Raw genomic sequence first — 69,961 nt, forward strand, 5'->3', positions numbered from 1 at the left:
TCCCAAAGTTCTGGAATAGCAATCACTTATCAAAGGTGAAGTAAAGTTTCAGGGACAGAGACTTCTTATAAGAATTTAGGAGTTAAATAAGAAGAAGGTATTAAAAATCAGCATTAAACCAGGAAAACAGTTTTAAAGCTTACTGCATTCCTAATGCTGCCTGATGACAGCTTAACGATGTTGCAGCAATAGCATCTCTTGGAACATTGCTTTCTGTAAGAAAAAAAAATTACCATAATCTTATTCACTGAACAAAATAACCCTTGTATTTCTCCCCCTTCAACAGACTGCAAACATCAATTAAAAGACATGGTTTTTTTCTGTAGTGCAATATAAAGAATTTATTATTGCAACACTTACAAAATATATTAATGCATGGTAGGTAGGGTATTCAATATTCTAACAGAATCCACATATATTTAAAATACTTCTCTACTTGATTTTGTTGAAGTAGGCCACCATTACCTTTGTTTAGTCAGGTTCATTCATTTACCCTGAAAGAGTCCTATAGAAATTAGTGTATGAAGGGCTTTAATGTTACCTGTGAAGGGTTGTTCAGTCTTCTTGGTCTTCAGCGAACAGTTAGTTACTTATTCTGCTCAAAAAAAGTCTGGACTTAGGCAGTGCACCCGAAGCTGCTAAAGATACCTGAATATATCTAAAGACAGTCAAGCATCAAAACATTGCAACTTTCTGTAATTTTTTTTTGCAATAATTAAAATGAGGAATATGAACTGACATTATTCAATGTTCTCAGATTAGGGGAGCAAATAGGTCTGTGTCCTTGTCTGGGAAGACTGTAAGGCAAAGGGATTAGATTCTTTTCCCTGTTGGTTTGTCCAAAGGAAAGTGGTACATTGTTCCATGCAATGAATAAAGCATTTCTCTTCAGCTGGGATAACTGTAAAATGCCTGTTATATTTGGCTCTCACTTGTTGTTACTGTCTGAGTTAGGGGATTGATGAGATGAGCTGTATTCCACCTGGTTAGGACTCTTCATATTCACTACTCATGTTGTTGTGCAGAATTTGATATTGGAAGACTCTGCAGTGCAGATTTACATATAGTTCCATAGGCCTGGGAGTAACTGCCCATTGATGCTTTTGGATCACCAGCAGCTCCCATATTTGCAGTAACCTGGAACATCTTTTTACTGCATTTCAAAAGGGGACGAACATCTTTGCTGTGAAACTGAGTATTTCTTGGATTCTGTGTGAGAAACAAAAAACAAGACAGTTAGAAATCTGTAATCGGCATTCTAAAATACAAGTAAGGAACAAAGAATTTGCTTCAGCTGTGGAACAGAACAGATCATGAATGTTAATTGACTAACAAACAAAATAGAGTGTTTCATAATATTAAGAACAGGGTGGCAAGAATGATGTGAGGGAGAAGGGTTTTAAAATGGGTGTATCAGGAATGAGTTAGCAGCATTGGAGCACTGGAGCAAAAGTTCAAAGGTCTGTTTGGCTAGTATCTTGTTTTCAGTGGTAGTGAATGGTTTAAATAAATGTACAAAAGACAGGTCGTCCTCATCATTTCCCAGTACATCCTCCTGGCTTCTGCCAATCGAATGGCTTGGTGTGTGTCTGAGTTGGAAATTGCTTATGGACGTTAGCCCATGTGGGGAAAAGTTAATCATGTATTAATGCTTTAAAATGCATAATACATTACTGTACATATTACTGCAGCTTTAAAGGACAGCTGTTTCACTGCAGCTTATGCTTAGTGAACCGCTTTAGTTAACTGGAAGCCACATTTCCTCTCACTAAGTGTGGCACTGACTGCTGTTGCCCCAGCCATTATAGGAGTCAAATGGCTGAGAACAAGAGTTTCATGAGCCTGACTTGATACTGGAAATGAATGCAAAATGAATGCAGAGCAAGCTGGAATGTCAGAACTTTTCAGCTCCTGCTGAGGCTGACCAAGAAAGACGGAAAAGTCAACGTTCACTTAACACATGATTAGCCACAGTGCTGATGAGCGCCCACCACAATATCTTGTCTCTGACAATGGTCAGTGTTAGCCTCTCAGGGAACAAATACAAAGCACAGGGCACATGTAGCATGATCTTCTCCCTCTTATGTGCTTCCAGTAACATGAAGTTAGTCACAAGTACCTAGAGAATCTTCAGAATGCATTGTTTATATACATAAACAGCAGGGGACAGGACTGAAACCTTCACTGTTAAGCAACAGCAGTCCATTAGGTTGGTAACAAAGGTAGTACAAATTCTCCAGCTAAATTTGGAATATCCAACTGTGTCAATCAGGTTAAAAAAGAAGTATGCTACCTACGTGCTCTGGACTTCACACACCATCATTTAAGAGAATTTAAAAGCAACTGATCTGTGATTCTTGAAGTCAAAGGGAGCTGATGATGACCTGAACAATGCAGTGATTTGAAATGGTGTTCAAATTCTCACTTGTCTGAAGTGATAAAATTGAAAGTAGAATGGAGTCAAAATTAGCCTGTCCTCTAGAAAAAGGGCAAAGGAAAGTATGGTCATAGATCTCAGCACATCTCAAAAGAAGTTGCGTTAAAAATTCAAGATGGAAAAAAGAAACAGGAAGAGAATTTGCAGAGAAATTTCTACCTTTTTTATTACAGTTAGCTGATAGTTATGATCCATTGTGATTAATATTTAGAATGGAATAGAATAGTTCACTTGGAAGGGACCTTCAAAGATCATCAAGTCCAACCGCCTGACCACTTCAGGGATAACCGGAAGTTAAAGCATATTATGAAAAAAGGCTGAGAGAGCTGGGGATGTTCAGCCTGAAGAAGAGAAGGCTCCAAGGTGACCTTATTGCAGCTTTTTCAATACTTAGACGGGGCTTATAAAAAAGATGGAGAGCAACTTTTTGCTCGGTCAGACAATGACAGAGCAAGAGGGAATGGTTTTAAACTACAAGAGAGGACATTTAGGTTGGATGTTAGGAGGAAATTTTTCATTCAGAGGGTGGTGAGGCACTGGAACAGGTTGCCCAGAGAAGCTGTGGATGCTCCAACCCTGGAGGTGTTCAAGACCAGGCTGGATGAGGCCCTGGGCAATCTGATCTGCCACCTACTGTGGCATTCCTGCCCATGGCAGGGCGGTTGGAACTAGATGATCTTTAAGGTTCCTTCCAACCCAAGGTGGTCTATGATCCTGTGATTAGAGAGGGCATTATCCAAATGCCTCTTGAACACAGACTGGCATGTTAACCACCTCTCCAGAAAGTCTGCTCCAGTGTTTGGCAGCCCTCATGGTGGTTAATTTTTCTTAATATCCAGTCTGAACGTCCACTGGTGCACTTTTGTGCCGTTCCCTTGCATTCTATCATTGGTTACCAGGGAGAAGAAACCTATACCTCCCTTTCCATTTCTCCTGCTCAGGAAGTTGTAGAGAGCAATGAAGTCACCTCTTAGCCTTCTTTTCTCCAGACTAGACAACCCAAGTGTCCTCACAGGACATGCCTTCCAGCCCTTTTACTGGTTTTGTTGCCCTCCTCTGGATGCTTTCAAGTATCTTAATAGCTTTTGTATATTGTGGAGCCCAGAACTGTACACAATATTCAAGGTGAGGCTGCATCAATGCCAAGTAAAGTGGGAGAACTGCCGCTTCTGGATGGCTGGCTATGCTACGTTTAATGCACCCCAAAATACAGTTTGCCCTCTTGGCTGCCAGTACACACTGCTGATTATTAAAAAAAATCCTGCTTATGAGGCAGAAACCTAGTATTACAAAAGGCTGCGTTACTTCGTGTTCTCTAAAGTACCTAAATCCTGTATTAAAGTTCAATGGTCATTCACAGAACTCCTGCATGAACCTATAGGCACTGAAATGCTCTTACTCAAGTCAGAGATGACAACGGCTTCATTTGAAAGACTGCGGTTAGACTTAAAATTCCAGGAGAAAGTTTGTGTTTATAAACCCAGACTAGCTGAAGATCAGCATTATGTATGTTGGAGATGTAAGGTTTAAGACACATCTCTGTCCTTGTATCCTTGTATGTGTCCAGGAAGTGACCTTCCTGGTCATTACATGGTCTTCCTCTCAACATGCTGCCTTTTGTACAGAACTTAGCTGAGGGTTGTAAACTTCATCAGTAGACGTAACACTGGAAATGTAGGTATTGCATCACAGACGACTAGAATATTCAAGCTTCTGTCTCAATCTACTGCATATTAGAGGTAAGTTATGACCAGTTATTTCCAGAAACATCAGTTAGCACACTCCTCAGTCCTCTAGTAAAGGGAACGTATTCAGTACAAGACCTGTACCATTTGACTGACACTAGATACAGGCAATGAAATTGCAGTGTATATCTTTATCATAAGTAATTTTAACTGATGGACAGTTAGTAATTTAGTAACTATCAAAGCAATATGACTTGCCTCTCATGTAAGTATCTTTACGAAGCTGCAAATCAAGACATTTTTTTTCTACGTCATTTCGGTCCCTGAAAAGTTATCTGTTTTCTGTGCAGGACTGCTACTTACATTACAGAGGTTCTGTACACTTGTAGGAAGTAGTTGAGCATTTGCATTTGCCCATGTGATTTGTCTCCCCAGTTTTCCATTGTTAGAAGTTTTTGCCTGTTGATCATGTGGTGCAGAATGGTTCCTGATCACAGCACCAGAATTTGCATTACCTGCAGGAGAAAAAACATGAGAGAAAGTAGGAAAATCATGAGGACACAGAACACACTAACTGAAGCGGGGACAGAGTCACTGAGTCAGCCTCTGCCACATCACTTCATCTCACTAATGGGACAAAAATATTCAGAATAAAATTAGAAAGAAGTTGCAAACAAAACCGGTTCCAAAAAGCAGGGGAAAAGAAAACAGCACCAGAGCAGTAAACAAAGAGAAAACAGAAAAGGAAAAGGGTCAAGACTGAGGCAGCCAAGAGCTAAAAAGAACATCACACACTCAAAACTCATTCAACAGTGTTTTGCTCGTATGTCATTTTCCTCCCACAGTTTCACTCTCATTTTGCCCTGTTAATTCCCTCAGTTTCTTTCTCCCCGTTCAATCTATTTTCCTCTTTCTTCCCCATAATAATGCCTCGTTATGGTGGATTGCATCCAATTGCAGGATGGTAGTACCTACTTTGAATAGCAATGTGTGTTATAGGATTGTATATCATATTGATCCTTGATCTCTGACATAAAGATCTTGCTAAATCTTCACTCTGGATGGATACTTCCGGCTGGACACTAGTTGCAGTTCCACTACGCATTTGTGGATTTTTTAGAAGAGGTGGTGTTGGTTCTCTCTGGCTCTTCCTGGTGGGTAAAGTCACAGAATTGGAATATGGAAGAAATGGCCTGGATTGAGATTGACTTAGTTGAATGTTTTCTCTCTGCATTTGGTCCTTTGGATGGCTATTTACTTTCGTTTCAAGGATCATCTACAGAAAGGAAAAGTCAGTTAGACTTAACACAGCTACACAGCAAAGCAGAGGAATAAAAAAAAAAAAGATGCAAATAATTTATTTCATGGGATATGTAACAATTATAATTTTAAAATTAATTTAGGGTTGGAAAGAAGATAGAAATAATATTCTTAGTGGAAAGAAAGAATGGGCTGAAGCCTTAAGAAAAAGGATTGGGTCAACAGGCAACTTTAATGCATCTTTAGGGAGAATACCACTACATAAAGTTGCCATTAGCTACGAGAAAGGCAGAATCTATATGGCAAAAAATGGTTAACACTATGCTGTTTCTTACCATCTCTTTCTAGAATTTTGCCAAATCAATTTTTAAATTGTCAGAGGAACATACGTTGCAGTTAGTTCATAATCTCACCTACCTCTACATGGCTATTATCTAGCATTAGAATCCTTGCTGAGGTTTGGAGTCTTGGTACAGACAACCTGCTCTCACCCTCCTCTGATCACAGTCATGCCGAACTTGGCACACTATCATTAGGATTAGTCAAAATTTGTTTCTTAACCTTGTACCTAGATTATCTGTGAATGATCTACTGATGTTTGTAATATCTTTTCTACCTATGCTCAGTATTCATTTTATTCAGTCATCTGCTCATGACTCCTAACACTTTTTCACAGTAGAGTTTAATTTTTTTTCCTTTAAAGACCTTAAAAGAAATGTTCAGTATGTTCAACTTTTTTAAAAACCAACTTTCTTTTTCCTTTTTAAAAATTTTAATTGCTGTTCAGAGAAGCAATAACACTTTTCCTCTCTCCCTGGGAAGCTGGTCACCCTTATCAATCTTTCTCATTCTTAGATTTTCTGATCTCTAAGCTTCCTTCTCAATCTTTTCTTCCCACTGACATTCTTTCCAATGCCTGTTTTACTACATTCACTTTCCAGCTCCTGCTCTTCTCACCATCTTCCAGCTACTTTGCCTCATAATATTTACATAATATTCACTGAAAAAAAAAGGAAAAAAGCCCAAAACAATTTCTCATCCTGAAGTCTTGACTTACTTCCACTTTTGCTGCTCCTTTTATTTCACTGTTAGAGCATTCACTGTTGCTATCCTCCTCCTACTGCCTCACACCACCATTCAACTCAGTCCATTGTGTCCTACAATTAAATCTGATTTATCTTAATTTTGTTCTTCTTTCATTCCTTTAAACATTACATTTAAACAGTTACTTTAGTTACTTCTGTTCTGCAGAAGTTTCTGTCTTTCTCATCTTTTCTCTCTTGCTCTGTTTTTTTAAAGCAGATCTCATCTACTCATATTATTTCACCAAAGATGTACCTCTCCACTGCCAAATTACTGTCAGCTTTTTATTTTCCTTTTGATCTTAACATGTCTACCAAATAGCATCAAAATACTACCTTTCCTTTCTCCCCTGTACAGCTAAAAGTCCTGTATCAGCTTTTTTTTCTTCCTTGATTATTACACTGTTTTCTGATTTTTCAAGTACTATTATTTTCCCACATTAATGCATTCACAATATGGCTACTAAAATATCACTGTCTTTTATTATTAGCACATCAGCTACGCTTATCCTTCACTTGCTCTTCCTCCTCTCCTCCTCTGTCAATGGTTCTGTAATGTGCAGAATGGGGGACAAGAGGCTGGAGAGCAACCCCAGGGAAAGGGATCTGGGTGTTCTGGTTGACAGTTTCTTCACATGGGGGAATGGAGGGTGGGGCGCTGATCTCTTCTCTCTAGTGACCAGCAACAGCACCCGAGGGAATGGCTTGAAGCTGCATCAAGGAACATTCAGGTTAGATATTAGAAAAAGGTTCTTCACTGAGAGAGTTTTTGGGCACTGGAACAGGCTCCCCAGTGAAGTCATTGTGGCACCAAGCCTGACAGAGTTCAAAAAGCATTTGGACAACACTCTGAGACATATGGTTTGACTTCTGGGTGGTCTTGTCTGGAGCCAGGGACTTAATGTTCACTGTAGGTCATTTCCATCATGTGATATTCTGTGATTCTGTAATTCTGAAACCTGACTGTTCTGTGTATGTGGTGCATCATGTAATGGCACTTGACTACTCTTGAGCAATAAACATAAATATGTGATAAAAGCTTACATGCAAATCCACAAAGGAGCCCAGAAAGAGAACCAGGATGGGGACCCCAAATAATACCATGCCAAGCTGCTCTCAGGCCAATTCACAGGAACCACCAGCCAAAGATACATCTGCACAAACTGAGAGGAACACGTGCACAATGGCAAATGGGAACTCAAATTAAGGACTCCGGGGAAGCAAACACCTTGACTGGGCCCCTCCCAGAGCTGTCTCAGCAGAGCCATCAGCCCTTGGTGGTGATGTGATGGCTAGCAGATCAAGCCAGTCTAGTCAGTGAATGGCTCAAATAGTCTGGGAGCACAGAGGTGAGTGGGTCTCTAAGGGGATGAGAGCATCTCTGTACCTCTAGGTGTGAGAGCACAAGAAACATCAGCTAAAGGGCCTAGAAAATCCAGGGCAGCTGTATAGGTATGCGTGCATGGTCTATACCAGCAGAGTAGGGCTGCAGTCTCGGGGGCTCATATGTTCAAGTGCAGTGACTGGGGGGCCTAGGATCCAGGGGACAGCTACTGGTCAGACAGTGTCTGAGACCAGTTGCTGTAGGGATCCAGTGTGCACATACTCTCAGTAGTGGACTTCCATTTTGCTCAGCCAGAGAAGTGAGTAGGATGAGGCTATTGGTGCTATGTTTGTGTGAGTGTTCTGTCTGTCTGTCTGTGACCTGTGTGGCTGTCCATTTATGTATGTATATATGTAGTGTGCCTACGTTCTCTGTGTGCCTGAGCCTACAGGGAACACCTTCAGGCTTTCTACTGGCTGGACCTGGGGACACCGAGTGGCAACAGCCTCATTTCTTAGGCTGTTGGATCCAGCCTAATATATTTTCCTCTAACACAGTCTTTCTCAGACACCAGGCTTTACAGACTTTTCTTTTCCCAGTGGGAATCTAGATTTAAACACTTCTCTAAAAAATTATGACAGTATGATAAGAAGCACCAAGCTGTACCTATAAGTAAGCATCAAAGGGGAATGGAAATAGAAGAAAATGACAGAAATCAGTAAGTGTGTCAAGAATTACAGGTTACCTGGAGGACTGAGATTTCAGAAAATAGAATAGAAGAACGTACCTCATACAATTTATTTCGATATTCTGCCACAGACAACTGGATATCATCACCTAAAGGAAGAATCACATCATAATCCAAAGAGGGCTCCCTGGCAGGACAATGAAACCTAAGATGACAACACAATATAAGTCACTAAGACTAAAAACAGCTCCACAGTTTAATATGGTATTACAAAGGATTGTCAGATCATCTAGTGTGATCTCTAGTCTAAATAGGGTTAGAGAGAGTTAGGATTTAGCTTTGTCTTTTTTTCTACCATGGATACAAAGGAAACTTGTGCCAAAAGCAGGTCTATACCATTTCAGCAGACAGCAGCAGAAACTGCACATTGATACATGTGCGCTTGCAGCCCAAAAAGCCAACCGTATCCTGGGCTGCATCAGAAGAAGCATGGCCAGCAGGTCAAGGGAGGTGATTCTTCCCTCTGCTCTATTCTCGTGAGACCCCATTTGGAGTACTGCGTTCAGCACTAGGGCCCCCAGCACAAGGGCACAGAAGTATTAGAATGAGTTCAGAGGAGTGCCACAAAGATGGATCTGGAAAGGGTCACAAAGGGTCTGGAGCACCTCTCCTAGGAAGACAGGCTGAGAGAGTTGGGGTAGTTGAGCCTGGAGAAGAGAAAGTGCCAGGGAGACCTTATAACAACTTTCCAATACCTAAAGGGGGTCTACAGGAAAGCTGGGGAGGAACTCTTTGTCAAGGACCAGAGTGATAGGACAAGGAGTAAACTAGAGGAGGGTGGATTTAGATTAGATGTAAGGAAGAAATTCTTTACTCTGAGGGTAGTGAGGCAGTGGAACAGGTTGCCCAGATAAGTTGTGGATGCCCCATCCCTGGAAGTGTTCAAGGCCTGGCTGGGTGGGCCTTTGAGCAACCTGGTCTAGTGGGAGGTGTCCCTGCCCATGGCAGGGAGGTTGGATTTAGATGATCTTTAAGGTCCCTTCCAACTCAAACTGTTCTATGATTCTATGATATTAGTCTCACCTTTTCACATAAGGATGCTGAAGGGCCTCCTCTGCTGTCAGCCGTTTATCAGGGTTAAACACTAAAAGTTTCTTCAGAAGATCCAAGGCAGGCAAAGGAGTAGAAGATGGTAAAATCTCTTCAAATGTTACTCGTTGCCTAGAAGTCAGGAAAAAATGATATAAGAACCCAGTGTCTAACTCACAGGTAAGTCATGAATTACAGTTCTGTGAATCACATCAAGGTGACACCTGTCTCCAGAGTTCACTCACAAATAGTGTGTCATAATTCTGGAACATTCAAAAGCACAGGTCTGTGAGTATGATAAAGACTTTTACCTCTTTGATTAGGTTTGGATTCCTCCCTCTCAGTGCTATGAACCTACATGAAGTGCCTACCTAACTTTTAAGACTAGTCTTTCTCTTGTTTCAGTGGAAAGAGAGATACAGGTCAGTATGCCAGAACACAGAGTAATAATCAGTCTTGTGGAAGTACTTCTTTTCTTCTTTTGACAATGCAGGAAGCCCAAACTCCTAACTTGCATGTTTCAGTTGAAATGCTGATTCCATGAATACAACCCTAAGACCACATAAATATATTTCTATATCATTTGCAATGAAAAGATTAAGTTTAAAAATCTGGTTTTGCATTTTTTAAATCCTGAAGATATTTATTAACATAACAAACATGACGATATTTAATACATTTCATAGAATCATAGAATCATTTGAAAAATCAGTTTTAAAACATTATTTTTACTCATATTTTAAAACATTTTATTACTCCATGACAACATTATTTTTAGTTTAGAAAAATGATCCAACATGGAATTTGGATTTGGATTGAATGGCTCAGAAAAAATCATGAACAAGATTTCACTTGTTCTTTTACCTAGCTAGAGCTGTCTATCAGAACCTAGCCATTTGTATTCCATATTTTCAGGTGAAAAAAAGGAGCATAAAATCCAGGTGTAGGACTGTCAAAAAAAAAAGTGCATTTCAGCTAGGAATGAATGGAGTTTTCCAGTTGTTTTCTTCCACTGTGTGTAGAAGGTTTATAGAAACAAGAGAGCTCAGAGGTACTGCGTTGGGTTGACCCTAGTTGGCAGCTAAGTCCCTTGCTTGCTTACTCACATCCCCACCTCCACACGTCCTGCTCATTGACATGCAGCAGCCCCATTACAGGATTCACTGAGAGGCTAGGCAGTCGTAGACAGTTGTTTAATCTCTGTAACCATAGCAGCTACACCAAAAGCACACTGGTACCCTTTTGAATCTTTGAAGTAGCCTCTCCTGCAGCAGTCTATACCAAGAATGTACAGAGCCTCTTGGCCAGCCACAATAGCATGCTTTGGCCACTCCTTGCTTGCTAGGCTCACTTTCTCTAACACATACAACTTTTAGGAACCCACTGTCACTCCAGAAATCCAGATGGGTTCTGTGCCTTTACACCCTAATGGTATTAGGGTACACTGTGCACTGGTATCCACCAGAGCCTTATACTCCAAAAATAGATATATCGGTAAGCAGTCAGAGAACTCATACCACACATAGCTGGGCTATTGGTAATGCTGAGTCCCTGATGAGGAGGGATGCCCATGTCACATATGAGTGCAGAGTACTCAAAGACTAGTGACTAACTTTCTATGGCCTTAAGAATGTTAAGTTTCCTAATTTTTACTAATCAGGTATGTAATAACTGACTAATTTACTTAAGCAGAATTATCAGGATTTCCATGTGTGAACCAATGACATTAGATACCTAAAAAAGTCAGGATATGAATATTTATAATTTTGAGAAAGTACACATGACGATAGCTTGGAATCGAGGTCCAACCTCATTTTTGCTTTGTTACTCCCAGACTACAATGTCATCGCTCTTCTCAGCATTCTTTTCTTTTTAAACTTTACATCCCCTCCCTAGAGTCAGGTGAATGTGCAGAGAGCAGAAAGCATTTCTACTGGTGAACTCTGGAAGGTGAACAACAGGTGATTTTTTGTCCACATTATACAGTAGATTGTTGACTTCTGAGACATATTTAATATACCCAGCTTACCAGGAATTCATGCGGCTAATAACTGAGGCCCTGTAATCTGATTGCATAGCCAAAATATCTGGAATAATGAAAAGATACCATTAATGCTAAGATTAGGGTTACCAGAGCTACACAGTTTATGAAGGAAAGCAAGTATTTGACATTAACATAAGAATCATAGAATCATTAAGGTTGGAAAAGATGTCCAAGATCATCTGGTCCAACCATATCCCCACCACTGATATCACCCACTAGACCATGTCCCACCTTTCCCTAAACACCCCCAGGGACGGTGACTCCACCACCTCTCTGGGCAACCCGTCCCAATACCTGACTACTCTTTCTGAGAAGAAATGTCTCCTAATTTCAAACCTGAACCTCCCCTGGCACAACTTGAGGCCATTCCCTCTAGGCCTATCGCTGGTTATCTGCAAGAAGAGGCTGAGTCCCAGCTCCCCACCACTTCCTTTCAGGCAGTTGCAGAGAGCAATAAGGTCTCCCCTGAGCCTCCTCTTCTCCAGACTAAAGAATCCCAGTTCCCTCAGTCGCTCCTCACAGGATTTGTGTTCCAGACCCTTCACCAGCTTCGTAGCCCTTCTCTGGACACGCTCCAGGGCCTCGATGTCTTTCTTGAAGTGAGGGGCCCAAAACTGAACCCAGCACTCGAGGTGCGGCCTCATCAGAGCTGAGTACAGGGGAACGATCACCTCCCTGGTCCTGCTGGCTACACTGTTCCTGATACAAGCCAGGATGCCGTTGGCCTCCTTGGCCACCTGGACACACTGCTGGCTTGTGTTCAGGTGAGCGTCGACCAACACCCCCAGGTCCTTTTCCTCTGCACAGCTTTCCAGCCACTCTGCCCCAAGCCTGTAGTGTTGCATGGGGTTGGTGTGACCAAAGTGCAGGAATCCGCACATAGCCACGTTGAACCTCATCCCACTGCCCTCTGCCCATGTACACGTCGAAAGAAGAAATTAGCCTAAGAAAGCTCAATAGGAAATCCTATGGAAGGGGGATGGAATACTGACTTACAAATGCTCTTTCACGGTTCCTATTTACTTTTTTGTAGCTTTCATAAGCATGTACTCTTATACCTACATACTTAGAAACACCAGGATATCTGAGGCAAGATTATCTGGCCTGAATCACTTGTGTTTTAAGCAGACTACAAGGGATACCAGCTATCAATTTCTTCATTGCGCCTCTGGGGTTCTTTTTGATTGGTTACAATGAACAGTTGCTGTGGGATTTTAGGTTAAGTTGCTGTTATTAGTTTAATTTTCCACATTTGAAATACTTTGAACATATGTCTATTTTGTACTTGTTTGTCTTGCAAAAAAAGAAATGTGTCTCGCAACCTTCTTGCTGTGTTTAGGATACAGGACTTTCTGATGGGCAGTCATTTGCCCTGTGGTCTTATCAGAGTGCAAGCGTTCCGGTCACGACATTAGCAACACACTCTTCAATTATATTGCTGAGAATGGTCCTAAAATGCTATTCACATTTTTGTTATTAGTGCAGGCTATTCTTCTAACCTTAGTTTTGGTGTTTTCATATACATTTTCATCCATATTTTATTCACAGCAACCAAATCTCCAAGAAAAACTATACATACATTTAAACTAGAATAGAATTATCCAAAACATGTTCTTAAAATAAAGTTAGCTATCTTTCTAAAAACTATTTGTTAGCTCAGTCAGAACATGTTATGTCGCAAAAGTTAGTAACCTGTATAGACTGTTAGACTAGAAGCTATAGAAGACAATCATAATAATGATCAATTTTGGATTTAAAATACATTTTCTCCAGCTTTCAATTATGTATTTAGATTTCCAGACCGAAAAGTCCAATTTACTGTTACTACAGAAGTCCCTCTGCAGTATGGTACTCTGTTTTAAACTGTTATCATCTTACAAATCTTAAAAATGTTTTCAAGGCCTGGTTCTTGTTTCTCATCTAATCAAGTATAGGCCTACTTTCCTCTAACACTAACATTTCACAGATAATCTTCAGCTTCCTTGGGAAGATGTTAGAATAACCTACAACAGATATATTCTTCCTGATCCAGCCGGGCTGCTTGCTTTCACTCTTTTTATCTCTTCTCTATATAACTTTCTCCATAGAAGAGTCTTACCTTCTTGGGATGGGGCAGGAATGACCCTCAAGATCTGCTCTATTTGATCCACTGTTGATGTTCCAGGAAAAAGAGGTTTCCCAAGTAGCAGTTCCCCCAGAATACAGCCAATGCTCCACATATCTACCCCTTTAGTGTAGCTACAAATAAAAGAACAGAGTTAGATTTATTTTTCCAGTACCTAGTATTCATATCGTCTACATTACCTTATTTTGCTAGAAAAATAAGCTTGATTACTCCTTGAGTATGAATGCTCACAGGTTTTGATTATAAAGTGAATGACACTGGTGAATTATGAAAGTGGCAAGAGCAAAACAGAAAAAAGACTTATCCTATTAAAAGTCTATTCTACAAAACCAGAAAAGGAACTATATTAAAAGTGAATACTAGGATAAGGGAATATATACATTTCACATTATCAATAGTGAAGATACAAGCTGCTGTTTAGAAACAACTGTTAAGAATCATAGAAAGGTTTGGCTTTGCTTGGTTTCTCCCTGCAGATGCAAACTGCAGCTCTGCACTCTCTCTGTGAAGCCAGACCTTGCTTCCAGAGGTCATGTATTTTCTTTTTCTGCCCTAGTTCCAGAAGGAATTCCCTGTTCAGCCAGGCCGGTCTTCTGCCCCATTTACTTGACTTGTGGCACAATGGGATTGCCTGCTCCTGAGCTTTTAAAAGGTGGCTCTGGAAGAGCAATCAGCTCTCATGGGCCCCTGGACTCTCTAAATCCGATTCCCAGGGAACACTGCTAACTAGCTCTCTGCGAAGCTTAATGTCTGCTCTCTTAAAGTCCAGAGTGGCAACTCTGCTGACCTTTTTTCTCCTTACCCCCAAAATTTTGAACTCCACCTTGCCTGCCCTGCCTATCCCTCCTGAACAGCCGATAGCCCTCCATCCCAGCAATCCAGTCATGGGGGTCATCCCACCAAGTCTCACTAATACCGACGATATCATAACTCTACGAAAGGTCCAAAGCTTCCAGTTCATCCCATTTGTTCTTGATACTGTGTGCACTCTTATACAAGCATTTCAGATGTCTTCCTGAACTTGCAGTGCTCCCTGGAGTGGTATAGATGCTCCTATTAACCTTGCCACCCTAAAACAGTGCTGTACCATCCCTTGGCTTAACCACAGTATCCCTAATGGTACTCCCACATCAACCCTAGTTTAAAGCCTTCTCAATCAGTCTTGCCAGGTTACAGGCCAAGAAACATTTCTCCCATTGACAGAGGTGGATCCTGTCAGGCTACATCGTTGGTACCCACATGAAAGAGGAGGAGTGGATAACAGTCTAAAGGCTGTATCATGCTCAAAAGCTATACAGAGATATAATCTGAAACATAGATCTGCACCAGAAGGAGGAAATTTCTGAAACAGAAATCATTAAGAAAATGAAAGGTGAAAGCTAACTTACCTAAGGCAATGATCTTACCTTTTTGCCTACTAGATAGATTCATATGTCCTAGCAGTATTTGTACCAAGCTACACACACACACAAGATTTCGGCTCCATGCAGTCTGCTCTTCTTTTTTGAATGCCATCTCATTATATACTCCCTTCTGCTCTCGAACTCTCCGTCTCTCCAAGTGAAGACTCAGAATTTATGACCATTTTCTCCCACGCTCTCCTACATTAGATTCTCTGTTTTGTGCTCACCCTCCCACCTTTTCTGTGTTTTTTTTTCTTTTTTTCTGCTACATGCTGGACTACATATGCTCATCTGGAAATATGAGACCTGATACTGACTTAGATGCTACAGATCATATGATGGACCAGGCTAATGAGCCACAAACCAATACCACAGACAATTAGGTACTATACAGTAACTGGTCTACAGTAACTGTCCATGTACAGATTCATATCTCACATCTTATCTACCTTTAAGGTAGGCAGCTCACCTCTTTACTAGAAAGTAAGAACCTTCATATGTCCTGAAACATAACCTGGCAAAACCTCTTTCAAATGAGAAGTTGCTAAGCAGAAGCTAGCTTACATCAGCCAACTCAAAAAGACATTTGGACTGCGGATGACTATGCAGTCATCCAACAAAGCCAAAATATGTATGAAGAATTCTGGAAGACTAAATACCACTTCTAGAAATGGGATGAGAAACTCTGAAGTGTTAATAGTAGGTCTGTTCTCATAGCTCGATGGCTAAATATGCTTCAGTGAGTTGTAAAGAAAAAGACAGTTATGCTGTGTGCCCATGCATCACATAACACAATGGGAACATCCCATAACAGTTATTCTGCTTTCTGTTATTGCTGCAGCAAGCAGAGAAGGAGTGGTATCATACCAAATGAAGCATCTACAATGAAAGCAAAAGATTAATAATTCCAATTTCCCTCAGCTAGCTATGCATCACCCTCACTGGAAATTTATAGAAATTATATCTGCAGTCTTCTTGCCGTATTAGCTGTTACAGCTGAGACAAGCTTCTTTTCACTTCAAGTTTCTTTCCCTAGTCCTAGAAGTAGAACAGAAGCTGCAGAGTTCCTTAAGCAAGTGAGCAACCAAACATAAAAGACAGTATGAACAAGCAAAAACTCAAAAACAAAAACACCTTCCCCAACCACCCACACTCCCCCTCAAAAACAAACAAACAAACAAACAAACAAAAACCTACAACAATAGAGAAGTATCAGCAATACTCTAGGGAAAATCCTCTTTAGGGAAAAGTGGAATAGGCTAAAACTTTCAACTCCGTTGGCAGGGAAAAGAAAAGCAGTGCTTGAAAAGGAGCAACAAAATGAAGACGAAAAACCTGCTTCCTGGGGTCCTTAAAGAAAAATTTGGAAAAAGAGGACTGAAGTATTCACAATTTTGTAAAGATGCAGATTTAAGGGGATAAAGAATAAGTCTGGTGGGAAAAAGGACAACAAACAGATGAGCTGATAATGTAGGTAAATTGGCAATCTAAGAAGCCAGGGAGGAAATGTACATGACATGAGAGATTTTTCTGTTGCAGAACAGAAGTTTAAATGCATGCTGAGGAAATGAACCTGTGACAAGACATTGCATCTGGTGACATCTGAAATTAAAAGATTTAAGACTTCCCAGTCAATTACTTTTCCCAACAGTGAAGAAATTATACAATCCCATCCCTTTACTCATAACAAGCAGTTACCTCTGAGAGGAAAGTAAGATCTCAGGGGCTCGGTACCAGCGTGTTGCCACATACTCTGTTAAGGCAGGGTTGCCTTGATCCTCATTCATGCGACACAGAGAACGGGCCAGTCCAAAATCACAAAGTTTTACAAAGCAGTCTGCATCCAGCAAGATATTTGAAGGCTGAATTGAACAAAGGAAAATTAATAAGCTCTTTACTCTCTGAATTGCAGAAGGTTATTATCAAGGTTCTTATACTAGTCTCATTCTTTTCATACTTTTCCATTTAGTGTTTAACACAAAACTTGAGTGAAGGATAAAGACTAGTGACTGAAATATACCTTCTGATCTCTGTGAATAACATTTCCTGAGTGGATGAATTTAGTTGCTTTCAGAAGTTGGTAGAGAATGTAACACTTGTGGATGTCTTTCAGTAAATTTCCCTTCTTAATCACAGCATGTAAATCTGTCTCTGTAATACACATCAGTAAAGGATTATCAAGTTACGAATATGTTCCTCAAAACAAGGCCAGAACAGACCATTGTACAAACTGTAACCTTCCAAGTGCATTCTCAGTGGAAGTTAACACTTTAATGACTGATAGTACTGCAACAGAGTCACAGAATCATAGAATCTCCTGAGTTGGAAGGGACCCACAAGGATCATCGAGTCCAACTCCTGGTTCCACATTGGACCACACAAAAATCAAACCACCTGTCTCAGAGCATTGTCTAAATGTTCTTACAGTGGCTGTCCCTGGAGAGCCTGTTCCAGTGCCCAAACACCCTCTCAGTGAAGAAACTTTTCCTAATATCCAACCCAAATCTCCCCTGATGCAGCCTCATGTTGTTCCTTCCAGTCCTATAAACTGGTCATCCCCTCCACTCCCCCTCATGATGAAACTGTAGACCACGATGAGGTTGCTCCCCAGTCTCCTCTTCTGTAGGCTGAACAAACCAAATGACCTCAGCCACCCTGTGGCTTGCGCTCCAGACACTTCGCCATCTCTGCAGCCCTCCTTTAGACCCTCTCTAATAGTTCTATGTCCTTCTTATATCTTTATGTCCTTCTTCCAAAACTGCACACAGTACTCAAGGTGAGGCTGCACCAGCACAGAGTAGAGTGGGACAATCACTTCCCTTGACTGGGTGTGTAGTAATGCTGTGCCTGATGCACCTCAGGATACAGTTGCCCCTTTGGCTGCCAGAGCATGCTGTTGACTCATATTCAACTCGCTGTCAACCAGAACGCCCAGATTGCTTTCCATGGGGTTGCTCTCCAGGCTTATCATCCCTCAGTCTGTACATATATCCAGGTGCAGAATCTGACACTTACTCTTGTTGAACTTCATGCAGTTGGTGATTGCCCAGATCTTTAATTTGTCAAGATCTCTCCACAAGGCCTCTTTACCCTCAATGGAGTTAACAGCTCCTCCTAATTTAGTGTTGTCCACAAACTTAGTATACCTTGGAGTCCAGCACCCAAGTCATTTATGAAAACATTAAAGAGAATTGGCCCTAAAATGGAGCCCCGAGGAACCTCACTAGGAACTGGAATCAGTATGAGTCAGCGACTTCAGTCTCTCTGTATTGTCAGTTCAACTTGCCGCTTATGCTACAGTAATTGTTCCATTATTGCATAATTTTCTTACAGTAAAACTGCATGTAGTCTCTTCTATATCCTATTCTATTATCTCTTCTGTCTCTGTAAGCCTTCTAATCAGTTGCTCGCTGCCTTCCTTCTTCCATCTCAACCAGCCAGTTCTCTCATTATTATTCCCTTCAAAGGTTCACTGCTATTCCCATCTAATCACAACAGGTATACACAAAAAACCTGTACTGCTCCAACTTACAAGTCTACTTACATGAATATTCATGTTAATCATTAACACATTACTACCACAGGCAGGAACAAAGATAACTCATAAGACAGGATGCATTTAAATGGCTGACACAACACTAAGTCTCACCCATGGACTCAAAGATGAGGTAGATGTCTTTGTCATTCTGAGCACGGATAACATCAAGCAGCTTGATGATATTTGGATGTTCTCCAAATTCCTGCAGAGGGAAGAGACCCAACTGTCAAAATCAAGTGTCTTTCTTGTGAATCACCAAAAGTACTATAATTTATTTCATTTTGTAATATTCTCTAGCACAAACATTAACGTGTTATTTCCTTCATTATGCTTCTACTGAAATACTGAAAATTTATTTAAGCTTGCTCCAGTATGAAACCAATCAGTCTAAAACTCTGTATGATATATACATTAGTACTAAAAATCCCTCTACAGCATGTATGGATAAAATCTAGTCAACATTATGCATCTTATATTTCCTGCTGAAGGTAAAGAATTATTGTGGTAGTGCAAATTTAACAGAGGTGCCATCACCATTCATAATTAAAAATCCCAACCAACCAGAAAGGGTTTATTTGAAGGCAGGCTGAAGCACTATATAGACTGCAGTAATTGAACTGATTGTAATGGGAGATCAGGCAGCCACCATACTCAGAGATACAAAAATACAAGTATATTAAACTGGGGATGAATTCTGTCCTCACATTTGCAGATTGACAATACTGTCAAGACCATTTACTTTGTCCTCAACCTTAACAGCTTTTATTTCCTATGGCTAACACCTCTTCACAGCTAGAGACACTGTGAACACTTCACAATATGCCAACATTTTCATGAGCTACCCTTTGTAGAAAATACTACTTATCAGTCAGAAAAGAATCATCAAAATGCCCAGATTGTGAATCAACGTTTCTCAAATATAATGAACTTCATCAAGTGCATCAAATGTCTTTATGATAAACATACAGATGAAACTAGGGAACCAATATGTACAGGAAGGAATTTGCTGAGGCAAGCAATATAAGAAAAACATCCAGTTACCAATGAAAGAATATTTTTTACAACTTTCACCCTCTGATCTCTCAGTCCTGAATTTTAAGTTAGAGCTTTAAAAACTTTCAAAAAGAGTAGGTGTAAACTAAAATTCTTAAGACTACTGAGAACCAAAAGCCATGAAAGTACGGGCTTAATGGCACATTAACCACCTTCTCCCAAAACGTCTTGGTCTTTCCTTCAGGAGAGATTTCTTTTCTTTTCACAGCTCTTCCTCCACCCATCTACTCCAGAAGTGCTACACTTTCAGAGATGATCTAACTCAGAATCAACCTCTTAGGAACTGTTCTCACATGTTTGTAGCTCTTAAGACTGTTGCTTTTACTTCAGGCTTAAAGAATAATTGGAAACTTAAAAATCTCATATCTTTCGTACTTAAACTCGACAGTCATAGGAAACAGCCTATGAGCCCTGCCTTGCTTGTGTCTTTAGCTAATCATATTTTAACAACATTATCACTATTCCAAAACATTGATGTTTCTACATGGTAAGTTTATGGAGGAATGGACAAGTAATTTTAATGCCACTGCTAAGGTAATTAGGCCCAGCGTGTGGTTAACTATATTCAGACATGAGCAGCTGTAAGTAATGTCATACAGAACTTGCATTTTTAGTTTTGTTTTGATTACTTCAAGTGGTCAAGTTTCTTTCACACAGAATCACAGAACGACAGAATTTTAGGGGTTGGAAGGGACCTCAAGAGATCATCGGGTCCAACCCCCCTGCCAAAGCAGGTTCCCTAGAGCAGGTTGCCCAGGTAGGCATCCAGACGAGCCTTGAATATCTCCAGAGAAGGAGACTCCACAACCTCCCTGGGCAGCCTGTCTCAGTGCTCCGTCACCCTCACCATGAAGAAGTTCTTTGGCATGTTGGTGCAGAACTTCCTGTGCTCCATTTTTTGGCCATTGCCCCTTGTCCTATCCCCACAAACCACTGAAAAGAGGTTGGCCGAATCCCACTGTCTCACACACTTAAGATATTTGTAAACATTGATAAGACCCCCTCTCAGTCTTCTCTTCTCAAGGCTGAACAGACCCAGGTCTCTCAGTCTTTCCTCATAGGAAAGATGCTCCAGGCAATGTGATGTGTTCTTTCCATGTGATAGAGGAAAAACATGTTGGCATGTAATCTTCTTACATGCCCCAGCCCCATCTCTGAGTAGTGGCATTTAAAATTTAAGAAAAATACTTTCCAGCACAAGGAAGGAAGAAGCGACAGAAAGTGCAAGTCTATATGCTGATCACAGAGAAGGTATATTGCTAAAAAACAGTGAAAAAGCAGGGCACGTCTCAAGGGAAAAACAAGACCAACTCTCCATTTCATTCCAGTGCTTTTGCCCAGTCATGGAAAAACTCCTTGTCAAGACATTGCAGAAAAGAAGTGAAAAGAAATGTCAATGATGATCATTTTGAAAAAGGATGGGAAGAAAATATGTGAACAGAGATAATTAAAAATCAAAGAGTAGGAGGAAAAAATGGACCTTACCCGTAGGAACATAATCTCTCGAAATGTTCTCTAGAAATAAACAAAAAACATTTATTATCACATCAACAGAATGACAAAAGAGAGTATGGACTTCCAATGAGAGAGTTAAACCCATTCTCATTTCTACGGTAAATGGAAACTCCATGTGGTAGACAGGCTTGGAAAAAACTGTTTGCTCCCTAGAGAGTCACAAGTGTGCTCTAGACTAGGGAGAATCAAATTGTGCATGCCTGTAAAGACACTTTTTCCTCAGTGACATCAAAAAGTAGTCCGCAGATATTAAGATATACAAAGCCTGACATTTATTGCTCCTTTTTATCCTATTGTAGCTGTAGACTATTTTACTACATAATTGTCAAATAACTAGTATCTTTTGGAGACATAAATCCTGAAAGTACTGATGAATTCCCACCATATCCCCTCAGGACACGTTATAAGAATGATACCTCACCTGAGCATCTGTTCTGTTCCTGAAGGCATCAAAAATCTTTTTAACAGCAACTATTTCTCCTGTCCTGCGATCAATTGCTTTCCATACAATGCCATAAGCCTAGGGAGGAAGAAGGACAGATGAATAGTGTACTACAACATCTTACACTGAGTTCAAACCTTCAGCACAGAAGCAGAATGAACTCAACAGAGCTTCAAATCACCAGCTACCTAGGAGAAAGAGAAACTAGGCCAGTAAGTACTACTTGGTTGATATGAGAACTACAAACATCCATATCGTGTCTGACCAAAGGACCACAAGGTCCAGCATCCTGGCCCCCAAAGCAGCCAATAGCAGATGTGTATGAGTAAATATATAACAATGATCCCCCTTTACAGCTTCTTGGCCTCTAGTTATTTTTGGCTGAGGATCTACCTGAGCCAGAGATGGTTTCAGTGTATTTGACAAAGTCTCCACAGATGTGTCTTCCATTAACATGACAGTTTCCTCTTCACCCCATGGTGAAATATCAACAACAACACGCTGTTCCAAGGAGAATGTTTTCATCTCTAAGAAAGAAACCTTGTTATGACATAGGAATCACTAGATCAGATCACAATAGAATGTTCTTCCTATTTCTGGGTTATGATTTTGAATAAAGGCATAAAAAGATTACTCTAGTGACTATAAAACAACCACAAGGTAAAAACTTATGGAATAAGTTCATTGTATGGGAAATATCTTCTTAGTGTCTATTGGTTAAGAAATCATCTTCAACCATCAGACCCATGACATACAGCAAACATCATCAACATACACACACAATAGCAATACATCTCATTAGCTGTATTGTATTAAACAGGTGTCCATGCACTATATTTTCAGAAGTACTTATCGCTGTTCCGTTTCAGCACTGCCATGACTAATCCTAAACTGCCCTATCAACTAATGGAACTTCTGCTGCAAGACACAGGCTTGCCATATTAAGAATGTCTTTCCTAAAACAGTTGAACTTCCTATTCTCAGAAACCAGGCAAAAGGAGAGAAATCTAAAGAGTATAGTAAAATGAAGTTAAAATAATATAAGAAAACAGAGAGAAAGGGTATTTCCAATTACATAGCTGATGTGACCAGAAATAGACATCTATCGCTCGTACAGATAGGTTTGTCTGCTTAAGATCCTGAACAACACATCCTCTCCTGAAAATGAAATGGAAAAAAAAAAGACAAAACAACCGCCAACAACCTAGTACTAAAACACTTATTTGATGTACATATACTCCAATGGCTTGCACTTCATGATGCATAGCCAAGGACCTGAACCCATATTGCAGGACCACAAATATTCTTCGAAGTCTGCCTTGATGTCACTAACTGAGTATTTAAGTACAAAAATCACTCACTATCGTATATTGGAGCTATTTTACTTTGTAAAGATATTTAAACATTAACTGGGCAACTGAGTGACAAATGACCCTGATGTGCAGACATCAGGCATTCCCTAGAATGCGGAAACTTAAGATTCAAATCTATGACCCCAAAATAAAAAAAAAAAAAAAAAGAGATGGTGAAGGGCGTAAAGGGGAAGATGTATGAGGAGTGACTGAGGTCACTTGGCCTGTTCAGCCTGGAGGTTGAGGGGACACCTCATCGTGGTCTACAGCTTCCTCACGAGGGGGAGTGGAGGGGAAGGCACCGATCCATTCTCTTTAGTCACCAGTAATAGGACCCGAGGGAATGGTGTCAAGCTGAGGCAGGGGAGGTTTAGGCTAGACATCAGGAAGAGGTTCTTCACTGAGAGGGTTGTCGCACACTGGAACAGGCTCCTCAGGGAAGTAGTCACTGCACCAAGCCTGTCGGAGTTTAAGAAGCATTTGGACTGTGCACTTAATCACATGGTATGAAATTTTGGGTAGACCTGTGTGGTGCCAGGAGTTGGACTCGATGATCCTTATGGGTCCCTTCCAACTCGGGATATTCTATGATTCTATGAAAATGGATAAGGTAAGGTAAACTTACCTTAAGGTAAACTGAGTAATCACCATTTGCAAGTATCATACTAGTTAAAACAGTCATCTAGAATAGGGAAAACTCAAGATAAATTTCCTGTTCCCTCAGTAGACAACACAGCTTTTAACTTGAAAAGATTATGAACAGTTTGAATTCCCTTACTGTGAAGGAACAGCTTATCTCCCTTGCTGCTGCACTTCTCTGCTCTATTTTTCTGGGCAGTCCTCACCTGTTTCAGGGCCTTTCAACAGTCTTTTAAGCACTCATGTAAGTTCATCAGCTGTGGAATCTTGCCGATACATATAGAGCTTTCTGCATATGAGAGGCAGAAAATGCAAGTATTTAGGAGACTGGCACTACCTGAGTTAAGAGCTTGACAAGCAGTTTTGATAATGTCAGTGGTGGCCTGAAGCCACTAAAGTCCTTTAAGGACGCCACTGTATGCTTGTGAAACAGTTTCCAAATAGAATCCTCAATTTAATTTTTCAGACGAAAGAATAATCCCAATTTTGTTCAAAGAACATAGCACATTAAGATATATTACATTCAGTCAGAGGCAGAAAGTTGAAAAGCACTAACAGTATGGCTGCAAACCTCAAGTCAGAGGCAAACCTGGAATGAAATACAGCCACAGGAAAGATCTTGATTTCAAAATGAGAACAGACAAAGCATTGTCTTAGTGGATAAGGATGACAATGTGTCTCTCTCAAGTGCCTCCATGTAATTGCACATGAAATGCGTAACTACTGCTGTCAACACAGCTGAACAACGGCAAAGAGTTGCTAGAACAGAGAAAAACAGCTAAATCAAGAAGGGCTTAGAGACCGAGAAAGATCCTAGAAACGAGCTTTGACTTACATGAAAATATGTAATTTTATGTGAAAAAAATTATTTGATGTGGCATTATACCTTAAATAGTGGATTTACAGTAAATGTGAAAGAATTTGACAGACACAAACAGAAAATCTTTCTGAGCCTCAGACTCATTTCACTAATAAACTAGGTGTACTATGTGTACTAGCATTGCTTTGTGTGGAAACACAAAAGTATAGCATAAAACATGCAAGTGGGAATGGTTCCCAGTAAAGTACAGAAAAAAAAATCTCGTGGGAAATTTAGACCTATTTTCAGTTTCATATGCTACAATCATAACATTTTAATTACTGATTTTTTTTAAGAACAAAAAGAAAAAAAGAAGTCCCAGAAAGTTATCGATTTGTTATTTGTAATACGATTTGTGATTTTTTAAGGTTTAATAAGCATTACAAAGCCCTTTTCTTTTTTTTTTCCAACTGGATTCACTCTGAGACATCCAACACTAGACGCGGTTCCGGTCAGAGGCAGGGACCGGGGCCGGAAGCGAGACCGAAGACAAAGCCGCCACCGGCCTGGGCACCGGCCCGGGAGGGCGTGCTCGCGCTGCAGCGCAGGACCCCGCCGCGCAGCTCCCCAGGCTCCCAAGGGCCCCCGAGGCGCTCACCCCCTTGCCCAGGCGCCTCTTGATCTCGTACTTCTGGGAGACGAGCGCCTCCACCTCCGGCACGCTCATGGCGGGGGAGCCGAGGCAGCAAACGGCGCCGCCCCGCGCCGCACCCTCCCCGTTGGTTTCCGCTGCTATGGAAACAGCCGCGCCCGACGGCGCAGGCGCAGAGCGCGACCCCGGCCGGACGGCAGGCGGAGGCTGCTGTGGCGGTGCGGCTGCCCCCGCCTTCTGTCCTCCCCGCTCCCCCTCGGCGGTGCGGCCGTGAGGTGCCGCGGGCTGGGCCGTGGGGTCGCCGTGGCTGTTGGTTGAGGGGACGGCTGGTGGAGCGCAGCGTGGCCGCCGGCGGAGGGCTCCCCTCAGGCAGCGGCGGATTGTGGCCGTGGTGCCGATCGCGGCTCCCAGGGGTGCGGCGGGGGAGGGTAAAACGTCTTCAGCATATCCCACCCTGCGCCTTCGTCTTAGAAACTTTCAATGAGCGTGCCAGTGTCAGCGGGAGCTATCCGACTTGCTCGCAGCACCTGCTGTCATTCCAATGCACAGTAACGTTTCTCTTTTTTTTTTTTTTTAAATCTATTAGTTGTTAGTGGAAATGCCTACAATGCAAGTCGTTCCTTCCTACCAGTGTGCTCTGGCAGATATTGTTTCCCATAATATCCATGCTGACAAACTGGTCTAAGTATGGATTAGCTAAGTGGATGGTTAGATGGAGTGAAAATTCAACTGCTGGAATCAGACAGTTGTCATCAGTGACACAAAGACCAGCTGGAAGTCAGTCACTATAGTGCTTTACACCAGGGGTAAATACAGGGGCCAGTACTGTTTGGTTTCGTCGTTAATCATCTGGATAATGGGCTAGAGTGCTGTCTCAGCAAATTTGCAGATTATGTGAAACAGGGAGGAGTGGTTATTACAGCAGATAGTTGTGCTATTCAGAGGGACCCTGACAGGCTGGAGAATCAGGCCAAGAGGAACCACATGAAGTTCTGCACTGAAAAAATGCCAAGTTCTGCACTAGGGGAGGAGTAATTGTATCCACCAGTACAGGCTGGAAACAGATGGTCTAGAAAACTGCGTGGCAGGAAAGGACCTGGAGGTCCTGGTGGACACCAAGTTGACCATGAGCCAGTAATGTGGCCTTCCAGTAAAGAAGGCCAAGAACATCCATAGGACATCGAGGTGCTTGAGTGAGTCCAAAGAAGGGCTACAGAGCTGGTGAGAGGTCTGGAGAACAAGTCTTACGAGGAGCGGCTGAGAGAGCTGGGGTTGTTCAGCCTGGAGAAGAGGAGGCTCAGGGGTGACCTCATTGCTCTCTATAGGCACCTTAAAGGAGGCTGTAGTGTGGTGGGGGTTGGTCTATTCTCCCATGCGCCCACTGACAGGACGAGGGGGAATGGGCTAAAGTTGCACCAGAGGAGGTTTAGGTTGGATATTAGGAATAACTTCTTTACCGAAAGGGTTGTTAGGCATTGGGATGGGCTGCCCAGGGAAGTGGTTGAGTCACCATCCCTGGAGGTCCTTAAAAGACATTTAGATGTAGAGCTTAGTGATATGGTTTAGTGGAGGACTTGTTAGTGTTAGGTCAGACGTTGGACTAGGTGATCTTGGAGGTCTCTTCCAACCTAGGTGATTCTGTGATTCTGGGCTGCACTAAGAAGAGATTTGCCAGTTGGTTGAGGCAAGTGATTCTTCACTTTTACTCAGCACTGGTGAGACCGCATGTTGAGTATTGTGTCCAGTTCTGGCCTCCCCAGTGCAAGAAAGACATGAACATAGAGAAGTGTGCCCAGCAAGGGCCCACAGAGATAAAGCCTTAGAACATCTGTGATAATTGGAGAGTGTGATTGTTTAGCCTGTAGAAGGCTCCGGGGAATCTTACCAATGTGTTTAAATATCAGGTGGAGAGGGTGATGGGAGGCAGAGCCATACTCTTCTGAAATTGAAATTTAAGAAATTCCATTTAAACATAACAAAGATTTTTTTTTTTTTTTTTACTGTGACCATGGTCAAGCAGTGGAACAGTTTGTACAAAGAGGCTCTGGAGTCTCTGTCCTTGCAGATGTTCAAAACCTGCTGAAGGTGTCCCTGCTCTGACACTCCTGTGAGATTCCTTGCATCCTCAACTATGTTTTGATTATTTATAAAATATCCCTTTGTGCCTACTCAAACTTAGAGTAAGGGTGACCTCTAATATCATTGCTGATGAGATAATCACAATCCAGAAGTGTTCAGCTTGAAATGTGAATGTAACAGCAGGCTACTAGAATTTTGCTTCTCCAGTGAAACACTGAAGCAATAACAGAATGAGAAGAAAGCAAAAATTTATACAGAATCACAGAATTGTGGGGTTGGAAGGGACCTCAAGAGATCATCGGGTCCAACCCCCCTGCCAAAGCAGGTTCCCTAGAGCAGGTTGCCCAGGTAGGCGTCCAGACGGGCCTTGAATATCAGAGAAGGAGACTCCACAACCTCCCTGGGCAGCCTGTTCCAGTGCTCTGTCACCCTCACTGTGAAGAAGTTCTTTCACATGTTGGTGCGGAACTTCCTGTGCTCTATTTTGTGGCCATTGCCCCTTGTCCTATCCCCACAAACCACTGAAAAGAGGTTGGCCAAATCCCTCTGTCTCCCACACTTCAGGTATTTATAAATAATACGAATATATTTTATTGATAGTTATGACCGAAGGTCAAATACCTTAACTGCATATATTGTTTAAAGTATTTGGTTACTTGCTTATTTATTTTCTCTTTTTTGGAGACTAACAAAAGATAAAATTAATAAAGTCTGCCGTGCTGAAGATTTGGAAAAAATAGTGCTGGAAGCAGGAGCTGGCCTACATCAATTCATTTTATGGTAACAATAGATGTAGCTTGCAGTGAAAGTTAACATAGAGTTTGTCTCACTATGTGTAAGAGTATAATTTGTGTGTGGAAAATTATTAATTGATGTCTGATCTCAAAGAGAAAATGTCATTGTTTATTTTGGGGAATGAAAGGAGTGCAGTTCTAGTTGTCTTGGTATAAATGTCATGGAAGTTAAAGGTGAGGTTGCTTTCAAGATCTCATCTAGATTGCATGCTGAGCATGAGCTATGTAAATAAATCCTTTCATCAACCTACAGAACATGTCAGCAATTCAGGTTATTTATGTATACTCTGTTACTTAACTAGTTGTAATAACAGTTGATGGTCCAGCTAGGTTTAGTGATACAGTGTCATGAGTGAGGAAAGAGAAATGTTTCTTTAGGCTAACGGCCACATCCAAAGGGGCTGTCAGAGCTGTAGGTTTTCCAGTTTGCATCGTGTCCCTCATGCTGATGTAACCTGTGACGCACACATGCCATATCCTGAGTGTATTGGTTCTCCCGAAGAAGCTGCTGCTGCTGCTCTCTCAGTTGAACTCTGATTTCTTTAAGGACTTTTGAGCATTGGACGAGTCTGAGCAACTCCTGGCGCAGTTGCCAATTCTCAGCTTTTACTTGTTTGATATGCTGAATTAGAGATTGTATTGCTGCTTCTTCTGCTCTCTTGGTGAGAACCTGGATCTTCTGATGAGAGTCCACTTCACAGTCAGCCTTGGCCTGCAAAAATCTGCTCTTGATTTTGTGCATTTGTTCTGAATGCTGGATCTTTGTGACCAACAATTCCTTCTCCAACTCTTTAATCTTTTTAATCTGTTCTAACTGCAGATCTTTGAAATGCTGCAAGTCTTCAACTTCCTTGTTCATAAGAGAATACTTTGCCTCCATATTCATCAGATAGGTTTTTACCTCCTTTTCTTTTTCTGTGTACTGCGAGATTAGCTTCTCTTTCTGCTTCCAGACCTGAGACAAATCAATTTGGTTCTGGTCATTTAGTGTTATTATTAGATTCTGGCACTTCTGGCTGTGTTTTGTTATATAGGAGAGGTAAATGTTACTCTCTTCCCGATTCCGTTGGGCTTCCTCTTCTAGGAGTTTATTCTCCTGCAGGAAATACTCCACTTTTCCCATGTATGTGTTCATATGTTCAGTAAGAATTTTGTATTCCTTCTGCAAGTATGACTTCCTCTCTTTGACAAGTGTCTCCATATCGCTTATTCCTTTGTATATATCTCCATTCTTGGTTCTTACTCCTTGCTTATTTTTCCCAGCACCAGCGGTGTCTTGTTTAATCTGCTTTGTCACGGATGCCATATTCCACAGTGGGGTATCAAATTCTGGCAAACTGTAATGGAAAGGAAAATTATTAATTTTTAGTGAGCATTTGTGTCACATGTATGATTAACATTGTTTTTTCTCCCCAATCATGCCATCTTATGTCCTTTTGTTTTCAGTTGTTCATTACAGCAGCCAAAATGTTTGACCTAGAATTTCTCTTATCTCACCTATGTCTTGAGTTGAAGAACACAGGCACGTAATGTGCATGTGCATTTTTACATTCGTAGGTAACTGAGGAGAAGTAGTTCTACTAATTGAAAAATACATATCTTTTTTTTAAATTGTTGTTGTTTTATAATGTTGTGTTATTTCTCTACTTTGGAGAACAAAGTCAAATTCCACTGAGGAATTATTACAGGATTACATTCTCTGTAGGCGGAAGATCTTCTGTATAAAACTTCAGCCAGCAAGTAAGCACTGAAGGCTAAATAAAGGGATGCCTGAAGCTTACAAACATGTATGTTGATAAATTCTAAAATGTAACTGCTAGGTCATCATGCTAGACTAGAAGCTGTCTGTATTAGTCTATAGAAAACATTAAGGAGAGAAATACAGATTAAGCCTCCTTCTTCCGTAAGGAAGGAGAAAAAGCATCTTGAGTACTCCTGAAGCACAACACCTGAATTTTCCAGAATCCTGGCACCCTATATGAAGTACAGGCCAACACTCTTGTCCCCATGAGGTGTGTCCTCAGTGACTATTAGAGCATGCATAGGCAATGTGGCTGATAGTTTCTTCTCCAGTTCCTCTGGGGTTTGCAGCCCTACCAGGGTAATCAAGACACACAGAAGTTTCAGCCAAACCTGCACTCTTATAGGATAGAGACCAAATCACACTTTTGCTGCTGCACCTGCACAGTAAACAAGTGTTTCCTGACGTTCAGACAGAACCTCCCATCTTTCAGTCTGTGCCTGTGGCTTCTGGTCCTGTCATTGTGCACTAATAAAAAGAGTGTGGCTCCTTCATCTTTGCACACTCCCTTCTGGGCAACCTGCGCTAGGTGGCCCTGCTTGAGCAGGAGGATTGAACCAGATGACTCCCCAGATGTCCCTTCCAATCTCAACCATTCTGTAATTCTGTGAAATTAGGAGGGTAACATGTAATGGAGTGCAAAAGACAGTGAGATAACTTTGACCAATCAGGCAGGTTGGGGCTGCAGGTGAGAGGAAGAGCCAGTTCTGGAATGGGTACTATAAATGTGAGCATAGGACCTCTGTGCTTCTTATTCTTAGATACACACCCAGGTTTCCATGGAAAGAGAACAACATCCCAGAGCCCAGTGTGAGGAAACGTGCAGTGCTAATAAAGGTAAGACTTATTAAGTTGCTAAAAAATTGACCAGAGTAATATGCACTTTAGAACATAGGATATTTTTCCAGAAGAGACATGAAACATGAATAACAGTGTTGAGGCACAACAGCAATATAGAAGCTGAATGTGTCTGAAATCTACGCTTTTTCCTGTAGTTTCAGAATAATGTTTTTGTTGATCTTGTTGTCTGTGTGGCACAAGTTCATGCCAGTAAGTGTAGCTGAGCACATGCTGAAGCTGAGAAATAAGTTAGAAGACGTGTTTTGTAATGTTTGGGAGGTAAGAAGTGAAGATGATGGGATATTGGTCAATGCCCTATATTGCTCTTGAAAATTCATCTTCTGTATGTATCCAATGATTAAAATAGAGTACATCATAGGAAATAGATATCTAGAAATTAGGCTTAATTTTTGTGATATCAGTGAGGAAGAGAACTGTTGAAATAACAGTAATTGGTAATATAGTTATTTGAATATATATTCAGACAGTTTGAGCACTATGCTACAATTCTACTTAAAGAATTTGCTAATTTTTAAGCTGTCATTTTATCAGAGGTTTCATTTTTTAACATACAACATTAAGTATTAAAACTGCTGAGATACCTGCAATATAAGAGAGACAGCTGAGTCCACAACAGATACTGAAGGAAGGAAAAAGCATCAGTATTAATGGTCCTTGCAAATATAATCAGAAAATAACGGAGTGAGTTGTACTTTGCATACAGAATTTCTAAAATACTTATTCAAAAGAGGAACAGTGCAATCAAGTATTTAGAACTGGAGCGAAGTCTGAGAAGTCTAATGTTTTTAATGAACATTTATAACTAAAACTTACTGTATCCTACTAGAACTGGTAGTCCCTTTTAAAGAAAATATGCAAAATTTGAGTGGATAAGTGAACAAAATAGAAAAAATATATTAATCTATTGTCATAGTAACAGCAGAACAGTGTCCAAGCTAGGAATGTGGCAGCTGCATCAGAAGTAGGGTAGGCATAGGGAAACATAAGAATGTGTACAGAAATCAGTGCAGTTGTGTTTTGGGGAACTGAGTTTCCAAAGAGCTAAAAGGGTGTCATAATGGAAAGTAGTAGAACTGAGTTAATGCTAATTATGTGGTTTTATGGGAAAGAAAATAGCAGAGCTGTATGAATATTAGGGAAATGACTAAATCTGCATGGAAAAAAACAGGCCTTGCTAAAGTTATTATTATACAAAAAGTGTTGAAAAACAAAACAACAACGACAATACTGACCTTTCCTGCTTTTGGGGTCTTCACAGAGTTTCCAGATAGCTCCTTCTGGCTTGCTGATTCTGGCTTACTAGACGGCATTTGCAGATAGCTAAATTGTGATCTCTGAGCAATGGTGGTGTTAGTAAGCTGTGTGTGTCCATGGTGATGAAATACCGCGAAGTCACAAGAGAAGTTCAGTAGCGAGATTCTCAGAGCCTTTTCAGTTCCTGGCTTGGTTGTGAAGCCTGACCGTGATGCTCTTTGTTACCTATTGGAGTTAATTTAGCAGACACACGAGGGCACTTTGGCTTATGAAAATGTGATTTTTAGTGGCCACTATATAAAGAGGAAAACAGTCTCAGCTACCTACTAGTATATGCTGAACGAAAAGGTATGTCTTAAGCCATGATCGTCCTTGAGAATTAGATGCCAGTATCTACTCAAGCATTTCTGGTCTGTATGTTTGGGTTTTCTTTCCAACAGGTTGGCAAGCATTTCTATATTTCACAAGGATAGGAAGGGATGGATGGGGGGAAGGAGTATTTGTGACATTTCAAAAGTAGATTAAAGAAGGGATTTTTGTAAATGAAGTCCTTATTTATGGAGGGGTTCCTCATTTTTAAAAGGAAATTGGTAGCTCGGGATGCATTTCCTGATTTTTGTAGGGAAAATAAGAGAATATGGTAATGCTAATTCTGGATTTGCCCAGAGAATTATGGTGTCTGTGGGCTGGTTGATCACTGCCAGAAGGATGCAAGCTAATATGCTTGAGAGTGGTCCAGCACCTGGCAGTATCACAGAATCATAGAATCGTTGAGGTTGGAAGGGACCTCTGGAGGTCATCTGGTCCACCCCCACCTACTCAAGCAGGGCCACCTAGACCAGGTTACCCAGGACCATGTCCAGAGAGCTTTTGAAGATCTCCAAAGAAGGAAACTCCACAACCTCTCTGGGAAACCTGTACCAGTGCTTGGTCATCCTTCACAATAACAAAATGCTTCCTGATTTTCAGATGGCTTCTCTTGTCTTCCAGTTTGTGCCTGTTGCCTCTTGTCCTGTCACTGGGCACCACTGAAAACAACCTGGCTCCATCTTCTTTTCACCTTCCCTTCAGTTGTTCCTGGACATTGTAAGATCCCCCCTGAGCCTCCTCTTCTCCAGGCTGAAAAGGTGTTAAAAAAAATGGTGTTTATCTAAAAGTGTTTCTGGCGTGTGTATTCCTGTTCTGCTGCACTTGCCAATGAAAGGGTAACTTTTAAAAACTGGGGGGGAAAATTCCTCAGCTCCTCTTTATTGTTTTATCTGCTCATATGTGCTGTGGCATTTCTTGCTCAAAACTAAGGTTTTGGAGTAATTCAGTTACAGTTTATTGTGAAGTTTGTTGTTTATGGTTTCTCACTTGAGGACTGTGATTTGTTACCTTATTTTGAGGGGCTTTGCAGGGGCTCAGTCAAGGTTTACAGTTTACTCATTTACTGATCAGAGTACAGGATTTAAAACTGACCCTCAGCCCTAAGCGGTAAAAGCTTAATGACCATTTGAAATATTAGATTTGCAGTTTATCCCTTAAAGTTTAGGATTTACACAGTACTGTTAAACGGAACAGTCTAAATCCTTAGATAGCATACTCTGTAGGCCCTGACCAGTAAGCTTTGAAGCTTTCTTTGGGATTTGTAACCTTACCCTGTGCCATCCAGTGTTCAGCTTTTTGCTCTGATCTGGGGTCTTGTCTGACATGGTTTGAGCATGACACACTGGAACAGACTGCTGAGGTGGCGGGCAAACTGAGAGCTCTAAAAATTTATTGCAGTGCTTTTGTCTAGGCATACGTCTGCAGAAGTGCAGATAGATAAGATCAGGGGTTTTCCTCTCAAATACTAGAACTGAATCCTATCCCTGATGGAAAAAACTGGGGGAGGCTGACAGCTGCTTCTCCATTCTTATAGAAGCAGGTGTTCTAGCATGCAGGAAACTGACAGAAACCTCATGAAGTTTGAAAAAGGGAAATCCCAAGGCCTGCATGTGGGGAGGGGACATCCCCATGCACCAGTATATGCTGGGAGCCACCCAGCTGGAAAGCAGCTTTGCAGAAAAGGCCCTGCGAGGATCATGGTGGACAGCAAGTTGAACATGAGCCAGCAGTGTGCACTTGCCACAAAAGTAGCTAATTGTATTCACAGCTTCATTATGTAAAGCATTGCCAGCAAGTTGAGGGAGGTGATCTTTCCCCTCTGCTCAGCACCAGTGAGGCTACACCTGGAGTGCTGGGTCCAGTTCTGAGCTCTGCAGTACAAGAGAGACATGGACATATTTGAGAGTCCAACAATTGGCCAGAAAGCTGATGAAGGGAGTGCAGCATCTCTCCTATGAGGAAAGGCTGAGAGAGCTGGCACTGTTCTTCCTAGAGAAAAGAAGGCTCAGGGGGATCTAATCAATATCCATAAACAACTGAAGAGAAGAGTGCAAAGAGGACAGAGCCAGGCTCTCCTGAGTGGTGCCCAGTAACAGGGCAAGAGGCCACAGACACAAACTGGAACACAGGAAGTTCTGTCTGAACATCAGGAAAGGCTTCTTTACTGTGTGGCTGATCAAGCACTGACACAGGTTGCCCTGAGAAGTTATGGAATCTTTCTCCTTGGAGATCTTCAAAAGCTGCCTGGGATATGGTCCTGGGCAACCTGCTCTAGGTGGCCAAGCTTGAGCAGAGAGGTTTATACCAGATGATCTCCTCATGTCCCTTCCAACCTCAACCGTTCTGCAATTCTGTGAAACTAAGGTAAATTTTGTTAAAAATTGTTATTTTTGTCTTCTGGAGGCAGCACTGAGGACTAGGTAACCCGTTTCTACTCTGTGGATATTGTTTACTGTATCTGGCTTAGCTTTACTTTGGTTGCTTCACTTTTTTTAATCTTATTCTCATTTGTGAAAAGGAAAAGATAACACAACTTATTGTTTTGATTAATTGTCATGGCTGAAGTTGAAAAAATCGGGAAAAGGTAAACTGGCTGAATAAATGGCTTTAAAACTGAAAGCTGTCTCTATCTCCGAACAAGTGAAGCCCTGTTTCTCCTAATGGGCAAGGACCACTGTTAAATAGTCATCCAGGATAGCAGATCACCAATGCTACTGAGTTTGCTTGCAGCAATATGAGATGTCCCCGGTATGTCTAGGGGCGGAGGCATGCATTGATGGTGCTGGGAGGGAGGTGGTTTGTGTGGGGGGGTGCTTGCAGGCAGCTTCTCATCAGCCACAGTGATCCCTACAGCACGCCTTGTAGCCCTTTTGGTGTGCACAGACACCCTTCATTTGTATTTTGTAGCGCCCCAGACCCTTCTCTTTGACCTCTGAAACCCTCAGTTCACATATTGGGTTGTACCCGAAGCTTTTGTCTGCTTTTCTGCATGTGGTTGTTTCTCTTGCAGTGTTCCATAAGTCCCACTCAACAATTGTATAACCCTATCACCCACAATCATCAGAGAAAATCAAAAGAATCAATCAGAGCTTGAGAAATATTATATCTAAAATGTGTGTAAAAAACAATATGAAATGGCTGAATGCCTTACCAATTGCTTTGATGCATATAATGCAGAGGCCAAACCAAATAGAATTAACACCAGCTGAGCTATTATTTAGCAGACTCTGAACTCTTACGTAGTAGCAAAGACTCTCTTGTTGGAAGGGGATGAAAGGTTAACTCAATATGTATTGGAAATCCAGAAGTCCATAAAATCCTTCCGGTGCCAAACTCAGCTTCTTTACTGTGAGGGTGACAGAGCACTGGAACAGGTTGCCCAGCCAGGTTGTGAAGATATTCTCTTCTCTGGAGATACTCAAACCCCACCTGGATGCCATCCTATGCAAGGTGCTCTAGGTGATCCTGCTTGGCAGGGGGGTTGGACTAGATGATCTCCAGAGGTCCTTTCCAACCTCACCATTCTGTGATTCTGCAATACAGCAACCAATGCCTTTAGAAGTCCCCCTATGAAACAGGAGATAATGTATGGATAAAGGTACATTAAAAAAAAATAATAAAAAATCAGGGAAGCCCAAGGTAGGAAAGGCTTTTCTGGTATTGTTAGTTTCCCTTTCTGCAGTACCTGTAAAGGGGAAAAACACTTGGATACGTCATTCTCATGTAAAGTTTGCCAGGACTGAAGAAGTCAAGGATCCACTGAAAAATATATTGAAAAACCAAAACAAATGAGTTGTTCAGGATAAGTAAAATAGACTTGACATTAATTGTAATATTGTTAAGACTGTATTTACTACTAGTGGTGTTATTGTTAATTCTTAATCAATGTTGAGAATTAAGGCAAAGGGAAAGGTGAATGCTACTGGTTTAAGTAAGCACACAAAAATAAATATAACTTCACAGTTTGGTGAAAGCTGAAGTAGATTATAAGAACGAAAACATAATAATGATTGGGTTAGGAAAAAAAATCAAACAAAACAACAACAAACTATTACTCCATAATCAGGTGCTGACAAAGTAGTGTGTAAAATGCTGTTTGAAAATGGGAAAATCAATTTAAAATTGATAATCGGGAAAGAAGCAAATTTCACAAAGCACCACTGGTATGATATCTTTAAAAAATATTTGCCTGAAGCCATTTTAATGTTATATTTAATAATAAATTCTGTTGTAATTCTGTTAATTTTGTTGTAATTCTATTAATTTTAATCATCCTGCTGTTTCTGTGCGCTGTTTGCTTGCACTTTAAAATGTAGGTAGAATTTTTGATTTAAGTGCTTATGCTGAGATATGGAAGAAGATATAGGCCTGGATGGCCCCAAGAAAAGCGGGGGACTGTGAGGAAAGGGTTAACCATTTTGCCCTGCTCTGCAAGAAAAGAGTTAACCATTCTCCTAGCAGTTAGGCTCTGATTGCTGTTCCTGGTCAGAGCTGCAAACAGAGGCATGAGCATTTTCTGTGAGATATGGTAGGAGCAACAAACCATTATGTGACAAACACCAAAAGCCCTGTTTTGAGAAAACTTCAATTCTGTGAAAACAAAGGTCTCAGGGAGACACAAACAGAGGACTGGGGCCTCTGCATCTATCCCATGCTGTAAGATCTGCTTTGCATGGAAATGAGGGAAGATATTTGTGGAGTCAAGGACTGGCGTGGTGATATGATTGGATATGTTTGTGTAGCATTTTGTTGGAAAATGTACGTAAGCTGCTGCAAATTGTAACTGGTGTGTGTGTCATTTCTCCCTCTCATTTCTCTAATGGAGGAGAGGTTTCACGATCACGGCTAACATTTACTAAAACACTGCAAATCTGTACTTGGATCCTGTTTCCTCCTAGGTCACGGAGTGTTCTGAGTCACTTTTGTGATGCTGAGCAACTGAGGGCTCTTCCTTTAGCTTTCAGCAAGCTGTTCTTGGGAGCTGGGCACACTTCTGCTACCCTGGTAGCTCCATCTGTCCCTGATAGGGATAATGGCAATGGCTCTGTGTTGCATATGAGCATTAGCTAACGGGGCAGGTGGGATGGGCTGCAGCTAAGGGGAGAGGGTTGATGCAGCTGTTGTGCTCATGGTGATCGTAAACTGGATGGGCCAGTGCAGCCATGGTGTTGTCCAATAAAAAGTTCAGATTCATTACTTACTGTGCAATAAGCCAATCCATGCACGAGGTCAAGATATTGTTTTATTTCAGAATTGTGCAAGTCTCAGTACCAGGTGGTTTCCCGCTAAGCAGGCATACCCAAAGATTTCCCACGCCACACTTTATACAATCTCTTATCACTACATTTACATGTTAGCACGATCCTCTAACTTTGATTTGGTTGCGTAATTAACATACTGCTGACATAACAAAATAATTCTGCACATTCTCAGAGGGGAAGGGTCTCTTGTTGGGCCGGCATCTCTTAGCCTAGAGGCATGATTTTTAGTAATATAATGAGGACAGTTCATATCATAATACTTCTATCATTGCCGTTCAGCCAAGTATTTCTAACAAGTTGATTAGTAACAAGCTCAAGGGCACGTGTGTCGAATTTTCCTTACAAAATGGTCCTCTTGATTAAATAGTTTCTTAGTTATTCTTCCAGTGGATATCTTCGAGGCCTGGATCATCTTTGCCCTTACCTTGAAATACATATTTTAACAAAATAAAATTAACTAGTTCCTGGCATTATAATCACCCCCTTTGAGACTTATCTAATTTATCTATATTAATCTCACCTATCTATCAACCTAGTACAGCATCTACAGGTGCATCGTATTATTACATACAAAGGAACAAAGAATATTACTATCATAATTGTTAGGACTAAAATTTTCCTCATCCATAATTTCAAATCTGGAAATCAACCACTATCAGGCTTTAGAAAACCCCTTATGAAGCCATCAATTCAAAAAAGGGGTGTTATGGCTTCAGGGATTCAAAAACACTTCTTGGTTTCCTCACTCCCTGGCTTCTTGACTACACTCAACCAACAAAAGACCGTTAATGTTTTTAACCCCCTTATTTTCTGACTTAAAGAAACTTACACCTTTACACAGAAAGTATATCTTTGTTATTGTGACCTACCTTATCCATAAAGATACACTTAAATTTATATAATCTCAGACTATAAATTTATGGTTCATTAACTTAGTGATTTTCAACTTTCAGCTTGATTTCCTCTTAGAGAGTCTGAATTGCCCCTTTGATGCACTTTACAATGTATCACTGCTACTTCCTTGAGCTGGTGGACTGCCTCAAGTATTTTCAAAATCTCATTCCCGTTTTTAAGTGTGGTGCCTTGCAACAACAGTCCCTTCTCTCTCCAAAAAGCACCATACATATACATGTATCACTCCAAAAGTAAACTTTCAATCTGTATAAATATTAACTTGTTTTTCTTTTGCCAACTCCAAGGCTCTTGTGAGTGCTACTAATTTAGCATTCTGTGAAGAAGTATTAGATGGCAATATTCCTACCTCTTTTTCTTTGGTTATTGTCACCATTGCATACCATGCTTTTCTCTCTCCATGCACCATGTAACTGCTTCCATCTGTGTAGAATTCTTCATCCGGATTCTTAAGGGCTGTGTGTGTCTCTCTCAAATCCAGTGGGGTGGCATATACCTGTTCAATAACTTGCAAGCAATCACGGTTAATTTCCTCCTCTTGGTCTAATGGCAATAATGAAGCAGGATTCAAAGTACTATGTACTTTTAATTGAATATCATCTTGCTCTAGCAGCAGTATCTGGTATTACCTAAAACTGCAGTTACTGCACGAGGCACATGTACTGTTATTTTCTGTCCCATTGCTAATTTTCACACCTCTTATATCAATTACCTGCTCCAATCTTTTTCTTGTATCTAACTTCATCGAGTATCAGTTTTCCTTACCAGTTTTGCTTCTGACTTGAGCTCTAACTTTACTGTTTCTGCTGATCTTGCTCTCCCAGATTTCTCAGCTGACCATACAAATGGTACCACTGCATCCTTAATTTCAGTCAGTACTTGGATCCTGTTCCTCTCCTGAAGCGTCTTCAAAATTTTCCTGTAACAAACATACTTGCACCTGCCAAGCATTATTTTCAGGGATATGTACTTGGATTTTTCCTTTCTTGAAAGTTATTTGGGCTCCCAGCTTATGTAATAAGTCTCATCCTAACAGAGGCAGTGGACATTCTGTTAAGTGTAAAAATTCGTGAGTAAAAACTCGCTTCCCAATTTCACACTTAATTGGTTACAAAAAGGTCTTAACTTCTCACTTTCCAATGGCCCCAACCACTGGCATAGAAGATTTACTCAATGGTGTTTTACAGCTGTTTACTACTGAGTAAGTGGCTCCTGTAACTACTAAAAAAATTACAGTTTCATTCCCCAGCTTTACTGGAACCAGGGGCTCTGCTGGAGTACTGGATAATTCTGTGCCCAATCCCCTTCAGTCTGATTCTTCCACGTCAATCATTAACAAGTCCACTTCAGGAATACTTGTTAATTTTGGCTCTCTGGTTTCACTTTTGGGTATTCCATCTTCCAGTGTCCATCCTCCCAAAAATATGCACACCGATTTAACCCTAATGGGTCAGTTGGACAAGGAGTAGATATTGTGTCTGTCCCTTGTCCTTTTCCTCTGCCTCAATTTCCCATTATACTGCCTCTTTCCCCTTTTTAAAAATCCCCTACTATGTGACAATCTGTGAGCTTGAACCACAGCTGTTGCAAGCAGACTTGCTTGCATTTTTGCATTCTTCTGTTTCTCTTTCTGTCTTTTCTCCGTTTCTAGTTCATCTCAATTATTATATACTTTATATGCTATCTGAATGAGTAGGGAAATAGACATTCCTGAAAATGCATGCACTTTCTGCAACTTCTTCCAGATACCAAAGACTGACTGTCCTATGAACACGATGTTAAATGTTACTTTATTTGTTTCATCATCAGGTTTTAAATCCGTCCGTTTTCTGGCTATTTCATATAGTCTTTCATAGAATGCTGAAAGGTTCTCATTTGCTCTCTGAGTCACTCGATACAACTTGGACACATTCTTAGATTTTGGTAGCCCATGCTTAACTCTGTACAAAATTAACTGCTGATATTGTTTTACAAGCATTTTACCTCTGTCTGCATTCAGATCCCAGGTAGGTTCCAGCTCTGGCATGAACCTCTCTGGTCCTTCCCTTACATTAATCCTTCAATTTTTCTCCTTAGCCTTCTCTAACACCAATGATCTCTCTTCTTACATTCAACAAAACCTGCATATCTTTCCAGTCAGGCCTCGTTCTTTCTGCTGTCGGACCAAATCCTTCTGTCCTCTCCTACTCATTTCCCTGTCTTTCATTCACAACACTTCCCTGATCCAAATCTCTTTCATCAGATACCAAAAGCTGTGCATCCTCTTCCTCCTCATTCTGTTTCAAACACCTCTTTCCAATACTACATGCTGAACCTAGTAAAGTTGTTATTCTCTCTATCAGACATCATATCATCATCGTTACCTTACCGTCAAGTGGTGCAGGGTTACCTGGACGCCGGGACTGGCCGGATCCTGGTCGGGATGTTGGTGATGCGGGGACACAGTAGTGCCACAAGGCACCCTTAGTCAGGCCGTGGGACGTGTCGGGTGGGGGTGTCACGAAGCGCGTGCAAGGGGAACTACAACACGTCGGGACCGTGCCAGAGGAGTGGGGTGGGACCGGACAGGGAGCGGGTACGCGCGTACATCGGCTGTAGCAGCGACAAAACCGAGCAGGCGCTGGTCGCGACGCAATTCCCCCGCCCGTCCCCAGGGCGGAGCTCTGCGGTCGGCGTGGGCTGCCGGCTCCCGCATACTCGTCCGCGCGGCAAGCCGGGAACTGAAGTCTTCCGGCACCGGACTTCCGGGTAGCCGTGCTCCTCTGCGGAGCATGCCGGGAGGAGTAGTCTTCCGGTACCGGATTGGCTGGTGACTGTGCTGCTGCGCGATGCGTACTGGGAGGTGTAGTTCCGACACGACGCTGCCGGGCGGACACGCTGGTTTGTGCAGCGCACCGGGAGGCGCAGTTTTCCAGTACTGGACGTCCAGGTGTCCGCACTGGCATGTAGGGCACGTACGGAACCGTAGTTTTCTGGCACCGCACCTCCCGAGAGCAATGCAGATTTATGAGATATGAGGGTTAAGGTCCATTTTAGGGTTTGGGTTCAGTTTTCTGGCTTAGAGATGAATTCCCCAGCGAGATGACCTTTTTAAAATGATGCTATTCTTTTGATTAATTTCTATCCAAATAATTTCCTTAATATCTAATCTCCTTTAAAGCTATCCTTACTGTAGCAGTGCTACAGTGCTGGTGGCTATATTGTGAGGGAGGAGAAAAAGCACAAACCTTCTTCCCATCACAAAAATCATGATTACAGGTTGGGCAGAACTAGAGACAATATGGACAAAGGAGTCATTTGGCTCAGAGGATTCAAAAATAAATAAATACAAAAAGGATATGGTGTAAATGTACCAGGAAGCAATGTAAGAACTCTCAGTGCAATGAGGGGTGTTAACATTTCACTTCATGTTATCAGAATAATTTTGTCACCCACAGTCCTATGAGAGATGCCTAAGGCATAAATCCTGACATCCTGCTGATCATCCAGAGAGGGTCAGAGATAATGTACACAGACCCCAATCGCTAAAGACAGGCCCCAAACCCTAGACACAGGCCCAACACTGTAGATGCAGTCCCCAGACACTAAACACAGACCCCACTTTGGGGCCTTCCTATAGGATTCAGGGCCTGTGTCAAGACTTTGGGGCCTGTGTCTAGGCTTCGGGGCCTACATCTAGGCTTTTGGGCCTTTGTCTAGGGTGTGGGGTCTGTCTGTAGGGTTTGGGGCCTATTTGTAGGGTTTGGGGCTTGCATCTAGGGTTTGAGGCCTGTCTGTAGATTTTGGGACCTGTTTGTATGGTTTGAGGCCTTCATGTTTTGTTTGGGGCCTGTTTCTAGCTTCTGTGGCCTGCATCTAGGCTTTGGGGCCTTCATCTAGGGCTTGGGGCCCATTTTTATGTTTTGGGGCCTGTCTGTAGGGTTTGTCTGCTGCCTGTGTCTACGGTTTGGTGCCTGTGTCAATGGATTGGGACTATGTCTGTTGTTTGGGGCCTGTCTGTAGCATTTGGGGCCTGTGTCTTGGGCTTGTGTCCTGTGTCTAGGGTTTGGCACCTGGTTGTAGTGTTTGGGGCCTTTGCCTACACTTTAGGGCTTGTCTGTATTGTTTTGTTAGAAACAATCTGCAGCCAATAACACAGGCTCAAGCGAGGATGAAGTATGCATGTATGCACTCAGTGAAGTATGCATGCACTATTGCAATTCCTGTAGGTAATAATAAATTATCTAGGTATGCATGCATTATTGCACTTCCATAACGTAATAATAAATTATCTAGATATGTATGCACTATTGCAATTCCAGTAGGTAATAATAAATTATCTAGGACTTACTTTACAAGCTCTTTGTGGACCAATTCCTTCCCCTTACTCTTGATCAACCCACTCTTCTCCCAGATTTTACCGAACTTATGAACCACCCCATATGCATCACTCAAAGTAGTTTAGATGGTTCCCTCTTTTCCTTCAAGAAGTTTGAGTGCCTGATTCAAGGCATATCATTCACGTGTTTGGGCTGACCAGTTATTTGGCAATTGGCCCATATCTTTTATTTCTTCACTAAATTCATCAATTATAGGATATCCATTATACCTCTTTCCCTGTACTACTGTTGAGGATCCATCAATAAATAGATTATCTCCTTCCTCAAGGGGAAATGAGGTCTCACTTTAGTCTGATACTCAATTAAATCTAGGCAGTTACGTTCTATATCCTCTCCATAGGAAGGCAGCTGGATTCAAGCATGATTTTGTGGTTAACACTAAATCATCCTTTTCGATCAGTATTGCCTCACGTTTCAAAATCCTAGAATCAGTCAGCCAGCACCCAGCTCTCCGAGTCAAGATCGTCTTAACCTGGTGTGGAGTAGTAACTATCAGAAAACCCCCAAAGGTTGATTTCTTGCTTTCTTCTACCAGAATAGCAGTTGCTGCTACAGCTTGAACACATTCAGGCCATCCTCTGGAAACTATGTGCAGCAGTTTAGACAATAAGTCACTGGTTGCTGCTTATCCCCCCACTCCTGGGTCAATACTCCCAGTGCTGCTTCCCAATCCACAGTAGGGAATAGATAAAAAGGCTTATTTAATGAGGGAAGAGCTAAGACTGGTGCTGTGATTAAGCACTGCTTCAATTTTTCTATTAACTCCTTTTCCTCTTTGGTCCGTTCAAGTATATTAGGCTCCTCCTCTAATAATGTAAGATGAAACCCTTATGTTTTCTATATGCTTCTATCCATAATCAACAATATCCCATTAACCCCCAAAACTTTCTTAGTTCTCTTTTAGTGTTGGATAGGGGTAGCTCAACAATTCCATGAATCCTCTCTGGGTTTATTCTTCATTTTCCCACAGTCACTAACTGCCCTAAATACTTGTCTTCTCTTTCCACATGTTGTATTTTATTTTTTGATACTCTCAAGCCTTCTTTTCCCAGAAAGTTTAATAGCTCGTTAGTGGCTTCCTTCACAACTGTTTTATCCTGTCCTGACAATAAAAGATCATCCACATATTGTAATGGTAACACCCCCTCCAGAGGTTGGAATTGCTTCAAAATCTGCTGCAGAACTTGCCCAAATAAATTCAGTGACTCTGTAAACCCCTGAGGTAAAACTGTCCATCTGTATTGTTGCTTCTGCCCCGTTTTAGGGTCTGTCCACTTGAAGGTGAATATATCTTTGCTCTCAGTGTCTGAGAACACCCCAGTAATAGCACTGTTATTCCAGTCTAACAACTTACTATTCAAATGCCCAATTTCATCTTCAAATCCCTTCCAAACAAGTTAGTCCCTGCCTAGGGTGCATACAATAGTTGCGCAGTGATCATTTTATCCCCTAGTCTCAACTTGGTGTCCCCAAAAAGTAGCACTGTTATCCCAGTCCCTTCTACCCCCATCACTTTTAGGGTTTAATTAGTTAATTTAAGCCCTGATACTTTATGGGCGAGCAATGACCTAGCTGCCCCAGTGTATTGTGTTTACATGGCAAGGTTCAGGTAGTGGGGGGGCTGCAGTGGTGCCCTCTGTGAGAAGAATCCAGCAGCTGCCCCATGTTAGGTAAGGGCCAGTTTCAGCCGGCTCCAGAGGGACCCACCACTGCCCAGAGCCGAGCCATGAGCAATGCTGCTTGTGCCTCTGTGAGAGCACACACAAGAAAAGGAAAAAACCAAAACCAAACAAAACAGGCTGCACAGCAGCAGCTGGGAGAGTGAGGAGTGAGAAACAGCCCTGCAGACACCAAGGTCAGTGAAGAAGAAGGGGGAGGAGATGCTCCAGATGCCAGAGTTGGAAGTTCCCCTGCAGCCTGTGGAGAGGCCTACAGTGGAACAGGCTGTCCCCTTGCACCCATGGGTCCCCTCCCATGGGCACCACAGCAGAGCAGACCTCCATGCTGCAGCCCGTAGAAACAATGAGTATAAAATACAAAATATGTAACACAGGAAGCTGAAGGGATTGCTGACATTGTTAAATTGTTATGTTGGCCTTGCGCTATAAGACTCAGCTCTAGCCACAAAATCAAGGCTAAAGAAGGAACACGGTGCCCAAAGTAGAGCTCAAACAATTGAATTAGCTGAGTTTGAAAAAAAGTAAAACTGCTGAAGTGGTAAACAATGACAGAGCATGCACAAAACGGAAAAGGGAAAAGTACAAGGTGAAGAAGACTACAAGCCTTCATCAGAAAGACCCCGAAGTGCAACCACCAGAGGGTAATGCACATGTGAAAGTACGAGGGACAATATGATAATTAGTTCTGAGAAACCATTAACATAAATCCTGCCCTTTCTTGGAAAATCACATGAATATGTGTGTCACCATACCATAAATAAGTACTCATTGTCTTGCTTAGGTGTACGTGTTTGGTGGAATTATCCGCCACGTACCCAGCACTGTTAATAAAGAATACCTGCTTTCTAATTCTCCAAAACAAGTCTTGGAAAGTTACATTGCTTTTTGTGTTTCAGCAGGTGATCTGGGGGGCAGCTTGCCACCCATGAGGGCCTCAAGCTAAAGCAGCCTGCTCCCAATAGCTGGACCCCGTGACACTGACCCACACCTGGAGCAGCTCTTGAAGAGCCGCCATCCATGGAAAAGCCCACACAGGAGCAGCCCATGAAGGACAGCACCCCTCAGGAAGGACCCCAGGCAGGAGCAGGGGAGAGAGTGGCGGTGAAGGAGCAGACGAAACAAAGGTTCTTTCCTATTCTTGCATAGCTGCCTGCCTAATCATTTCCCCCTTTTCTCCAGTGAATAACATACTCAAGATTGACATTTCCCCCCCAGGATTATAAATTAGGCCCTAGAAACTGATCTAACTGTTCTGCTAGTCTTGTAGGGACCTCAATTAAAGACTTAATTTCCTTAAAACTCCTAACCTCTCTGCTTGGGCGAGGGGGTGGGGGGGGGACACAGAGAGGTAACATAACCTATTTGTCGTTGTTCCACTGTGAACACCCTAAGAGGATACATAGGAGCGTTAGTACTGTTAGTATCAGGGAAGGGGAAATTCTCGGTATCTCTTCTACATTGTTCTAATTCTTGCCAGAGCCTAGAGTGCACTCCTTCTCTAGAGACAGTGTTAATTGCAGTCAACTTTTTCAATAAAAATTGACTTAACCCTGCACGCAGCAAGCAGCATAACTCGACTCCTCCTCCAAAAAAGGAGTCTTACTGTTCTCATGTAAATTTAAAGACCGAATTTTCATCAGACCTGTATTTTGGCCAAAATATTGCTGTTCCTTCAATTGGTTCCTTTGTCCAGATTAATACACAGTATTTAATCATTTTTGTTTTATCATTTCCTCTAATTTTGGGATTATTTTTCCAATTTCTTATCATTCTTCCTCAAGGACTGTTGGTAGGCACTGCCCTAGTGCTCTGGAACCTGCTCCCTGTCCTCTGGAACCCTTATTTCCCATTTTTCCTAGCCCTTGTCAATGTGCTGCTCCTAACGTTCCAGTTCTAGAAAATGGGGGTGTACTGCTGAGCACTTTACCGTGCACAGGGAACGATACACTTATGGGTTTACCAAATTACCTGGTGTACTGCCAAGCACTTTACCATGCAAGGGAGTACTGTACACCAGACTTCCCCAGGACTCTTCCTTTTGCACTTTTACCTTTCGCTTCGTCCATCTTTGGCCATGCCCCTTGCGGAGCTACAGAACTACAGATCGGGACTTCACAATTGCTTCGTACAAAAGTACATCTCAATCACACTTTACACAAGAGTCTTACCCAACCCCCAAGGCAATAATTACTATTTCTTTCTTTGGTCTGTGCACAGAGTTACTGGGTCAGTTGTCAAAACTGGAGAATTTGCCCAGTACCTACCTTCCTTTCTTTCCTAATTCTTCACCGATCCTGCCTTCTCAACCAGTCTCGGTTCCTCCGATGAGCTAATCCCAGAGAATCCTGGACGAGCCCCTTATTTATGAGAAACAATCTGCAGCCAATAACACAGGCTCAAGCGAGGATCTCAGTGAAGTAGCATTTTTTTTGTGATTGCAATGATGGGCATCCTGCAAGCAGGAGCACACAGCAAAAGTGTGTCATAACCTTATGTTCCCTATTACCCAATGCTTGATTCCTCCTGTTTCCTCATTGGCTGAGTACTACAGGTTCACAAACTACTCAATGCTTATTAGTATACCATATATTTACAATTTTATTTGACCAACCATTAAATTTTCCTTTTCTTTTTTTTTCTTCTTCTCTCGTGACTAGAGGGCCTGTGATTTTCTGTTTTTACTGATATCACGCTGCTCGTCTTGTTTTTCTTAGCTATCCCACTAAACTACACAATCACTTTTGAGTGTGCAAGGTTAGTGGAATTTTCCACTGCAAAAACACAACTTTAATTCTTACATGAGACAAACATCTGTGGCACGAAGATCAAGGATGACTTCTCAGAGGTAAGCAGCTCTCCCTTTGTCCCCCCATCCTCTGAGGAACCCTCCTTACGCTCGTTGCACATTCTTGAGGCCCACAACACTAATTTTCTCCTCTACTTAGCATTCCTAGTCCCTCCTTTACTCGCCCTCCCCCCCCCGGCCCCTTACTAAGGATGGGTGTGCTCTACTCAGGTCCCTCCTGAGATCCTGCAGGTCTTTTAAATCTGCACAGCATCCTTTCTGGTTTGTACAATGCCACTATTTGTTCTGTGCCCCTTGAGGACACCTGTTGCCTTCTCAGATCCTGAGGTTTTTTTTGGTTTTGTTTTGTTTTTTAACTGTGTGCCAGAGGGCATGCAGCCAGGATGGCTGCCTTTTCTGTCCTATTAAACTGGGGAGAAGTTGGGATTGAGTATTAGCGTTAAGACTAAATGCTAGAATCAACCTCCATATTAATTTAAACTCCCCTGTACTGCAAAGCATGCATAGTTGAGACAGGGAAGATGCTAATTAGACGGGGAAGATGCTAAAACTTATCTGAATTAATATTTAGCTACATATATGGTAAAATATGCTGATTATCAGGGAATGTAGATGGGAACCTTATGAGAAGCAGATGTAAAAAGGAAGATATTGCTCAAGGCCAACAGTAAGGGAAGGATGAACAATTTGTTGGCAGAAAACACGGCAAAGATAAGCAAAAAAATCCTAAATACTGTCCAACAGAAGGTCAAAGTCCAGGAAAGTAAAAAGTTTAACCTCCTCTTCCTCGTTGCCTGAAAGACCCCAGCCCGCGACCACCAGGCTACATTGTGCAGGCGCAACTGGGAGGAGCTAAGGGCGGGGAGTATGGAAATGAGCACTTGGAAGAGGTCTGCCTGTTTGGGGGAAAAAATGAATATGCATTAGATCTCATGTAATATGTAACAGTACTATGTATAAAACTGCGAGAAACTACCGAGAAGGTTGCGTACTTTTTGAGGGAAGCTATTCCCAGTGCACCCGGTGCACCGTAATAAGGTATACCTACTTTACAACCCTATGGTTGTGGAGTCATTTCCGTGCGTCATAGTTATGTATGCAATGATAGTCTTCTCCTTGTCTTTGGTTTACCAGGGTAGAAGCAGCTGCCACTAGGACCCCTGTGGGGTTTGTTGCTGCGCGAAGGTGACACACCGGGTAAAATGAGAAAAGCTGCAGCTGATGTGCTGCAATTACAGGTTTGTCCCGCTTCAGCTTTAAGAAATAGACAAATGCTTGTAGGGCTTTCCAGTATGCTAGATGTGGTTGTGACTTGTGAGGAAATTTCTTTCTACCTGTCCATCTATCTATCTGTCTATCTATTTATTATGTCCAAAGAGTTTTGCTTGAACGGAGTGCAATAAAAGAGGCCTAATGCCTGTACTGAACAGCAAGAGAAAGCATAAAACACCGTATAAGTGCAGGCGGGGGCAAAGTTGAATGGGAATTGAGTGGTTGGGGTTCTTTCCAACAGAACTCGGTATGCAGACAGATAGCTATTCCTACCGAAGATCCTATTGGTTACAAAAGGTAGTAGTAACCTTGCAGTTTCTATGTTCTGTAGCGTCTGTAGCAAAATAAACTGGCAGATGAATAAATGAGCAGGTACAAATACACGTGAATCTACAGCAGAGATTAAATAACGTGCAGTTTCTTCTGTGTTTTATCTTTCAAAGCACGTTGTTGCCGAGCGCCTGAGCTTTTTGCTCGCGTTACCGAGGAAAGGAATGGCTGCGCTTCTTCCCCCCGCCATCCCCGTCTTTTTTTCTTTTTTTTTTTTTTTTTTCTCTCCTCTTCTCCCTTGATGACAGGGACTTGAAATGTTTTTCTCGGATGTCCACATGAAAATTTTAAAAATGCTAACAGTGAACACTGACAGAATTGGGTGACTTTTTCAAGGTAGAGGGTAAAGAACGTAGAAATTTCTAGTATGTTAATGTTACTCTGTTAACAAAACTAACGTACTAGCCGCTTGCTGTTCCTAGCTTTTTTGGTTTGGTTTTCCTTTCAGTAGTCTCCCCAAAGGCTTCTGTGGGTACAATGTGTATCTTTTCTGTTCTTCCAGAACTCATTTGGCAGGAAAGACGACCATGAAATCTGAGGGCTGTGGACCATCTACCAGATGGTTGTTGCAGATGCCTTCGGTCATGTTATTTGTCCCTTTGGCTCGCCGTTTCCGTTATCTTGAGTTGAATTTTGTGTAGCGCTATGTTTGCAGTGGTAACATTGCTGCTGAGGTGTTTTTGATTAAAAACGATCTTAACTGTAGTAGTGAATTCACTGAGTGTGGCTTTGTGTAATGACTCCTACGATCAAAGCTTTTTTTTTTTTTCTCCTTTGTCACAGATAGGAGAAAAGCTGTTTCCAGCGAGACGGAGAAGGAATTAATTATACCTCTGCCTCATCCCATGAGACCGGAAGACACTGAGTAACTTAACTGTAAACTGCAATTCTCAGAAGACATACTAAGAGTCTCAGGTTCCTTCTCTGCCTGCCCCCCAAAGCCTTAGGGATGAGAAATCTTAGGCTTTATGTTTCTCCCTATGAGATACTGTCGCATTAAGGGGCGTAGCTGACTGTTACGGGTCTGGTCGGATTCAGGGTACTGAACTATTACGGTCATGGGTTTACCAATAATGTAGCACGCCCTCGCTCTAGTCACGTTCAATGAGAACTGTCACGGCTAGGAACAATGCAATGAAGGGCAATTTATTACGGCAACAAGGACACAGGTTCTTTGGATTGGCAGAGATAAATTCACTGTCGGCAAAAGCAAACGAGCACGCATGAAATACACAAGTACTCATCGTGGCTGTTAACACGTTAAAAGGCACAAAGACTCTAGAGATTTCTAAGTTTCCAAGGAGACACCTGGTATAACCAAGTGTTCAAATTTTACCCCACAGCGTCCCAATGGGGGGAGGGGGATAAGAGCTCAGCCTGTTGACTGATCCCAGAAGTCAGAAGTCAGTTTTGTGATGGTATCTTGCCTAACATTCCCTTTCTCTTAAGCCAGTTTACATTATTTTATGTCTTTTAGGTGGAGCTTGAGTGACTCTAGTCAGGCATATCTTAGCTTTGACTGGTGAAAAGTTTTCTTGCTTTCATTTAAAGGTGTAGACTCCGAGAAGTTCAGAGTGCATGCTCAGCGAGGGGTGGTCGCACCTTGGAGGTGGGGAGCTTTTGGGATGGAGGTGTGTTTTGGTATTCTAAAGATACTAGAATGAGCAAAAGTTCCCTAGAGTACAGCATTTTGTCAGGTCGTTGGCTCCGGGTAGCAAAGATGCAGCTTACTGCTCTTGGTGTGCACAAGAGCAGTCGGGTCCTCATCTGGTCACAGAGCCTATCCGCGGTGTCTCCACTCCACTCTGCACTCCGTCCTGTTCCTTAGAGTCAGCACACCAAGTTCCCCTTGTGCGGTAGCATCTAAGGTTGGAGGCCTAGGGAACACTTAGGTAGCGCAGCTGCCCTCCACTCTTCCAGCTTCTTCAATGCTGTATGTTTTCTTTAAAAGGTGAATATTAGTTTAATTTGCCTAGTTACTTCAGGCAATTACTCCACAACTACCAAAAGCAATAGTGAGGAGCCCACTTCCAGCATCCAATCCCCACGGGATGGACGGACAGACGGATGCTGCTCAATGCCTTGCCTGCCAGGGGAAGGGGAGAACGTCCGGTCAGGGAGCCCCACCACAGGCCCCCTCCCAGGAGTCCTGCACAGCAGTTTAATAAAGTTTGCTTTCTGGTTTGTGCCCCCCTCAATGGTTGCAGCCCCGGGAAGTGGCCGTCGCCGTGTCTGTAGGCGCAGATTCCGTAGCAGGAAGGGTGCGGAGAGGGCAGGGGCTGGGGGGCTTGGCCCCGTGTCTGTCGGCCGCTGGATGGGGACGGCCTCTCGGGGGCAGCCGGTGGGGGCGGGGGGCTGCAGACTGGGGGACCGTGGCAGGAGGGGCCGTCAGCACTGCGCTGTCTTTGCTCTCCGGGCTGGGGGGGGGCGGTCTGCGTGGGCGGAGCGGTTGGCCAGTGCGACCAGGGCTGCTTGCGGAGGAGCAAGGGGGGCGGGATGGTTCCCGGCAGGACCCCCAGGGCAGGGGAGGGCGTCGGGGAGGCCGGGTCCCGCGGGATCGGCGGCCGGGGCAGGAAAAGCCCAGGCGGGGCTGGCGGGGACCGCAGGACAGGGACGCCGGGCTGGCTCCAGGGCGTCCACAGCAGTGGGCGGCTGGGAGCGTCTTGCCCCGCAGCATGCTGGGAGTTGTGGTCCTCGGGCTGGTGGACGGCCACGCTGGCTTCCGTGGCATGCCGGGAAATGTAGTTCCGCCTCGCTGCTCGGCTTCCAGGCCGAGAGCGGCTCGGGGACAGGCAGGAAGGGCGGCCGTCTCCTCCGCGACAGCGGAGCCGGGCGCTTCTTCTTGCCGCTTCCGTGTGATTTTCCGCGCGGGTCCCGCCGTTTCCATTAACGACGAAACAGTTCGGGAAGCCTTGCCTGGTTCCGCGCATGCGCGGAGTCAGCCGGCGGAAAGCCGGCACGCGTGCGCAATAGCGGCGCGTCGCTGTCTGCCGTCACCTGCTGGCGGAAGCAGCCGCATGGCAGGCAGAGCGGTGCCACGCATGCGGAATTCCGCCGCTTCGCGCCCTCTGCCGCCACCTGCTGGCGAAAAAGCGGTACTGAAGGCCGAGCGGCGCCGCGCATGCGTGGTAACGCCAGCGCCGCCGGCCTTCTCGTTACTGCACCTGCCCGCGGCAAAATGGCGGCGTCCTGCTCTGGGGGAGAAGCTGCGTCGCCTCGGCTCGGGACGGGACGCGACACCACAACGAGTTTGGTGGTCGGGGCCGCCCCGGGACAGCGCGTGGGGCGAGGCGGCGGGCGATCGGGGCGCTGCACGGTCGGCGGTTCCTGGGGCAATGGCCCTTGTGCGGGGCGGGGGGCGCGCCACGCCGTGCCGGATCCGTGCTCCGCGGGGCCGTGGGGTCTGGCGGTGGCGAGCTTGGGCGAAAAGGGGCCTGGGAGGGAGGGAGAGCACGGAGAGGAGAGGCAGGGAGCAGCACGGTGGGGGGGGCGTTCCGGAGTCCCCGCCGGGTCCGGTGGGCTGCTCCGTCCCGAGGCATGCTGGGAACTGTAGTGCTGCGCTGCCGCGCGGTCGCCTCGGCGCTGCACAGCCACCCCGTTGTTGCTGTTGCTTTGGCCCGCGTAAGGCGTGTCACACCCCTGTGTGTTCTCCTGGGGGGGTGACAGTTCAGCCTCCGGATCCTTACTGAGGAGGAAGCTGGGGGAGAGAGCGATCGAGAAGCGCCTGAACCGTGAAATCATCCCGGGGGCACCCAGAGCAGGAGCTGCAGTGAGTGTCCTGCTGCCCGGCCCCTTTCTTAACCTGTCCCCTGTCCTGTGAAACTGGGGATCAGGACGGTGGGGAGCGGAGGGGGGACCGCTGCTCGGGGAGGGCTGGGTGTCAGTCAGCAGGTGGTGAGCAATAGCATCGTGCATTGCTTGCTTTGGAACGTTCCTTCGTCATCATTGTTATGATTTTCTTGCCTTCTTTGTCCTATTAAACTGTCTTTATCCGAACCCATGAGCTTTGACTATTTTTTCTTCCTGAGTCTCCCATGGTGGGGAGAAAAGCACCACTCAGCCATTCACTCTGGCCGCCTGCCTGGTTAAGCCAGAACAAGAATGCCAATGGGAAAGAGGAGAACGCACGCCTCCTCATTTGGCTTTCAAAAGGAAACAGACTACCAAGTTACTCTAGCGAACGGTTTGGGGTTGATTGGGCAAGTTTCCTTGACTTCAGGAACTTGTCAGGACTACCAGTCTTCTCCTTCTAATGTTGTTTTTCATAATGCTCACCGCAAACCCTTGCCAAATTTGAAAAAGTTACAGGGAGGTCGCCTGTGCTGTCTTTGCCCCTCTTTGGAAAGGGGGATGCGTTGCGTGGAGGTGCGATTCTTTTTCTGTAATCTCTCATCAAAAACTTCCAGGTAAACGGATCCTTCAGCCTGTTGGATACGGTTGACCTGTAGGGTTGTTTGCCGTTCCCACGATAGGGATAGCTGCAGAGCGGGTACCGAGTGGGAAGGAGATCCGAGTGACAGCTAATGTCGCTGTTGAGAGCACTGTGGGACGGGAGCAGCTGGGGACAGGACACGGAAGGAGAACTCGATAAGGACCTGCTTTGGAAGGTGGAGGCGGGCAGTGATCCAAGAGGAGCAAAGTTAGCAGGGGAAGGTGGGATTGGGGAGGGGATGTTAGGAATGTTAAGAGAGGAGGAGCAGCCGAGAGGAGCGACTTTTCCTGTGGAGGGAGATGATGATGGAAAACCTGCCCCAAAGAAACACTTGCCGTTTGCCGTTCAGGCTGTAAAGCTGCGCGCGCATCTTCCTGAGAACGGTTGCGTGTGCGTGGTGTCACAGGCTGTGAGCCGATCGGGCAGGGATCTCTCCGTGTGGACTGGCGAGTCCCTGGGAAAGCCATTATCTGGTGAAAGAAAGCTCGGGGGAATTCTCAGAGGTAAGAAGCCTTCAAACGTACGGGGACCCCTAACTTGTGCGCCGAGCGTGCAAGACAAACATCCATGGCATGAAGATCGAGGGCGACTTCTCGGAGGTAAGCAACTTTCCCTTTGTTCCCCCGTCCTCTCAGGAACGCTCCTTACGCTCTTTGCGCACGCTTGAGGCCCACAACATTCATTTTCTCCTCTACTTAGCATTCCTAGTCCCTGCCGTGGGGAATAATTGCCTCAGGTGACCTGAAAATTAAACTGATATTCACGTTTTAAAGAAAAGGTACAGCACTGAAGAAGCTTCCAGGGTGGAGTGTAGCTGCGCTACATAAAAGATCCCAAAACCTCCAACCTTAGACGTTGATCACGCTGGGGGAACCTGGCGCGCTGACTCTGAGAGGAATAGTAGAGAGTGTAGAGCGGAGCGGAGGTGCCGTGGCTAGGTGACAGAGCATAGGCTCTGTGACGAGACGGGAACTTGGTTGTTCTTGTGCATAACCGAGACTGATTTCCAGTGGAATAACAGAGCTATTAATGGGGTGCTCTCAGACCTTGAGAGCAGAGATACACTCGCCTTTGAGTGGAAAGACCCTGAAATGGGGTGGAAGCAACGATAGAGATGGACGGTTTTACCTCAGGTCCACCGACTTTATTTGGGCAAGTTCCAGAACAAATTTTTGATCAATTCCAGCCTCCGGAGGAGGTGTTCCTCTTGCAATATGTCGACGATCTCTTATTGTCAGGACAGGAGAAAACGGTTGTGAAGGAAGCCACTAACGAGCTATTCAACTTTCTGGGAAAACAGGGCTTGAAAGTATTGGAAAATAAATTACAATGCGTAAAAAGAGAAGTCAAGTACTTAAGGCATCTAGCATCTGAGGGGAAACAAAGAATAAATCCAGAGAGGATTCAGGGAACTGTCGAGCTACCCCTACCCAAACCTAAGAAAGAACTAAAGAGTTTTGAGTGAGAGTGGGGTTTTTAAGGAATCAGGAGCGACCAAGTCCAAAGGAAAATAGATACTCCCTGATGGGAGAGAAATGCTGAATCAAGTGCTAGTGAGGCAAATATTAATTTTATATTAATGTTTTACATCAGAGAGCTGTTAGGGAATTCAAGCAACGTGTGATGCTGTGCTACGGAAACGTGTATGTGTAGGAGTATACATACTTTGGCTGAACAAGTACGCAGGAGTTGTGTAGTATGTCAAAAGGCAAATAGGAAAATAATCCGCAGTCAGCCTGAAGCGCGGCAAGAACCAGGAATTCAACCCTTCCAAAGCGCACAGGTAGATTTTACAAAACTCCTTAGAACAGGTAGGTTTAAATACCTAACTAGTCTTGGTCAATCACTTGTCATGGTGGGCAGAAGCTCTCTCTTTGGTATCTGCTACTGTGAGCATGGCAGCTAAGGTAATTCTAGAACAGATGATTCTCAGCTACGGAGTCACTGAAAATATTGACTCGGATCAAGGAAGTCACTTTGTGCCACAAATATTGCAAGGGCTAATGTAGACTCCAGGAATTAAGTGGAAATTTCACGCTCCTTGGCGTCCTTCCTCTTCTGGAAGGGTGGAGCGGATCAGACAGTAAAGAAGCAATTGACTAAGTTCTGGAAACTTGGCTCCCCTGAACGAAGAAGCATTTACCTTCAGCACTTCTCCAAATTCAAATTGCACCAAGAAAAGATGTGGGAGGGAGTTTCACCATATGAAACGTTACTTGGATTGCTGTACCTGGACAAAGGGAATGAATTACCTCAATTTGAGACAAAAGAAGCTTTTCTTAAGAACCATGCGCTTGGGCTGTCATCCTCTTTGTCCTCTCTTAGGACCCGTGGATCATTAGCTCAAACCCCACCCTTGGAAGCCACGATCCATCCATTCCGAGCAGGAGGCTGAGTTCTGATACGAATGTGGAGAGAATTGAAGCTGCAACCTGAGTGGGACGGACTGTTCCAAGTGCTCCTGAGTACTGAAACGGCAGTAAGAATGGCTGAAAAAGGGTGGACTCATTATACCCGGGTAAAAGCATCAGTTAACCCTGATACCTGAGAGACTGCATTAACAAAGACTTTTAAGGTTAAAACTGTTAAAACTATCTATTGTAAACCTTTAACTTCTCCTTAGAAGAATTCGTAATGAATTAATGAGTAAAAGGGATTGAATTACACAGAATTGGAGTGTTTACAGTGAACACCCCCTGGAAGTGGGGGGAGGGGGGGGGTATTTAATCCCCACGAGAAGGATCCTTATTAGTTTGTGATTTTTATTGTTTTTCTTAATTATTATTTTTTTATTATTATAGGGGTGTATATATATATAGAAATGATGTATTTTAAGTTTATCTTAGTAATACCTATTCTGAATGGATTAGTGGTAGGATAGAGGGAAAAATCTGCATTTCCAGTGAATCCAGAACATCTCTCGAGTTCTATCTCGAAATAATTGTTGGATTTGCACCCACATGCCTGGAAAGACTGGAAAGGCCTTGTCCCTGATTGCTATTTCCAGCAGCAACTGTGTCTGGATACTCTAGATTTCTACAAATGACAGATCATACTCAGTCCAAGTGAAAGAGGGAGTTAGGAGAATCTTATCAAGTAGAGAGAGAGTGCTGACGGCATTAAACTAGGATGCTACTTAGTGTCTTTGCTAACTATGGTGCATTGTGCAAATTAACCAAAGCAAGAAGCCTTGGGCCCCTTACCAAGGTCAGTCTCCTAATAAGAGAGTGAGCCTATCCTAAGAAACTGGCAGAAACTGGTCCTGCAGATAGACAAGAGCCAAGGAGCAACCGAGTCTGCACAAAGACAAGAGGTCAACTAGCGGTGATGAGGAAGTGTCAGTCATCAATCTTCATCCCCACGACCCCTGACAACCACCACCAGAATACACTGCACAAGTGCAGGTGGGAGGAGTTTATGGACATGACTCCTTGGAACTAATTTTAATATGAAACGGGGACAGGTTATGAATATGTATAGGCGTATTGTGAAACTTCATGCATTACTGCATATAACCAAGGCAAATTGCCGCATCAGGTGTGCACGATTTTGGTGGGACTACCCCCCGTGCTGCCCAGTGCTGAATAAACATACCTACTTTACAATCTTACTGATTGTGGAGTCTGTTTTCCGCAAGTCACTGGGAAGGAATAGATTTTGAAGTTGAGCTCCCTGCACATAATCCTGGCTACAATACACTGTGTTATCGAAGGTGCCTTTTAAACAACATTGATAGAAACTCCGGGGCGATAGTACTGACCCTGGGTGTGGAACTATCCATACAGGGAATAATCCATACTGTACCAAATATGGTAGCCGCAGGAATGCTAATATACGTAGCGCACACCAGATGCAACATGAGAATCCTGTAACTGGATGGCCTGTCCCAAATGGCAAGAGGTGGTACTGGCTACATGGCAATAAAGCCAGGAAGGTGTTGCCCCTGGGATGGAAGGGAGCTTGCACCCTGGAGGCAATAATTCCAAATGTAACTATTATTGAAGACCCACAAAGCCAAAGCCCCCTTGAGACCACGTGCAGGATTAAGCGGACTCCAGATAATTCTCTAGTAAAATTCTCTAGTATTTCACAGCTTTGCAAAGTGGTTTTTACCTTGGTTAGGGATGGGTGAATTAGAAACAGCTATTGTAAATATCTCTGCTATGACTGAAGAACTAGAAAATAAGTTTGATAAGTTTGCAAAAATAGTACTGTAGAATCGAATAGTATTAGATTCATTAATAATCTCATAAGGAGGAGCGTGCACTGTAATTAATGCTTGTTGCTGTATATACGTAGATCAAATGGGACGAATTTGACTGATATTTGGGGGGAAAAAAAAGTATATTGGGGGGGGTGGGGGGGAAAGATCCTACATAGAGTAGCTCAAGATGACAGTTCCTGGGCATTTAGAAACATTTGGGAGAAACTAACTTCGTGGTTACCTGAACAGAATTGGCTCAAACAACTGTTTGTTGGCATTGTAAAAATAATGGCATTGTACACCTACCATCCCCCGTGACATCTGAAGAAGACTATTGCGCCTTAATGTTGGAAAACTCAAGAGTGCGGTATGTGAAGAGGTGCAAAAACAACAGTAGGAGTAAGGAAAGAAGAGGGGGGAATTGTGAGAAACTGAGTTGTGTTTTTGCAGCAGAGAACTAATTTTCTGTATTCCAAGGTAGTTGTGTAGTCATAATAAGGAGAAATGCTACGTGGGTAAGTGGACAGTGGAAGGCCTCACTGTTCCAAAATAAGGCAGAAGCTTGAGGAAAAACAGGTTGAGCAGTGTGGGAACAGTAAAACAAAGATCACAGGTTCCTGAAACATAAGAAAGGGAAAAAAAAAAAGAAAATAAGAAGGGAGAAATGAAAGGGTTGAAAAATAAGTAAAATTGTACATATATGGTGGAGGAAACAGGGGAGGTGACCAGGTGTCGGGGAATAGGGCACAAACGTTGATGCTTTGCTTACTGTAACGCGCTCCTAATTGGCAGGACGCCCGCCACTGCAACCGCGAATAAAATAGCCTCACAGAAGATCGTGTGTGAAGAAAATGATTTGAGATGTTTCTCGCAGAGACACCTGGTGAGAGAGGACCGAGCACACCCGGGCCTTCTTTTAAAAAAAAAAAAAAAAAGGCAACACAGGGGCAACCTCAGGGTCGCCGTCCCACAGGGAAGCGGCGCAGTGATTGGCTGGGATCCCTGAGGACGGAAGTGGCGTCGGGACATGCCTTCGCTGAGGGCCGAAACGCTCCGTGATTGGCTCGGAGGAACCCAGGGCGGAAGTGCCGTGCAGGGCTTGCCGGCGCTATGGGCGGAGGCTGTCGGGCCGGGCCGGACCGGGCTCGGGCCGGCGAGGCGCGGTGCCGCCCCGGGCCGGGCCGGGCCGGGAGGGGGCGAGGCGGCGGGCGGTCGGGGCGCCACGCGGTCGGCAGCTTCTGCGGAAACGGCCCTTGTGCGGGGCGGGGGCGGCGCCGCGCCGGACCGGACCGGACCGGACCGGGCGTGCGGCGGGGTCTGCACTGCGCGGGGCTTCGGGGGGCTGGGGGAGAGGGGGTGGGAGCGGCGGGAGGCGGTGCGGGGGGGGGGCGGGCGCAGAGAGGGCGGGAGGGGTGGGGGGCGGTTGTGTGCGCTTGGCCTACTCCCCTCTGGGTTGGATGGACTGCTCCGTCCCGAGGCATGCTGGGAGCTGTAGTTCTGTGTTGCCGGGCGGCCACATGGGCTCCGGGATGCGCGGCTGGTCTTTCCCCGAGCCGGGGCCGGGCCGTGCGCACCGGGAGGCGCAGGCTGGCGCTGGATGCAGGTTTAAGCTTGGAAATAAAGGGGGAGTGAGGGAAGAAAAAAAGCAAAGCCTTACAGAGCCTCAGCTCCACCTAGGAACAAATAACGGTCTGTCTGCTTCTGGAAGAACTTCCCACCGCTGAGGACGGATGGGGCAGACCCCAGAAGCTAGATGGGGTTGTGTGAGAGCTGGTGATAGTGCCAGCAGGACTCCACAGCCGACAAGAGACATCGTTGGCCTTGATGTCCATCGCAACGGAAAACGCTCGTTTAATCCAATTTGGGGAAGTCTGTCAAACTCTCAGAAACAATAGCAGTGAGACTCTTATGCAGTCATGGTGAAAGTTTAGCACAGCGAAGAAACAGTGTGTATTAGGTAAGGTGACAAATGGAGTCACACCTCCCAGAAGTCCCAGTTTGAGGTCTTTAAGCTTTTTTTCTTGTTGGGGGAAGGCAGAGAGAGCCGAATATTATCCAGGAAGGTGACCAAATCCGTGCCTAAAAAGCTCAGCTGCTAAAGGTTTTATAAATGATCTTTGCACTGCAAGTTTCAGTTTTCATGAAGCCAAATTGAGATAAATCCAAAATTTTCTACGGATTTAAAAGAACGCTTACTGAAATATTCTTGTCATTCACATTAATAATGGAGTGAGTGAACTTGTTCCACACAGTGACCTTACTTTATTATTTTGTTTGTTGTATTCCAGCAAACTGTGTACAATCCCGGGAGCATAGGCACGGTCTTGTGTAGCACTGTCATTCTGCCCCACCGCTCTGATATCTAACAAAGTAATACATTCTGGATGTTGTCTACAAATTCTTTCCTTCCTTATGTAAGAGGTCGATGCGCGTGTCGCCTAGTTTGTCACAGAGCATCACTGAAGTACTGTTTTATTTGTATTTGTGAAGACAGCAGAATCAAAGACAGCGGGTCGGTGACTCCCACCGAGATGGTCATTAAGATAAAACAGTGAAGTTTCTAGCATATATTAAAAAGCCTGGAGGAATTAGCATAGCTTGCAGGAAAGCGTGCTGGAAAGAGATGATATTTGAGAGCAAGCGTGAAAATGTCGTCTTTTTACCAAGAATGATGAGAACTGATGCGTCTGCCCTGCGTTTGGATAGGTAAGTGAGTTAAGAGGAGCTGAGCGTAGAGTCTGCAGGGGAATTGGGAAATGAATGAGATAATTTAACCTCTTCCGTGCAAGCGTGTTTTTGTTTTGTTTTTTAAATCCCATACTTTTGTTATTATCCAGAATTTTTAATATAACTCTGTATTTTAACCGGTCCGGGTTTATGGATAGCAGCTAACTATAGAAAGAAATAAGATCCTGAAGCATCCCTGGAGCCGCTAACTCTACCTCTTTATCTGTTCCCTAAGAAGATGCCTTGGATTTAAAGACGGTGTGTATTAAATGAAGTATGAGAAGAAACAGCTTCTTCGGACACTTGCGCTCCTCTTCTTCAGCTCGTGGAGAAGGCTGACAGCCTGTCTCACTCTCGTCAGTGCTATCCCACCAGCTCCTTTAGGAGCCCAGCACCGCGTTTGGCCTGTTGCGATCTTCCCGCTCCCCTCATTTCTGTGCTGCAACGCCACCATCCACAAGAAGTCAGGTAGGATCTGAAGACCTATGACATTGCTAAAGAATCAAACCTCAGCTGTCAGCTTTAGCCCTTTGTATTCCAGACGTTTGCTTTGCTGGATGATGGTTTCGTTTTTGATTTTGTAATACGTTCTTTGTAGAGGCTTTTTAAGCAGACAAGTAGGTAGCCTCCTTCCCTCGGTGGATTTGTGCGAGTTTTAGCTGAGCTTTGCACGTCTGAGCGATTGCCCAGTGGCTGTTCTGGTCTTGACGCGTCCCTAAAACCTTTGTCCGCCTCGCCCCTCCTCTTTGTGTATTAAGATGCACGTTTGCGCAAAAATTATGTACACCATGCATAAGCCCCCCAGTGGTTATGGGGCATTTTCAGCATTTCACAGATAAGGCTCCGTGTTTACTTAATCACTTAGGCATAGTCCTGGCTTTCAGCGTAGGCATAGCTAATGATTGTTACTCAAGGGGTTATAAGGTTCCCAACGTTTGTTTGTTTATATATATATATAGAGAGAGAGAGATACATACCCATACGTATATGTATGTATATACATAAATGAAACTGAGTCTGTGGAGTAAAAGACTTTTCTGCTTGCAGTATATACTCACGTATCAGCAGACTCATACGCAAGCTGATCCAAACTGGGTGCCAAGCTGTGCCTTTTTTGTCGCCTGGAATATGCAATCTGTGCACCTCAGGTGTACCTTGTCTATTAACTATCTCTTACATTGTGCCACCCCATTAATATCAGTGGATGTACCCAGCACCACCTTGGGGCTACATAGAACGTGGAAATTTCTAGTATGTTAATGGTACTCTGTTAACAAAACTGACGTACTAGCCGCTTGCTGTTTCTATTTTTTTGTTTTTCTTTTCAGTAGTCTCCTCAAAAGTTGTTGTGGACACGTTGTGTATCTTTTCTGTTCTTCCAGGATTCATTCTTCAGGAAAGACGACCATGAAATCCGAGGGCTGTGGACAACCATCTACCAGATGGTTGTTGCAGTTGCCTTTGGTCACGTCATTCGTCCTTTTAGCTCGCCCTTTCCTCTATCTTGAGTTGAATTTTTGTGCAGCGCTATGTTTGCAGTGGTAGCCGAGTTTGCAGTTTGCGGCCGAGATGTTTTTGATTAAAAACGATCTTAACTGTAATAGTGAATTCACAGAGTGTGGCTTTGTATGACGACTCCCACGATCATAACATTTTTCTCCTTTGTCACAGACAGGAAAAAAGCTCTTTCCAGAGAGATGGAGAAGGAATTAATTAGACCTCTGCCTCATCCTGCAAGACCAGAAGACATGGAGTAACTGTAAGCTGCGATTCTCAGGAGACATACTAAGAGTCTCGGGTTCCTTTTCTGCCCGCCCCCCAAGGCCTTGGGCACGTTGGGTTCACCCTGGGAAGGGCACGTTGCTCAGGGCAGTTATTTCCTCCCCTAGACGACGTGGGGTGCATTTTTCTGCTGCACTTGTGGTTTTCCACCTGTGGTTTTTCACTTGTGGTTTTCCACGTGGTTCGCACTGCTTCCATTATTGAGAAAACGGTTTGGGAAGCTGTGTCTGCCACTTCTCAGGATTTTCTGCCACCACCTGCTGGCAAAAAAAATCAGTAACGCAGGTGGAGCCATGTAGGACTTCTCAGAGGTAAGCCTTCAACGTACGGGGACCCCTAAACTCGTGAGCCGAGCACGCAAGACAAATGTCCGTGGCACAAAGATCAAGGACGACTTCTCAGAGGTAAGCAGCTTTCCCTTTGTTTTCCCGTCCTCTCAGGAGCCCTCCTTATGATGCTTGTACACACTTCAGGCTCACAACACTCATTTTCTCCTCTACTTAGTATTCCTAGTCCCTGGCTAACCCGTCCTCCCTCCCCCCACTTTCCAAAGACCTACGTGCTCTGCTCAGGTCCCTCCTGAGGTCTTACAGATCTTTTAAATCTGCTCAGCGTTCTTTCCGGCTTGTTCTGTGCCATTATTTTTTCCCTGCTCCTTTTGAGAATGTCTGTACCCTTTTCAGATCTCGATTGGGTTGGCTTTTTTGAATCCATCTGCATAGCCTTTTGTTTTTTAGATAGTCTACTAAGGTATGTTACTTCTCCGGTGAGTTATTTTACTACATTGAATTGTATTTTTGTGGTTTGTAATCTGTTACAGTCCTAGATTATTTCTACCTATGTAAAGAAAGGTTTCAGCTAATTACAGTCAAAACCAGTGTTAGTTACCTATTTGGTCATATTGTCGTTTCAATAATCAGGACTGAAGCAAAAGCACAGGAATTGTTGCCTCTAGTAACACTCCACACACTGTTGAGCTAAGCCAAATAAAAAACGCAGCTGCTGCTCTCTTTATCCCTTCCTGTGCTTTGCCCCTCCTCTTTCCCAGGTGATTGGAGCAGGGTGCCGGGTGGGGCCTAATGGTATATGAGCCGCAGGTGTCCTGTCAGAGAGCTCATTCTGCCTGAGCTGCTCTTTGGGGTAAGTGCTTTGTTTTTCCTTCAGTCAGTTGCAGTTTTTTTTTTTTTTTTTAAGGTGCGTCAGAGTCTAGGGGTTGATGCGTTTCTAAGTTGAAAGAGATAAGTACATCTATTGAAAGTAACATCTAGTAGGATCATTTAAAGTAAACTAATCTATATAGTAGTAGATGCCTTTATTGCATGCAGCTCTTCTTCAGGTGAGTAATTCCTATAGTATAAGTAATTCTTTTCCCATGTTTTGGTCATGACGTTTGTAGCGTGCCTTTTTATGTGTGTGTTTGGCCTGGAGCTGTCCTGCCTGGCAATTAGTGATGGTAGCTAACGTGGTGGTTCATCAGTGCAATAATACATTGTCCTGACTCTTTTGGGAAAGACATCTGGTCTGTCTCTGGGCGAATACTCAAGCTCTGGGCGAGTACTCAAGGGCAGCTGGCACAGAGTCTTTTTTCTTTTTTTCCCAGCAGTAGGTAAACCTTAGGAGGAATCGGTCAAAGGAAACAGCAACTGTCAAGTTCTTGTTCGGCAACTTGGTGACTGATTTGATCTACTTCTCAGATGTAGAGGCAAATGGACTGCTCTTTTGAAATGATAAAATAAAAAACATGAAGTTCGTCAAATGAGGCAGTGCCTGTTTGCATTCTGTTTATTGCTTTTGCCAGTGGTAGATAACACTTATAAGGAATCGGTCAAAGGAAAGAGCGCCTTCTGGAACCGTGAAGCTCTGCGTTGGCAACTCGGTGACTGGCTTGACCTACTGTCCATCATCAGAGGGAAGCGGACTGCTGTTTTGAAAATAAGAAATAAAAAAAATAATTAAAAATTTAAAAAAATTAGGGTGCTGCTCTGTGGCACCTGGAGGACTGCCACTCTGTGTGGCAGTTAAAAGAATGTGATTTGGAGATGGAGAGCAGCAGAGGTAAAGCAGCTGGGAAGATAGGTATAGGTATTGCAGTAGGTAGGCTGTGGTTATGAGGTGCCTCAGGGTGTGCTTTTCGTCTTGTTTCTGCCCTTCCGTCGTGCAGCCTTGGAGAGGTGAATTCCCCATGTTGTGGAGTGGTGCAAAAAGGTGAGAGGGCTGTCAGCCCGATCAGTTTCCTTCACCAAAGCTAAGGCAGGTCTTTCAAGAGAAACAGCCTGGTTGTCTGTGCTGTACTCTGCATGCTGTTGACCTAAACCACACCAAAAACAGGGCTGCTGTTCCTCTTGCTCTCTTTACCTCTTGTCATGCACGGCCCCTCCCATTTCCCATGTGATTGGGGTGGGGTGCTGGGTGGGGTGCAATGGTATATGAGTTGCAGGCATCCCATCAGAGAGCTCATTCTGCCTGGACTGCACTTTGGGGCAAGCGCTTTGGTTTTCCTTCAGTCAGTTGCAGGGGTCTTTAGATGGGTCAGAGTCTATGGACTGATGGGTTTCCAAGTAGAGAGCGGTAAGCCCATCTTTGTGAGGTAACAACTAGTAGAATCTGTTAGAGTAAACCAATCTAGTAATAGGTGCCTGCATTGCATGCAGCTCTTCTTCAGGTGAGTAATTGTTACAGCATGTTTACGGATAGGATGGCAATGTTACTTTGTGTGTTTGCTTTGTGGTTCTGGGTCCCTTATGATTTTTGCAGAATTAAGGCAAATATTATCAAAGTTATAGCGTTGGTGGCAAAGTGATGGAGCAGGGTTTAGGAGATAAGTATCATCGAAGCTCCCTGTATAAGCATGTATCTGAAAACAGCAGCAGTAGGCGTGTAAGGTGTAGTCTTTTTCAGGGTTAGGGACAGTTTGTTCTATTTTTGGAGCTTTTGCCTGCGGTTTGGCTGGCTGTAGAGTCTTTAGACCTTGCAGCCTTCTAGATTTTAAGTGCTTGGAATTCATGTAATAGAGGTATGTTTAGGAGGTGTTGCCGGCTAACTTGTTTTTAAGAAATGGTGGGGTACGGTTCCTCGACCGCATAAGCACGGTAGTATTACGGAGAGACTGAGCAGGGTCGCCTTTTTCATCTGTAAAGGGTAAGTCTGTGATTGCTGCTGCCCAGGCACATTTTTGTGCCCATCACTACAGTTATTTTACTACATCAAATAGAGTAAAATTCCAGTTTCTCTTTTAGAGGTGCTATAGGTAGCTTCAGAGAACGGGTAGAAGCATCTGCCATGTGGGGTAGGTAAGCAGCTGAGGTAAAGGAGCGGATGAAAGTAACTGTCCTAAGGGTGCTGTGGCTTTTGCTGCTGTGGTTGCTTTCTCTTCTGTTTATCAGGTGCCACAGGCAAGGTGGGCTGTGATAGTGTTTAGAATAGGAGCAAAGCAGGTCACTTGAGTGCTGTTTGGTTCCTGAGGCAGGTGTTGTAGAGGAAAAAGGTTGTCTGGCGTGGCAGTTCCTGATGGTGGTCTTCCTCAGTAGGTGAAGAGGTGCCTGAAGCCCCATGCCGTGGAGCCTGAGTACGCCTCGCTGAGGATGAAGCCTGCTTTCCAGCAGTTCCCAAAGCTGTGTTGAGGCTGAAATGCTGTGTCTGTGTTTGGGTTGCACCTTGGTGAGTGTAGGGATGGGTTTTAAGTCGGTGCAGCAGAGGGCCAGGCTCCAGTGTCCTATAATGTGTTTTGACCCATCAGCATAGCCTTTTGGTTTTCAGATAGCCTACTCAAGTACGTGATTTTTCCTGTGAGTGATGTTATTACATGGAATTGATTTTTTTTTTTTTTTTGGCATTTAATCTGTTATGCTCCTAGATTTTTCTTTCTATGTAAAGAAAGGTTTGAGCTAATTCCAGCTGAAAAAATTTCAGTTGCTTGCTTGGTGATATTGTCCTTTCAATATTCAAAGCTGCAGCAAAAGCATGGGGATTGTTGCTTCTAGAAACACCCCAGTTCTCTTGTCTGCAGCCTGCATGCTGTTGAGCTAAAACAGATTTAGAAAAAAAAAAGTAAACAAAAACAACAAACAAACCACCACAGCTGCTGCTGCTCCTGCTCTCTTTCTACTTTCTTGTGCTTTGCCCCTCCCCTTTCCCAGGTGATTGGGTTTGGGTGCTGGGCGGGGCCAAATGGTATATGAGCCCCAGGTATGCCATTAGAGAGTTCATTCTGCCTGGGCTGCTCTTTGGGGTAAGTGCTTTGTTTTTCCTTCAGTCAGTTGCAGGGTTCTTTGGGCAGGTTGGAGTCTATGGATTTCTAGATTTTAAGTGCTTGGAAATCACTTACTAGAGGGATATTTAGCAGAGGTTGCTGGCTCACTTTGTTTTTGGGATGGTGGGATACACTTGTGTTTTTGGGTTATATTTGAATCTCTAGATGTATCAAGCCACTTGTGTAACTCTCCAGAGGACTAAGAAGAGCTTGATTACACGCTACAAGAGGCTTGACCACGTAGGCGCAGTATTACCAAGAGACTGAGGAGGGTCGTGTCAGAGTTACCTCTTTCATCTGTAAAGGGTAAGTCTGTGATTACCCCTGCCGGGGCTGCTGTGTGTGCATGGCTTTTTGGCATTTGTGGAGCTCAGTTGTTTTTTTTGTGTGTATGTTCTTCCTTTTTTTTTTTTGAGGGCCAAATAGTGTGTGTGCTGAGCGTGGTTGGCAGGAGGAGATGGGGAGTTGTCTGGCAGGGGAGCTGTTCAGGACTGGTAGGTTTGCTTTTGGCGCGGCGCCGCCCGGGCAGCTTTTGGCGCGGCGCCGCCCGGGCAGCTTTTGGCGCGGCGCCGCCCGGGCAGCTTTTGGCGCGGCGCCGCCCGGGCAGCTTTTGGCGCGGCGCCGCCCGGGCAGCTTTTGGCGCGGCGCCGCCCGGGCAGCTTTTGGCGCGGCGCCGCCCGGGCAGCTTTTGGCGCGGCGCCGCCCGGGCAGCTTTTGGCGCGGCGCCGCCCGGGCAGCTTTTGGCGCGGCGCCGCCCGGGCAGCTTTTGGCGCGGCGCCGCCCGGGCAGCTTTTGGCGCGGCGCCGCCCGGGCAGCTTTTGGCGCGGCGCCGCCCGGGCAGCTTTTGGCGCGGCGCCGCCCGGGCAGCTTTTGGCGCGGCGCCGCCCGGGCAGCTTTTGGCGCGGCGCCGCCCGGGCAGCTTTTGGCGCGGCGCCGCCCGGGCAGCTTTTGGCGCGGCGCCGCCCGGGCAGCTTTTGGCGCGGCGCCGCCCGGGCAGCTTTTGGCGCGGCGCCGCCCGGGCAGCTTTTGGCGCGGCGCCGCCCGGCAGCTTTTGGCGCGGCGCCGCCCGGGCAGCTTTTGGCGCGGCGCCGCCCGGGCAGCTTTTGGCGCGGCGCCGCCCGGGCAGCTTTATCTCAGATCGAGCTAACGAGCAGCTGAGGTAAAGGACCTGGAAGAGGGAGGTATTGCAGCAGGTACGCTGTGCCTCTGAGGTGCCTCAGGGTGTGCTTTTTCTCTTGTCTCTGAAGGTGCCTAGTGCAGTCTAGGACAGGGAAATCCCCGTGTCACGGAGCAGTGAGGGAAGGTGAATGTGTTGTCAGCCTAGTCGTTCCTTAACCGAAGTGAAGGGATGTAGTGGGTTTACGTGGCAAGGTTTTGGTAGCCGGGGGCTCTAGGGGGGTGGCTTCTGTGAGAAGAATCTAGAAGCTGCCCCATGTTAGGTAAGGGTCCTGCTGCCGAGCGGAGCCAATAAGTGATGTTGTTTGCGCCTCTGTGAGAGCATATTTAATTAAGAAAGGAGGAAAAAAAAAAACACGCTGTGCCACACAGCAGCTGGGAGAGCGAGAGGAGTGAGGAACAGCCTTGCAGGTGCCAAGGTCAGTGAAGAAGGAGGGAGAGAGGTGCTCCAGGTGCCGGAGCAGAAGCCCCCTGCAGCCTATGGTGGGGACCATGGTGAAGCAGGCTGTCCCCCTGCAGCCCATGGAGTACCACGGTGGAGCAGGGTTCCACGCTGCAGCCGGTGGAGGAGACCACAGTGGAGCAGGTGGACCTGCACTGATGGAGACTGCGGCCTGTGGAAGACCCCTGCCGGAGCAGATTCCAGGCCAGACCTGTAGACCGTGGAGAGGAGACCACGCAGGAGCAGGTGAGCTGGCAGGAGCTGCTGCCCGTGGGGGACCCAGGTTGGAGCAGTTTGCTCCTGAGGGATGGACCCCAGGATGGACCTACATCTGGAGCAGTTCTTGAAGAGCTGCTGCCTGTGGGAAGCCCATGCCAGATCAGTTCACCAAGGACTGCATCCTGCGGGAGGAACCCCACAGCACAGGGGATGAGGGCGTCCGAGAAGGAGTGGCGGTGAAGAAGCGCTATAGACTGACTGTAAACACCGATCACCTGCACTGCTGGGGGGGAGAAGGTGGAGGAGGGTGGTTGAGGGGGGAAGGTGCTTTTGGTTGCTTTCCTTTGTTTCTCGCTTCTCTAGGTTGTGTAGTAATAAGCAATACATTTTACTATCTTCCTGTGCTGAGTGTGTTTTGCCCATCACAATACTTATTGTGTGATCTCCTCATCCTTATCTCAACCCTTGAGCCCTTTTCATCATATTTTTCTCGCTGTCCTTCTTTGAGGAGAGGGAGTGAGAGAGTGGTTTTGGTGGAGCTCAGTCGCCCACCCCTGTAAAACCACCACAGGGGAAGATGTTCAGGCGTTTCCCTCTGAGGGTCTGAGGTGAGGCTGTTTGGGACAGAGGAGCAGTGTGGCAGGTGGTCGCTTGCAAGCACAGTGGTCATTTTGTCTTTTAGTATTCCCAGGTGGCATGGGTGATGCTGACTGTTCCTTTCGAGCTTGGATCTAACTTCCAGGTACAGAGGCAAGTGGACTGCTGTTTGAAATGATAACATTAAATATGGGGTCACTTATGTTGTTGAGGGACGGGTGCTAATGCTGGCAGCTGAATGTTTATCTTCTGACTGTGTTTTCCTTTGTTCAGGCTGAAACGCAGTGTGCAGTACAGGACATCAAGACCCGAGCTATCTCTGGAGTGACTCTGGTGAGTGAACGGAGGTAGCTGTTATTTTTGGCTGTGGCTGTGACTGCAGTTATTTTACTACATGAAATAGAGTAAAATTCCAGTTTCTCTTTTAGAGGTGCTATAGGTGGCTTCAGAGAACGGGTGGAAGCATCTGCCATGTGGGTAGGTAAGCAGCTGAGGTAAAGGAGCAGATGAGAGTAACTGTCCTAAGGGTGCTGTGGCTTTTGCTGCTGTGGTTGCTTTCTCTTCTGTTTATCAGGTGCCACAGGCAAGGTGGGCTGTGATAGTGTTTAGAATAGGAGCAAAGCAGGTCACTCAAATGCTGTTTGGTTCCTGAGGCAGGTGTTGTAGAGGAGAAAAGCTTTAAATATTCAAAGCTGAAGCAAAAAATAAATAAACCACAGCTGCTGCTCCTCCTCTTTCTACTTTTTTGTGCTTTGCCCCTCCTTTTCACCTTTCCCAGGTGATTGGGTTTGGGTGCTGGGCAGGGCCAAATGGTATATGAGCCCCAGGCGTGCCATCAGAGAGCTCATTCTGCCTGGGGTGCACTTTGGGGTAAGTGCTTTGGTTTTCCTTCAGTCAGTTGCAGGGGTCTTTAGATGGGTCAGAGTCTATGGACTGATGGGTTTCCAAGTAGAGAGCGGTAAGCCCATCTTTGTGAGGTAACAACTAGTAGGATCTGTTAGAGTAAACCAATCTAGTAATAGGTGCCTGTATTGCATGCAGCTCTTCTTCAGGTGAGTAATTGTTACAGCATGTTTACGGATAGGATGGCAATGTTACTTTGTGTGTTTGCTTTGTGGTTTGGGGTCCCTTATGATTTTTGCAGAATTAAGGCAAATATTATCAAAGTTATAACGTTGGTGGCAAAGTGATGGAGCAGGGTTTAGGAGG

The 69,961-nt window shown here is 44.2% G+C and overlaps 2 protein-coding genes and 2 long non-coding RNA genes across 30 annotated transcripts; 2 read left to right on the plus strand and 2 right to left on the minus strand.

Moving 5' to 3' along the window:
• Positions 1-313: 313 nt before the first annotated feature.
• MAPK15 (mitogen-activated protein kinase 15) lies at positions 314-25,281 on the minus strand. 2 transcript variants are annotated; one of them, XM_035570151.2, is made up of 14 exons: positions 25,134-25,266; positions 22,079-22,212; positions 21,665-21,763; positions 21,214-21,243; positions 18,787-18,877; positions 17,158-17,288; positions 16,836-16,999; positions 13,708-13,847; positions 11,595-11,652; positions 9,560-9,697; positions 8,576-8,681; positions 5,098-5,398; positions 4,486-4,637; positions 314-1,209 (listed from the first exon to the last, which is right to left on the minus strand). In XM_035570151.2, exons 2-14 carry the CDS (start codon positions 22,208-22,210, stop codon positions 1,006-1,008), a joined length of 1,746 nt encoding a protein of 581 aa, XP_035426044.1. In that variant the 5' UTR covers positions 22,211-22,212; positions 25,134-25,266; the 3' UTR covers positions 314-1,005. The 2 variants fall into 2 exon arrangements, with proteins under 2 accessions (XP_035426044.1, XP_035426045.1); XM_035570152.2 differs by lacking the exon at positions 22,079-22,212 and having other exon boundaries at positions 25,134-25,281.
• Positions 25,282-25,310: 29 nt separating this feature from the next.
• On the plus strand, positions 25,311-51,025 carry LOC118260118 (uncharacterized). 3 transcript variants are annotated; one of them, XR_004782182.2, is made up of 4 exons: positions 25,311-25,675; positions 45,413-45,640; positions 48,457-48,560; positions 49,427-49,564. It is a non-coding gene; the product is annotated as an uncharacterized LOC118260118 (long non-coding RNA). The 3 variants fall into 3 exon arrangements; XR_004782180.2 differs by lacking the exon at positions 49,427-49,564 and adding an exon at positions 49,708-51,025 and having other exon boundaries at positions 25,313-25,675; XR_004782181.2 differs by lacking the exon at positions 49,427-49,564 and adding an exon at positions 49,708-51,025 and having other exon boundaries at positions 25,313-25,675; positions 45,416-45,640.
• On the minus strand, positions 27,231-41,174 carry CCDC166 (coiled-coil domain containing 166). 19 transcript variants are annotated; one of them, XM_035570136.2, is made up of 9 exons: positions 40,827-41,174; positions 39,224-39,398; positions 38,808-38,965; positions 37,890-37,970; positions 35,971-36,044; positions 35,437-35,852; positions 31,895-32,141; positions 31,244-31,281; positions 27,231-29,337 (listed from the first exon to the last, which is right to left on the minus strand). In XM_035570136.2, the coding sequence occupies exons 7-9, from the start codon at positions 31,970-31,972 to the stop codon at positions 28,380-28,382; spliced, it is 1,074 nt and encodes a 357-aa protein (XP_035426029.1). In that variant the 5' UTR covers positions 31,973-32,141; positions 35,437-35,852; positions 35,971-36,044; positions 37,890-37,970; positions 38,808-38,965; positions 39,224-39,398; positions 40,827-41,174; the 3' UTR covers positions 27,231-28,379. The 19 variants fall into 19 exon arrangements, 17 of the variants coding, with proteins under 17 accessions (XP_035426029.1, XP_035426028.1, XP_035426035.1 ...); XM_035570135.2 differs by having other exon boundaries at positions 39,171-39,398; XM_035570142.2 differs by lacking the exon at positions 39,224-39,398 and having other exon boundaries at positions 38,808-38,954; positions 40,848-41,174.
• Positions 51,026-58,946: 7,921 nt separating the features above from the next.
• Positions 58,947-63,825, plus strand: LOC118260138 (uncharacterized). Of its 6 annotated transcripts, XR_004782191.2 has the most exons (6): positions 59,648-60,266; positions 60,523-60,755; positions 61,959-62,473; positions 62,753-62,819; positions 63,118-63,209; positions 63,673-63,825. It is a non-coding gene; the product is annotated as an uncharacterized LOC118260138 (long non-coding RNA). The 6 variants fall into 6 exon arrangements; XR_007707911.1 differs by having other exon boundaries at positions 59,635-60,266; positions 61,959-62,819; positions 63,670-63,825; XR_007707910.1 differs by having other exon boundaries at positions 59,636-60,266; positions 61,959-62,819.
• Positions 63,826-69,961: the final 6,136 nt, after the last annotated feature.

The sequence above is a fragment of the Cygnus atratus genome, chromosome 2, assembly GCF_013377495.2.
Source record: "Cygnus atratus isolate AKBS03 ecotype Queensland, Australia chromosome 2, CAtr_DNAZoo_HiC_assembly, whole genome shotgun sequence".
Lineage (NCBI taxonomy): Eukaryota > Metazoa > Chordata > Aves > Anseriformes > Anatidae > Cygnus > Cygnus atratus.

Excerpts from the sequence above, each read along its gene's own strand:
- MAPK15 (XM_035570151.2), bottom strand. The coding sequence starts at position 22,210 with ATGAAAACATTCTCCTTGGAACAGCGTGTTGTTGTTGATATTTCACCA. Across the intron at positions 21,244-21,664 it reads GGAACAGAACAGATGCTCAG|AGAACATTTCGAGAGATTAT; the intron begins GTGAGGTATCAT and ends GTTTATTTCTAG. Across the intron at positions 8,682-9,559 it reads CAGCATCCTTATGTGAAAAG|GTTTCATTGTCCTGCCAGGG; the intron begins GTGAGACTAATA and ends TTGTCATCTTAG.
- CCDC166 (XM_035570142.2), bottom strand. The coding sequence starts at position 31,972 with ATGCCGTCTAGTAAGCCAGAATCAGCAAGCCAGAAGGAGCTATCTGGA. Across the intron at positions 31,282-31,894 it reads AGACCCCAAAAGCAGGAAAG|TATCTGTTGTGGACTCAGCT; the intron begins GTCAGTATTGTC and ends TCCTTCCTTCAG. Across the intron at positions 29,338-31,243 it reads CTGTCTCTCTTATATTGCAG|TTTGCCAGAATTTGATACCC; the intron begins GTATCTCAGCAG and ends TTTCCATTACAG.